Source organism: Electrona antarctica (genome assembly GCF_951216825.1).
Source record: "Electrona antarctica genome assembly, chromosome: 5".
In the NCBI taxonomy this organism is placed as follows: domain Eukaryota; kingdom Metazoa; phylum Chordata; class Actinopteri; order Myctophiformes; family Myctophidae; genus Electrona; species Electrona antarctica.
In genome coordinates, this window is record NC_136810.1 from 43262866 (window position 1) to 43334954 (window position 72089).

A 72089-nucleotide genomic window follows, 5' to 3' on the forward strand; every position below is an offset into this window, starting at 1 on the left:
TATATATTTAGTGATTTGCACAGATTCAAGATTTTTCAAAAAATAGCAGATCTACAAGCTCGTAGCGTGGCACTCGGTGCCGCACTATAATATGAGCTTGTAGATCTGCTATTTTTCAACAGATAAAGTTTAAAATAATGGTTAAAGTTTTCAGTCTAAATGGGCTAATGTCTGGTTTACATGGACGGGTGAGCACTTTAAAATAAATACAATATACCTGTATATATATATATGCTTTTCCATGAACTCACCAGGACTGAAGAGGACTATGGCTTTGAGGTAGGCATACTCGTAAGAGTCTGGAGACAGCTTGGACAGGCTGTTGCAGAACTCCTGCATCCTCCAGATGTGCTCCATTACCACCTTGACTCGTTCAGGAGACAGCTTCTCTACAGAGGGTTTACAGAAGCACATCAGCTTTCTACTTTACAGAACAGGTATCATGTTACCATTTATAATGGGCCATGTTCCACTTAGAACATTTAAGCTCAAACACTACAAAAACACATTTCAAAGTTGTGTGGTATGTAGCAAAAATGCATCTTGGTAATTCCTCAAATATAATGGTTGTTTAGACTAGTCATTGTCAACATTTTCACGGTTACCATCCCCCAGCTCAACCTATGGGATCCGTTGTCACTCTTATGCTCATACGCTGTGTGTTCTCTTGGTTACAGTGTACCCACAGGGTATGGGTTTAGGCTGTGACGCTAGCACGGCCTGAGGGGAGATCTGCCTCACGGCTACAACGTTGTAAAGGAGTCGAGGACTTTCATTTAGGAGCCGTGTCTCCACACACAGCCTTTTATGAGCAGAGGGGCACTATGGATATTATTTTACATAGCACTCTGGCGAGTGTGTGTTCACGATGGGTCGCGTGTGTGTTGGCACCGTTTATGAGCGGGTGACTGTGTTCTTTGTGGCTTTGCGATGTGCCAACAGGAAACACACGCTACAGGAGTATAGCTCAGCGTTAACAACATGTTTACTCACCAATAAATAGAGCAGAACGCACCCTGTGTGTGTGTGTCTTGGCTCCCCAGCCACGGGGTCCGCATAGTGACGGGACGTGTGTGTGTTTGCGACGCGGCTATGGGTCACGCGTGTGTCGTGCTGGAAGTGTTTAGGAGTGGGTGTGTTCGTCGCGATGGCGCGTGTGTTTAATCCGCCAACGGATCGCACGCATGTCTAATCCAGGTTGTGTCATTAGCGCACATGGCTTTTCGCTCAAACAATGTAAACGTGAGTGTTCGCGATGGGATGGATTGTGTGTGCGTGCGTGCGTTGGAACTGTTGCAGATAGGCTACCAAGTACCGACTACAAAGATACTTTCAATCACTGTGCACAATACATAACGCACACACTCTCTACATACTTTGGCTGTTCATATCCTCAAATTAACACTTTGACTGCGTAATTAATTCATCTTAATTCCCCCTTGACTGCGGTGTTTTTCACTAAACTTTGAAGAGTCACCCAATGTTGTATGTCGTTCCATTCCACACACGGGTGCCTTAAAATAGCGTACACGACTGTCCTAGTGTCGGAAAATAATCCACGATCGATCTGTGGAAAAAAGTTAGAGGCGGTCGTATTGCGCCGTGTCGTCCCATAGGAATCCATGGTGGGGACTTTCCACTAGCCCCCTACAGCCACGGGGGAGTTTTTTTTTCTGGTCACGTGATCCAAACGGGATCCGGACACAATTCCGACGGAGCATTAGTCCGACATGCGGGAACAATGGTCGGACTACCGCTCGAATATGCGCTGCTCCCGTGCTTGCGGTTATGGTTAGGTTAGGGATAGAGGTAGGTTGTCGGTCTAATGACCGTCGGACCAAAACACGAGTCGGAACTTAGTACTGCACCCGATCCAAACGTGCGACGTGTCACAAAGAACCCGCGGAAAATGTGATGTCTGCTAAGTTATCAGAACCACCCTCCAGACTCATAACAAATAAAACAAAACTCGGGCTTTGCGTGTTTAGCAGGGAAAGACTAAATCAATCATCTCGGGAAACTCGGGGTTAGCAGTCTTAAGTGTTAAATATTTTATTCCGATGTTACGGTATGAGGCTTAGCCAAGTTCCATTCATGAAAGGTAAGCTCCAGATGAAATTCAATCATTTGCATCGTCATTACCTTCCTGTAAACTCGTCTGAAGGTGGCTGATGATGGCAGCCAGGATTGTGCCGACATTCATGACGTTGGAGCACTGCGCCAGGCCCAGTGCAAACAGCTCATTCCAGCACGCCTTCATTAAATTAATGTCATTGTCTTGACCACTGGAAAACAGAAATAGAGCAGGCTTAGTTGTAAACAGCATACAATAGTGGTTTTCATATCGAGGACCATTATTTATTTGCATTTGAGTCCATGGCCTCGGTAGACCCAAAACTAAAGATTATTTTTATCGTTTGATAAGATTTTGTCCACAATTCCTTGCTGTATGTGGTACCATAGGAGAGATACAGTAACAGGCAAACGATCAAAATAACAATTATTTTGCATTCTCTAATTGTGTAGACTTCTTGTAAATGAAATAATGCAGATGTTTAACCTTACGGGTCCATTTGGTTTCATTTTACACTCTCAAGAGTTAAAGATCTATAAAAGGTCAATTTGGTTACCATCATTTAGCTGGGGACCACCTGGAACCCCCTCAAGGACCACTGGTAGTCCCCGGAACACTGGTTGAGAATCACTGGCATACAATTATTAAGCCACATGGCTGCAATATCACCACAACTCAGTAACTGGTGAGTGACTGACATGGTACAGTAAGTGGCTATTTTAAAAGAAAAAGGTCTTTCTGCACAGAGAATTAGACTCACCCCAAGGCTTGAAAGGCAGGTATGGAGCGTGCCCAGTGCATGGAGAGGAAAAGTAGCCGGGAAGCCGACTCACAGATGTAGTTAACATTGAGGTACTCTGGGACGGGCAAAGGCATCATAAGCTGAAGGGACAGAACATAGAACACGGCAAGAATGTTATTAACGACGACAGAAAATATAAAAGATGGAACACACCGTTGATATGACATGCATGAAATCATGTAATTTTTATCATACTGTTCGCTAAAATAAATAAATAAAATTGAAATAAAGTGAAACCCTAAGGTCTTTTAGTCTGACAGTTGGCGACCCACCACCACCGTGCCTGTGATGCATTATGGGTTTTGATTTAAGCAATATTACATGAGAGGGTGTGCATTACCGTTATTAATGGCACGGCTGCATTGCTGCAGGAACGGCCAATAGGCAAGTTCCGTAGGCAGCACAGAAGTAACTGTCCTTTAAAAGTGTGTTCACAATATTCTGGAGCTTCAATGAGTCTGTCGTGATGCCAATGATGCTAGTGATGATTCTCTGTGATCAATCAGTAGTAATCTGTAGTGTTTTCAGCTTGTTGGGACCTCAAAAAAATACCAAAACAGGTGACAGGAATTACTGTGAACGAGTAATTAGCAACTCAACACTTTTCCACTGCATGTTAGCAACATGCAGTGCAAGTGTGAATACAATATGATTGGACAACTGGTCTCTTTTCTAGTGGCATTCCACCAATAGTAATCCTCCACTTAGACATGGTGCTGTGGTTTAGAGAGGGTGTAGACATGCAAGCATAATGACTGTTGTGGGCCAACAAACCACTGTAGTCAGTCACTGTGTTGCATTATTTATCTTCTATGAATATTGGGAGCCAAAATGATGCCATCTGCTGGAACTTGTATATGTCTACACCCTCTCTAGATCACAACACTAGGGTGCATCCCAAGACTCGGAATCTGAATCCACAGTCCACACTTTCCTCACTTGTGACTTTGTCCCTTCCAACATTGACATTTGGAGAGAAACTATGCAAGCCTTTTCTCTTAATAAGCGCCAAGTGAAGCATCATCCATTTCTGATTAGGGTGGGGCAGCTGACTCTATATCCACAAAATACAAAGCAATTTGAGAATGACGGAAACTCAGACAAATGAAAATGTACAGTGTGTCACATTCAACAACAAAATTCAATTAATTTCAGGAATGCATACATTTCTTTCTGCACAATTGTACAGAAGCAGATCATCAATGTTCAATTGGAGCTCAGACACAGCTTAAGTGTGCATGTGCTCGGCACCACAGAATATTAGCGTTTAGTGTACTCACATCATTATCATTAGTTACACTATTTATATAGTAGTTATCATTCTTGGTATGGATGGCCCTCATAAAATAATTTGTGAGAAGACACCTTTGTTAATTATGTGGCTAAAATCACTTAAAAAACACAGATTCAAGGTTATTTCAGCATTTTAGTTTTTAATTTTGATCAGTTCGATCAAACCTTTTCTTACCGTCAGACGTATGACTATAACAAAGTACAAACTGATTAACAGAAAACAGAAAAAAAAGCTTTATAACAAAATAAATTAAAAACATAGTTTTCTAACAAACACTTCCAACAAACTAAAATAAAAATAAAAAAATAAAAAATTGTGCCTTGAATCCTCCTCGTTTTCAGCTTGCTTCTTTAAAAAAGGCCAGTAAAGCACTCCTGGGGAACGTCTGGAAAGCTTGGCTCAGGACCGGAATGCTTGAAGAACCCTTGTTGACAGCCTAAGCCAGGATGAGTGATAGGCAGGAGGATGGATGCACACTGTCTTTTGGTGTTTGGCGGACAGGCAGAAGTGACAGTGGTCCATGTGATGATGCTGCTACTTGCCAGGCTGTGCAGAATCATCTTCCACTTCATGGGACTGGCCACAAGCAGCTCTGGCTCCAGGATATGATAGCGAGTCACCACCACTAGAGGCCACATCAGCCACTGGCTCATGGTTTCTCCCTATACACAAGGCCATCAGGACTGGGGGCTCAACAGGCCTCTCCAAGGCCTCATGCATGAGGGGAAACCATGTATATGTGACTGATGAGGCCTCCAGGCCCATCCTGTCCCCGTTGGTAGACATTTGAGCTCCTAATGAAAAAAACTAATATTTCCTTTTTAAACTGTCCGATAACTTACACGTGTACCGTTTCTCTGCCATCTCATTCAAATTTGGCAGATGTAGTGAGGAAGTAATTAACAGTATAGTGTTCTGCTCAAAGTCTTCCAGGAAGGCTGCTCACCTGTGGCTTCTCAGAGATCTCTCCTCGCTGCTTCATCTACTGGTATTCCTATTAGTTGAATACCAGTAGAAAGGGGGCCACCGGCCAGGTGTTCCATGAGATCGGTTTGACTACCTGGCTAAGGCTCAATGTCGAAAACGCTTCTGAGTTTTGTTTTAAAAGTCTAATATGGATTGACATTGAAATTATTTTAATGGGTGCCCTCGAGTTCTTTAACAAACCACGCCTCAAACAAACCTTTTTTGCATCTACCTTGTGTATGATTTATGGTACTAGGATGAAAACAGAAATAAAGAAAACTATATATTTTTTAAAATAAACAAATAACAGTAAGATGGTCACCGGGTACCACTAATGTAGAACAGAGCAGCAACGGAAAGCTTGCCTTCAGAAAAACTAAACCTGTTCATACTTTGAAGGCGAACGTTTATGTGGTTTTACCTTGAATGGGACATGGCTGTCAGAGAGTAGAGGTCCTTCCAGCTCCACCATGGGACCCGACTGGTCACCAGACATCAGCTGCATGGTGGCCTCCAGGGAGTCACCCGCTGAGCCATCTGTGGGGTTTAGGGCTCTGGCAAGGGTGTCAAATGCTCTACATAAAACACACATTCGTTTGCATACTGTTAATGTACATAGGAGCTAAAAAATAAAGGTTTGGTCAGATGAGTTAGGTGGCCGTGATTATCCTGACTTCCATTTCCCAAAAGGGGTAGCTAGCTCATGTAACAGGAAATGCAGGACAGAGCTCAGTCATCACTGACAATACTCTTAGAATTTAGATGGTCAAATTTGATGGACTATAGGCCAATTTAATTAGGTCCGGAAGAGTGGAGCTAGAAGCCACATGGCCCTGGAAGAAATTGTATTAGGGCTTTATGATGCACTGAAAAGATAACCCCCCAGTTCCCTTTCTGATTGAAGTTCTGACATAGCAGACATAGTTCTCTAATAATACACATCAGGTTTTATTTAGAAATAGCGACTGGTCCGTTTCAAAGACTCGTTATTCCATTTAAACCTTTTCATGTCAAGGACCCCCAAATTGACACTTATTAGTCCTGCGGACCCCCATTTGAAAAGGTATGCAAGGGACCCCCATAACAGAAGATTTTTACAGCTCTAGCCGTGACTCTTAACCATTTTAATTTCAAGGACCCCAAGTTTGACCTGCAATAGGCTACCATATGACCAGATGCTTACCGGGTGATATCAGTGGCCGTTTGTTCGTCTCCTTGGAGGTCAGTCATTGAGCTGTCTCCATTGCTGAGGGTATCGTCCATCATGTCGTTGCCTCCATCGCTGAGCTCCCTGGCCTTGTTGAGGTGGGCCAGGGATGACACTACATTAGCCAGTGTGCTCAGGTCACCCTGGCTCGGGTCATCCTGGAGAACAGCCAAACATGACAGCCAAACATGACCAAAACGGGACATTTGGTGACATTGGGAACTGGCATTAGCCATGCATCACTTGTGTGGTCATGATCCCTAATCAGGTGATTTCCGTGCACAAAAACATTATAGAAAAAGGTTGGTCATGTGAGGTGGTCAATGAACTCTGCACTCAGTAAAGCCTTTTTACTAGGCATTTGCACACATGGATGAATAAAGGACAAGGTAATCATGAATAGAGATTAGGGATGTTAATCGATGTTAAGACATTCTTCAATTAAACGTAACAGTTATTAATCGAAAATTCTGCAGTTCCATCATTGGGTGGTTTCCTGACTGTAATGCTGTCTGCGCACACGCAGACAGCAGATGTCCCTGGACATCATTTAAAATCCAACAATTACTGACAATGACGTAATATGAGGGTTTTTAACTTACTAAATATTTAGCTAACATCATCTGCCTTACCGTGTCAGGAGATGCTGGGACCAAGATGGTGTTTTCTATCTTGGGGAAAGGCTGTTGGATATTCAACAGCATGCTCGACTCCAGCAGACTTGTTGATCTGCAAACACAGATGTCACCGCTCATACACAGCATTGTTTGAGAATTCAACACAATGAATGCTCTGAGAGGTTTGCTTCTAAACGAAATGTGTGCTCCTCAGAGCACAGGTCTCCGCCAGGCCGGGTTGCCTACCACGACCCGCAAACTTTGGTCACAGCCACTTGAGAATGTGGTCCAAGTGGTAATGTGCATGCAACGTTTGTCAGCAATAGGGCGCTGTGGTATTGTGTGCAAAATGGCCACCCCCATAGACGTTGGAAGCCAATCGGAATGGAATACGAGAAACGTGACAGATACGTCTTGATCACATGACTACATAGCTAATGTGTATCGATTTGCTTGGGGTTTGGACAAAATAAGTAGTAACAAAGAAATATGATTAGCAAAAATATGTCCGATGGTGGCGCTATAACTGGCCAATTTGAAAACACTAATTGGGCGTGTTTTTCCTTGGCCTCTAGGGACGGTGCGGTCCAGTTAAAACGTGAATATGCGGGCACCATGAGACCAATTTTAAAAATATAAGGCCAAGTGGGGATACAAAGTTTCATGGTATGACATGATTTGAGGCATTTTGTACAAAATAGGCCACTCCTGCAAACTTTGGAAGCCAATCAGGATGGAGTATGAAAGATCTGACGGACATGTCTTGATCTCACGACTATAGAGATAGTGTAGCGTTAGGGTTTGTAGCGATTAGTGGCAAATGTGGAGCAGAGGTTCTGCTCTGGCCTCCAGGGAGTGTGTTGGAGCAGAGGTTCTGCTCTGGCCTCCAGGGAGTGTGTGGAGCAGAGGTTCTGCTCTGGCCTCCAGGGAGTGTGCTCTGGCCTCCAGGGAGTGTGCGTGCACAGTTCCAAGCCGATCGGTCCAACAGTGCCAGAGATAAGCTGCTCACTGATGGACAGACACACACGTGCGCAGACAGGGGCATATTGACCCATTCCCCAGCTTCTACTGTGGTTACTGAAACAGCCACTTCACACCTTTTGCAACCAGATCTTATTGTCTCCACCAGGCCGAAGGCATGGGGAGAGAGTATGTTTTGCACTCCGTCCGTGTGTGTGTGTGTGTGTCCGTCCTTCCTTCCGTCCGTCCGTCTGTTACCAGCTAATCTCCGGCACCGTTGGCCCGATCCATGCCAAACTTTGCACACACACTCCCTGGATGCCAACGACGAACCTCTGCCCCAAATATTCCTCAACGGCCTGTTATAGCGCCACCATGAGGCCGATTTAGGCAAAACACATTTCTGTAGATTACTCGTACACATTTTATCCATACATCACACAATTCGGTATACACCATCTCCATAGTCATGTGATCAACACGGATCTGCACCATTTCCCATCTTCCTTCCTGTTTGGCTAGGATTCGCTTCCAAAGCTCACATGATTGGTCCGTTTCGAACAAAATGCCACAAATCACAAACAGTGTGCAATTTCCGTGAAATTATACACGCACATTTCCACTAGGCTGAGGACGACATGACACAATTTATTTTCCAAACCAGCCTCATGGTGGCGCTATAACAGGGCAATTCCTGTTTTTACCTATAACTGCATCGTTCTGTGTACAACTTTGTATGCGCACTCCCTAGAGGCATGGAAAAACATTTTCCCTTCATCCCTCCACATCTGCCGGTTATAGCGCCACCATGAAGCCGATTTCTGCAAAACACATTGTTTATATTAGTCGCACAGATTTCATCCAAATCGGTACACATGATCTCTGTAGTCATGTGATCAAGACAAGACGAGTCTGTTTGATTTCTCAGATTCTACACTGATTGGCTAAGATTGCCTTCCAAATGTCCTGCTCATCCAGAATTCTATCCTCAGAGATGCTATGCGTGATCTGACTCTGCATTTCCTCAACACAATGAAGAAAACATGTTTATATCACTCCTAAACATCACACACACGCCTATCCTCCTGGTGGAGACCTGTGCCCAGAAGGCCACTTTTTCTAGTTTTAATGATGTTTGGGAGACAAGAAACACTTTCCTGGGATTATGTGTGTAATAAACTCAGCAACAAAAGTTGGGAAACATAACTTGGGCTATTATTTCTCCACTTTTATAATACCAATTGGTATTGTATTTTATATATTTTATATCACCTTTACAACGAGGTATAAATTGTAAAGATCAGGCGTTTGTGGAATGAGCAACACAGCTAAACGTGTGGGTAGTGCCTCCAAAAGATTTGCCAAAATGGCAAGTGCTTGGTATTCAATGCTTACTTTGAGTTGCTTAGTGGATTGGATGATTGTACTCTCCCACAGTAATAAGGGGGGGTGAATACATATTGGCCATTTTTACACTATTAATTTTACACTCAGTGTTATGGAACTCTGTAGCGGGTGGAAGATCCAAAAGCAGCTGCAACAGTCCGTCGTTGTCCACTGAAAAGTCGAGATTGTCTTAGTTGTAACTCTTCTGCCCTTTATTTACTGCACACATGTAGATGTGTGGTTTAGCACTATGTGTTTAAATCTTTGTAACTTTATTACCTTTGAATGCTAATGCCGTCTGCCGATGATTACATGAATGAATAACATTGCGCGTCCGAGCGGTCGTGGTGAAATCCATCTTTTAAATAATCAATCCATGACATTGTTGTTAGAAAAAAAGCTCAAATATTGAATGAGATGACAAATGTAGTACTACAAATCCTGGTCTGATTCTTCTTAAAAAGTGGAAAGGATCATAACAAACATCTATGGTATTTATTTATTTTTTGCCAATACGTCCCCAGACAAGGGACAAAAATCACCAGCAGTTACCTGGCGATGCGATTACATGAGGGTCATTAATCCCGATTAATTGGGCTACGTTATGATTCGATTTAATCCCGATTAATCATGATTAATCACTCACTGTTAATCAAAGCACTCTGTCAAATTGTCTTTATTCTACAAAGAGGACAACCAGGTGCTTTTCTTTGTTTCCTTATTCAGGGATTTAGAAGTGTCATTAAATTAAGATCTGGTTGCAAAAGGGGTGAAGTGGCCCTTTAACCTCCCACTGACTATGTAGCCACAGACTTAAACACAGGCTATCCATCAGATAACACCGCCGACTCGAGTATGCAAACTGCCCTAAAGCTCTAACAATGCCACTTTGTGTCAATGAAAATGTATTTCTCAATACTGTGCATCATCTAGACTCTAGAGCTACATTATGTATATGAAATGCAACAAACAAATAATGCTCCTTGTTATTATTTTACCTGGCAGTTTCCTTGTCCGACACAAATGTGGGTGTTGCAGCCTGAGGACTACACAGATTCTTACGGATGTAGATCTTCTCGGTGGAGGCCGCACAGTTGACACCCTTCTCCCTAGTCGTTACTTCAACAGGTTTCCTTTCACACTGCACGGCTAAGAGAGAGAATGAAAGAGATTAGACCAGTGGTTTTCAACCCTTTTTATATCAAGGCCCATTATGTATTTGGCATTTTAGCCACGGACCACCATTTGATGAGATTTAGCCTCTCAGACCCAAGACAGAATATTTTGTTATCGTTGGAAAAGCAATTTCATGCTGTCATTGGTGTGGTACCATTAGGAGATAACAGGCAAATGTTGATCAAAATTACAATTATTCTACATTCTCTAATTGTGTAGACTTCTTGTAAATTAAGTAATGCAGATGTTTAACATTAAAAACTCTTGAGAGCGCTCTCAAGAGTTAAAGATCTATATGGGTCCATTTGGTTAACAACTCATTAATTACGCTGGGGACAACCTGGAACCCTCTCAAGGACCACTGGTTGAAAACCACTCTAACATAACCACATCATTCTCTTGTAGAAATACACATTGATCAACCAAAGGTGGTGCAGTCAGTGAGCAACGCTTCTGTTCTCTAAGTTCAGAGTAGAAACTCACAGTCTTGTTTCATGCCCAGGGCCATGCAGCGCTGCAGCCGGCAGTACTGACAGCGGTTGCGGTGGTGTTTGTTGATCACACACTCTCCTGAGCCCCTGCACGTGTACACCAAGTTCTTCCTGATGCTGCGCTTGAAGAAGCCCTTGCAGCCCTCGCAGCTGACGGCACCGTAATGACGCCCTAAAAGAGAGAGGAGAGACGAACAGGGTTGGGTTTGAAATATCTATGGATACCGATTAAAATGATTATGGCATTAGTTGTATAGCCCACTGTGTTCGATTCCTACCTGATGCCTTGTCACCACACACGACACAATATTCCACAACAGGCTTGACAACAGACTCTGAACCTTCGGTCACAAACTGGAAAAAGACACAACAGACAACAAAAAATATTAAGAGAGGTAGTTCTAGGCAAATTGTATACAGTCAACATACCAGTGCCTGAGTCAGGAGACATTTCGGTCACTGGTTCATCATTCTAAGCGAGTTGGGTGCAGTGTTGATTTAGTCGACTAATACTATGACGGAAAATGTTCGTCGACTACCTTTTTTTCCCACTGACGAAAACCTAAATGGAAACTAAATGAAAACTAAGCTATGATGACTTGTTAACGTCATTTTACACTTGGTTGCATGCTGTAGATCTGCTATTTTCAGCAAGTGTAAAATCAGCCATTACGACGGCATCAAGGCCTGCCAAATACATTTTTGTCGACTAAATCAACTGTAGATTTAGTCAACTAAAATCTTGATATTTAGTGGACTAAAACTAGACTAACACTACAACATTCCAGGTGACTAAAACTAAATGAAAACAATTCAAGAGACTATGACTAAAACATCTAAATGTTGCTGTCAAAATCAACACTGGTTGGGGGAAAACATTATCCAAGATGTCTCAGGCGTCCACAGCCTGTACCTGGATCTGCTGCCCAGCCAGCTCAGGGGATGCGAAGAGCAACTGGTTGACCCCAGAGCCGTCTGGCGCGGCCAGGATCACCTTGTGGGGAGAGCCCTCCTGCTTGGCCAGGATTACCTTTCCGCCTGGAGAATAGTCTGCATTGGTTAGAATGAACTGCTGCTTCCCTGGAGACGATGGTTCGCAGCCCAGGGCAGTGACAATCTGGATCTTCTGTCCCGTTTGCTGATCCGTTACTATCTATATGAGCAGGAAAGCCCATCAGTAAAAAAAAAATGAAAAATAATACATTAGGATATTATCATGTACTGCTCTGCAGACAATATTTGTCTCAATCTGTATTCACTCCACAGTTACACATTCCGACATGTGTAATAACAATAATAGCCGTAGGCTTGGGGTATGGAATGAATTATTTAGTGCCCATTATTATTTGATACACGACTCATTTGTGTTTGGTGCGCCATGTTGCACAACTCCCAAGTGTTTTAATGCTCTGCAAAATTCACACTTTTCTTTTTTTTAATGTTTTTTTTGTGGCTTTCGCCTTTATTTTATATATTTTATGGAGGGACAGACAGTAGGCTGACAGGAAATGGGGAGAGAGAGATGGGGGGGAAGACATGCAGTAAAGGCCGTCGGGATCGGGAGTCGAACCCGCGGCACACTGCCAGACTGGATTACCAGCCAAGGTGCCTGGACCACTGAGCCATGGCCCAGGCCTATTTACACATTTTTTAGCCCGTTTAACAAATCTCAAGCTCCAAATTGCAACTTTTAAATCTCAAACTGTGTACACACAGACACAAATAATGTTTTACCCATCACAAATCTTGTTTTTACAAATCTCAAAATACAAATTTGCAGAATACAACTCATAAGCTGTGGAGCATAGACACTGGACACACAGAAATACAAATAATGTTGGCACAATTGTTCCATGTAGTTATGGAAGTAAATATAAACTTGTACTCCATGCACAGATCAGAGCTAAAGTACCTAAAGACAACCAGAGGAAGATGAGCTCACAATCAATCAGTGAGCAGCAAGGGATAACCTTTAGCAGCCCATTAACCTCACGTCACCAGGCTTTCCATCTCGCTCGGAGGAAAGTCTGGTCTGTGTTACTAAATTGCCGACTGATCCGGTCGGACTCGGGAGTGGATGATATCGTTATGTCATGTTGTAGTAGTAGTCAAATGCAGAATCCAAAATATCCTTTCCCTAATTTGTGTAGCAACAGTGAAAACAGCACATTACATTATAGGTAAACAGTATGCTTATTTTATATTCCACAGACCAGAAGACAGATCTCTCTGGCTATGTTCAGGTTTTTAGACAGATATCTCATGTTTATCAAACGAACACTTGCCCGGTCGGGCAACCTGAAAGCAAACTCCACCTGCCCAAAAGTTTAATGTACCTGCCAGGGGTAAGTGGGCAACCCTTAACCCCTAACCACACCAAAGGGTCAAGATGGTTTTAGCGTTGTCCCTGCGGTGTGATATGTCTTGTTGCACGTTGACCCTAGTGATTCAACGCATGGAATTCAATGGCCCAAACCACACCAAAGGGTCAAGATGGTTTTAGCGTTAAATCCTTGCAACCGCATGGACCCAAGGAGTTGCATGGTGACCCTTTGGTGTAGTTAGGGCTTAAGTGTCAACACCTGTATTCGCAAATTCACTCCATACTTGTGTTGGGAAAGAGATCTTATGAAATCACCTGGATTCTGTGGTGTGTCAGGCCGCCATCTGATGATACAAGTTGAATCCTTTGAGTTTGCCCATCCATCCTGATATGTATCACTTTCCACTGCACTTCACATCAATGCCCCATGAGGCACATGCAACTGTGATGGAAGGAAAGGAAAATTGATTGATTTTTTTTATTTCACAGTATGTAGAAGGGTACATTTCAAATGAAAGCACAAGTCAATACAAAAACTGCTACTTTGTGGACGACACCATTACACTTGTTTACAACAGGGCCCACCATTTTCAATTCATCAGAACATTTAGAGACGTACAAATATAAACTTAAAAAAAACAAAAAACAGGAAATCATCATACTGTATAAAGAAAGTTAAAAAAAAGGGAAAAACATGTACAGTATGGGGAGAAAGGTGTGTGTGTGTGGGGTCCTCAGGCTTTTATTTACAGGCGCCAGTTTAAATGTGTGTGCATGTGTGTATAAATATTCTCCTCATAACGGTTACATTAGAATCATCAGGTACCAACATCTATACAGCATGGAATTATGGACAAAATCGTATCGACGACAACAAAATAATAAATATCCTTTAGTTTTGGGTCTGAGAGGCAAGATACCCATGTACCTGTCTAAATACTAACTTCCTTAATGTCAATGAAGTCCACACCCACACAACACTAGAGGGAGTTCAACAAACCATGTGCCACCCAGATTCGGCACACACAAGGGACCAAAATAATTTCGCTCCTATGCCACAAAAATGTGGAACGCCCTACCAACTATCATTAAGACATCCACCCCTTTTCCCCCCTCACTGTTATTGTTTTCCCCCCCCTTTATGATGATTTCCTGCGTTTGGCTATATAGAAGTATACATTTGTACATCTCTAAATGGTATGATGAATTGAAAACGGTGGACCCTCTTGTAAACAATTGTAATGCATTATGGTGTCATCCACTCACATTTAACAGTTTTTGTATTGAGTTGTACTTGAAATGTACTGTAATTCTGCAAACTGTTAATAAATACTTCAATCAATCAATACATGTCATCAAATGGTGCTCCGTGGCTCAAATGCAGAATAAATAATGGACCTTCATGTGAAAAGGTTTGAAAACCACTGCCCTAAATAGACCATTTGGTTACATTTGTGTAGACTATTAAATGAGAAGATAATAGGGCAGTGTAGCTGCCTGCTAGTATAGTGCTAGCTTGAATATGCATCCGTGATGATGATGGCCTTCAATCTTAAAACAAAGTATGGAATGGAGACCACCGCGGAGTCGAGCGAGCAGGCGTGTGATTTTAAAAGCACCATCACAACCCCACCGTTTCACGACCAGACTTTTTTTTTTAAATCGATACGGAAGATAGCAGCCTTTCTTTTCCTGTGGGTGAAAGGTCAACATTGAAGGGTTAAAGCATGCTAGGGTTCATCATGGAGGCCCGTCATCATGCCGCCTGCGAGCAGCGGACTGACTGACTGCGGCGGGACAACAACAAGCTAAAAAAAACATATTGTACAACAAACTGCGACATTTAGACTTAACGGCACACAAATCCCAACCCACCAGAACAAAGTTTTTAAATCCATGTACATATACGCGTTTTAAAAAATACAAACGCAGCAGTTCGCCCCGGCGGTTAGCCTAGCTACCCGACACGGCTAAGCTAAGTTAGCGGTAGCGCGGATGTTTTCATATAATTTCCTCTTATACAATGGAATTACAGAACAGTCAGCGACCGAGTGGAGTCGTGGACAACCATTATCGTAAAAGAGAGGAGAAAAAAAAACGTTTATCACCTTACTTGTCGGGTGTTGTTGTGGCTCTGAACGAGGCTTCAGCTCGGCGGGTTAGCTGTTAGCAGGTTGCTATTGCTAAGCTGCTGTGTTGGGCTAATGGCTGCTTCCTGATGGCTGCAGACTAGCCAGACTGACTGCACATCATTGTCCTCCCTGCCTCAGTGTCCGTCTGTCAGTCTCACGAGCCTCGTCTCCTCCGGGCCCGGGGCTCCAGTGTCTCTTAATTACCTGTGGTGTTGCTGTTGCCTAATGCCCGGGTATTCATTTATTTCTATATTTATTTAGTAGTTTGCTGCAGTTGGTTGGGAGGGTCAGAGTTCGTGACCCTAATATATTTCTTCCTCAAAACATGATTGTGCACATGCGTACTAGTTTGAGGAGCAATTTAGCGAGGTGTTGCACAGACATGTGTGACCTATCGAATGTGGTGGCAAGGCTGGGTGAGACTGACTGGAAACTGTCCCCTGACTGACCCCGTGGGGTAAAGCTGTAGCTGTCTAAATAAATAAATGGGTATGAAGGTCTGTCAGAATAGGAGTGGACTTGTCTGGAACCGTATTCACTGAGTTTTATAAAGGTTCTGTGTTGCAGAATAGCCCATGATGTTGTGTCCTGATTGATTGATTGATTGAAATATGTATTAACAGTATGCAGAATAGGTACATTTCAAGCACAACTCAATACGAAAACGGTTAAAGGGGAATTCCACTCATTTTCAACATGTTACTCTGTCATTAATATACCTTAGAGTTGTGTGGAATACAAAAGTTCTGTGTCGCCTGGAACTGGAGGTCTGAAAAAATCATTAACATTATGAATTATTTTTTTCAGACCTCCAGTTCTAGGCAACACAGAATGGGGGGACTTTTTATTATCTCCATACAACTCTAAGGTATATTAACAACATAGTAAAATGTTGAAAATGAGTGGTATTCCCCTTTATCTGTGGATGACACCATAAAGCATTACACTTGTTTACAATAGCATCCACCATTTTTAATTCATCAGAACATTTAGAGACATACAAATATACACTTCTAATAACAAAAAACAGGAAATCATCAAAAGGAAGTAAAAAGATAATATAGGCTACAGTAGGGGGAGGGGGGTGTCAGATTTTTTTACGGGGCACATTTTCGAATTGCAGTTGTCCGTAGGTGCCCTTTGAGAACAGTTTTGAAGGAGTCAAGGGATTTAATGACTGTAGGGGCGGGCGTTCGACATTTTGGTGGCATAGGAGCGAAATGAGTCCTGATCTGATCATCACTGCTGCAAGAAAGCACACACACACATATAATATAATATCCTATTAAAATAGCAGATCTGCAAGCTCACAATGTGTCACATTGCAACACATTGTGAGCTTGTAGATCGGCTACTTTCAAATTGCCAAAATGTATAGGACTGAAGTGGTTAATGTATGTTTTAATAACTATAATCTACAATGTAATCTGTAATTAAAGTATACTAGCCTATTTGGATCCGAGAGGTAGTGGAGTAGAAGCAAAAGTATTGGAAATTGGAAATACTGAAGTAAAGGAAAAAGAAAAATCAACATTTTACAGTAGCCTACAGTACTTACCTGAGTACATGTACTTTGTTACTTTCCACCACTGACAAACGCGTCGCACTGCGACGTGTTTTGAGCTTGTAGATCGGCTATTTTTGTAACAGTAATATGCAATGTGGCCCTCTGGAGTGAGTGTGGAAATATTGTGGCCCTCTCCATTGTCAAAGTTGCCCACCCCTGCCCTAGGGGCTTGGCCCAAAGCCTGTTAATAAAGTATACTATTCAATAAATAAATATGCTCTTTTTACGTGTCTGTTTTAACTACTAAATGAGATGAGTACACAAATTAAATGTAGAAAAATAAAGTTTATTTTTAAGATTTTACATCTTATTTGATTTGGCTTTTGTTCTAGACTAGGGGTACTAGACACTTTTGAAAACGTCCTGCCTTCAAACATTAGAAATACAGTGTAGAAATACACAAACAAAAGCGACAGACTGGCTGCTCTGTGAGTACAAAGCCATTGACGGTCGGTCACATTATTATTGCGTCATCAATATCTGTGAAAATAATCTGGATTATTTTGAGACCGAACCGATATGGCCATGCATATAGTCAGGACTTTTTACAATTTTACAATGAGGTGCCCACTCTTCCTTAGGGCTCACTGCTCAGTGTCCACTCATCCGGTTACCCTTTGTTACTTTCCTGTTTCCACCACTGACGTAATAAACATTAAAGGACTGTAATAAGTTTTCAAATGAGGCCACTGTATTTGTGTCATCTTGTTGGGGCTACATGTTTAGTTAATGTCACTCTCTCCCTCTTGCTCTGCTCAGTGCAGACTTCTCTCTGACTAGTAAACAGTCTACTACAATGTCTAACATCTATAATAATTTAAACCTATGAGAGTACACAGTGTGTACACAGTGTGTTTTGTGTGTACTACACACAAAACTCCTCTGTTTCAGTATTAAACACACTAAACATTTCAATGCAATTTGATTTGGAATGTAATGGAACATTACAGCCAAAACACACTAAACATTTCAATGCAATTTGATTTGGAATGTAATGGAACATTACAGCCAAGAACACTAATAATACAATAATGTTCATGTGTTTTGCATTGCAGGGCATTCCGGTTCCAGAAGGCTCCACGAGTTGATCAGCGTCCACCGTCCACGTGTCCAACCTGAGAAACTGTCCGCTGTCAGATGACCACATGGAGGCCATCAGAAGGTGCTTTCCTAAGCTGTACCATCACATCTATCAAGCAACAAGTGACCTTTCCTCACTCAACACAAGTTGGCGAGCAGCTGCTCGGACCTCCAAAAGACGTCACTCTCGTGCCTCCTTGAGACACACTATTCCTTCCCCGGCTGCCTGTTGACTCCACGCCACCCTGACACCACTCACACCCTTCAGAATGGACGTCCGGCAACCACTATTAGAGTAAGTATGAACGGGCAGGTGGTGGTGTCCATAGTCGTATCCCATGTGGAGACACATTCTCTCATCAGACCAGGGGTGTGCAATCAGTCACAAAGTAGATGCACCACCGTAGTCTAATGTGTGTTTGTCCCCTTCAGCCGCTAAACACAGTCCATAAGTACCGGTCATAGGGTACCGGTGATGTGTCAGGTCTCCACACCAAGCTGTACCGGTGATGTGTCAGGTCTCCACACCAAGCTGGACAGGAATAAATAGGGGATAGGCCTTAGATACACAATTCTTTTTCAGATGGCTTTCTTCAAATTTTAGTTTTTTTTTAATTATTTATTGATTATTGAACATCAGAGTCCATTTTAAGGTTCCCTAGAGTTGATTTTATTTAGGTTGTAACTTGTATAGTAAGACAAGCCAGCAATCACGTTTTTGTTTTGTTTATAGTCCAGGTGGACTAAAAGGGGGGGTCCCCACTGGGGTCCATCAGAGCATCTCCCAGACAGGGGATCAGATGGATGGTGTGCTCGGAAAGGATGGAGAGCATCAGTGTCCACCAGCAAGCCTCCATGCAAGCACCACCACACCACATGCTGGCCAGCTACATAATAAACATGAATGTTTAATTAAAATGAGCAATATTACAATGTAGAAATACTGTTGCAAGTAAAAGTCCTGTGTTCAGAATCGTACTTAGTGAGTGATACGAAATACTTATTCCTCTTTGTCAGTCCTTTGTGGCAGTTACTATGAGAACCCGGCCACCTATTCAGACTTGCATTCCCTACATTTTTTTTGTTTGTTTTGAACCTAATAAAGTTGTTATTCTTTTGTTGAGTAAAGCGACTTTGAGTACCTAGGAAAGCGCTATATATACATCCTATGTATTATTAGAATGCATAACGCGGTGCACAAACAGCAACGGTAACTGCATATGACTCTCTGTGACTTGGTAGCATTACAACATTGTGTGAATATTGTAACATCCAATCTGTTAATCCACCTGGATTTCATAGATGGCTTCATAGACATGTTACAGCATCGTCATCAGTGTAAAAATATGTACAGATGCTTCTTAAAAAAAAAGTAAAAGTTGTCATCTGCTGGTGTTGGTCGGCTGTGTTTTGTCTATATTTTAGAGCACTATGTTTCTATATGACAGAAAATACAGTGCTATCGACCCCTGGTGGCCAAGGAGAAACAAAGCACTCAATTATTATTCATTTGAAATCATTTCATATATTCATTATTGTTGATATACTATGTGGCTATATTAATTCAGAGACCCATTGCAGATATATTTTCCTTTACTTTTAACTGCTGTGCCTTTCCTGAATTTTAACATTGCTGCTGTCGCTGCTATGTCATATGAATTTCCCTATGGGAGCCAATAAAGATTTGTCTTTTCTTAAGATCTTCTCCTGCTAAAGTGTGGAATGTCTACAGCTGGTTATACAATTTCAGATCAGTGGGTTAACATAAACGTAAGATCAGTATGAGAACAGTATTTTTGTTCTTCTCTTTGTCTCTATTACCACCCCTCTCATAGGTCAGCCTTATTTATGGCCAGTTTCACACAACATTTGACCTGCTTAAACAGGAATTAAGTGATTCAATGAGAAAAACTAATCTTTTTCATTGTGCTAGTCAAATAAATCATTGCATGGATGCACCTGGGACGTATCCTCAGTGATGTATCCCAAGGTCATTGGGGTTTCGGGGCTCGCAACATCAGACCCCTCACTCAGGTGACCCAGCCGGGGTGATCACGCCCCGACTTACGTCCCAGTAGCTACCCTCGATTAGTCCCATTAGGGAAAGACCAGGGCCACACAATCCCATGCTCCAGAACTACTCTGCCGGGACTGGGAGGTAGATCAATCTGGCGCGTGGAAGGACTAGGCTCTGTGGGTCGACTCCTGTCCGGGCCTCTCCTACGTCTCACCAGGTCCAGGACCTGTGCATTGCACCAGACACTTCATTCAGAACAATATAGTTGTTCTGTACCCGTGTAGACTATTCATCAAAACTCGTATCACTGTGACACATATGGGTGTGCTTGTGCTACACGGTGATGGTCAGAGAATGCTACTTATTGATCACCAATTCCAAAACTTTTTTTTCCTGTAAATCGGGTGTAGTATAACTGCTCAAAAACAAACACAATGTCACAGACTGACAAAACAGATGACCATCATTTTGGTGTTCATGTACGGGACTTTATTGACATTAAAGCAATAGCTGTGTACAATATTAATGAATGCCTTACAACAATTTAAATGCATTGCCTTTTACTTTGAACACACTGGCTAAATTAATGTTTGACAAAGTTTATTTGTGAAATGCACAAATGTGCACAAAAACTAAATTATTCATCAATCATTACTTTATTTCTATTTGTCAAATTTAAAGGCAGGCAAAAATTTGTTTTACTTGAAATAAACAGGCCACATTTCTGCCACTCAAATGTTGTGGGCAAGACAGACCACAAATATTAGCCCATGCCCAAGGAGTTAGATACAAAAACAGGATACAGAGCAGACAAATTAAAACAAGCCATTTTAGTTCTTTAAGTATCAACACATGAAGCTTCATCTTGAAAACAGCCTTCATAGATATATAGTGTGCAATCAGGGTAGGTCTAGGATTAAATCATGCGTCCATTTGCTTGGGCTCTTCTAGGATCTCAGATTCCGTAACATCCCAACATAAGAAAACAAAAACAAGCCCATCTGTAGAAACAGGCAACTTTTGAAAATGTTACGGCAGCAGAACAATTGTAACATTTGTAACCATTCAGCATCAGAAAGGGAGGTCAGCTTAGGAATTCAATTTAGGAGAGGGTCCCACAAACATGGAAGATGCTCATCGAGACAGATGATGCTATGAATAGCACTTTAAACTATTCATTACGATACACATTTTAATAAAGCACAAGTTGACCTTTCAAAACGCACCTGAACTCACTGTGAAACTTATTTGGATGCAGTTGTAGAATATTCACCAAAATATATTGCCATCAATTGTCTAAAAGTACAAAACCCTACTTTCTACAACCCCTGTGAAGTAATTTCACTGGCAGTGGTTTAATTTCTCTTCTGCTGTGTTGAAGCAGTACTTGTACTGACGGTAATTCACATATAAATCAGATGAAAAACTTTCCAAGCACTTTTGCTTGGAAAGTTCTTATTTTAATGATGTTTGGGAGACAAGAAACACTTCCCTGGGGTTTTTATGTGGGTAATATGTGTTTTTAGATATTTCAGTATTTCAAAGTGTCCATGGACTCCATGATGTCATGGATACTGACTGGGCTCACTTCCTTCATGGACTACAATTCCCATAATGCTTTGGTGCACTGCTCCTCCTAGGGGGAAGGCTGTCTTACTGAGATAACATGTAACATGTAGTCCAAGGACTATTTAAAGAGGACGGGAAGCGAAGACTGTACGGTGGACTCCATGTTGCTCCCTGGAAGGAAAGAAACATGCGTAGTTGAGACCAGGAAGTTGTACATGACAAATCATAGATATGGCACAAATGGCCCAGCAGATGGCGTAATGCCACTGAAAGGAGATGCTTGTACATAATATGTACTTGACATATTATGTCAAGTCTGACCAACATTACCGTCTGTGTGATGATCCATGCTGGGACTTACTTATCCACTTGCTGTTAGAACGTTAATATAAAAGGTAAAATGCAATGACGTGACATGATATACAAGCATCTCTCCTTTCAGTGGCATCACACCATCTGCTGGGCCATTTGTTGCCATATCTATGATTTGTCATGTACAACTTCCTGGTCTCAACTGCGCATGTTTCTTTCCTTCCAGGGAGCAACATGGAGTCCACCGTACGGTCTTCGCTTCTCATCCTCTTTAAATAGTCCTTGATGTAGTCCAGGAAGTAAGTGAGCCCAGTGTCCATGACATCATGGAGCCCATGGACACATAAAAACCCCAGGAAAGTGTATGTCTCCCAAACATCATTAAAATAAGCAAAAGGGGTGAAGAAGTGTCCCTTTAAGTACATTGTTGATGCTACTGGTTAGCAGCCTTGTCAGGCATTTAATAGGATTATAATAATTTCTTATTGAGAGAGAGAAAAAGCTTCCTATTAGCAAGGGCCAAATCCTTATTGAATTAGGAGAGAAAAGCCATACAATGAAAACAATTGTTACCAAAAAAAAAAAAAAAAAAAAAGGAAATCCAAATATGTTTGAGGCAGTCCACTCTTGGAATAATTGTGCCAATCAGGACAGAGACTCAGTTACATTTAAGTAAATGCTGCTTCTAAGCTTATCATAGTAGAGGCTTTATGTATGCATGGTAAAAAACAAAACAAACACACCAAGGCATTAAACGTGTGGTTTTATGTATACAAGACACACACAAGTGTGATGTGGTAGTGGTTAACTTATGCCTACAGTATGTTTCATTTTGGGAAGGGCATGTGGAATAGTTAGGTGGTCACGTGTAAAGAGGTGGATTATTCTACACTACGATGCCCGTTTCTGCCTGCTCGATTTCTCAGTCCTGCTCTTCTTCAGACTCCTCCTCCTCGGCTGTTTCTAGCCACGTTAGCCACTGGTTCACCTGATGGACAAGAAAATAATATATTAGTTTTTGTGGATTTTAAGTGACACCTCAGAATTTGTGTGAACTTTAAACTTTTAAAGAAATGCCGTAGCTAGTTTGTGTGCAGTCAGACCTGGAAAGCAGAAACTGTTGCACTTATTTTTCTTTGTTTAGTGAGTGCCAAGTAATTTGCTTGCCACTGCTGTTGTACCCTACTACTAGCTCAGCTGCCAGTAAAGAGCCCCCACCGGAGAGCTTTGCAACATGAATGACAGTGAATTAGGAACATGTCTAGAATGATGTTAAAATATGTGGCCGATGTTGGAAATGGACAATGAAACATAATACGACTGGTTTGGTTCTTTAACTGGGGCAGGAATCCTTTTTTAAATGTGCCTTCCAATAATGACCAGCTAGCAAAAAAGAAAAACCCATGCATTTATATCGTTTGATACATTCATTACAGTACAGTTTATCACTACATCATCCAACAACGTTTGCCAGATAACACTCTGTTCTTAACTAAGGACTTTACCTGGAACAAAGCTTTTCCTTTTCCAGGGAATTCTTGGGTTATGTCTTCTTTCCATGCAAGGAAGGCTTCTTCTTCAATGATCTCCATGTCGTAGAAGTTGACATAGTAGCGCAGGAGCATACCTGAGAAATGGGCACAAGTCAAGACTCCACTTCAAGGATATCAAAGACACAATTTTGTCCCTCCATAAAAAATAAATAAAAATAAAAATAGAAAGAAGAAAAACAACCAAAAAGATTGTTGTACCCTGCCCTTTTTCTCCTCTTACTAATTATTTGTTAGGCCCAAATTGTGTTTGTTGTCATGATTTGTCACGATCCGAGTTGGCTTTGTTCGAGGCTTACAGATCTTTAAATAAATACTTTTTGAAATGTCTATGGGGAGAAATGCATGGAGAATTATTTCCTGGGCCTGACGTCGTCATGAAAGGGGGCGGGACTGCGACGCTCTATTGCTACCATATAGCGCAACGTGTCGACTTTGACCCCTCTGTCACATGGAACTATTTTTTGTGTCCGGTATCGCTTGGCCAGCAGCAGCACAAAGTATTACCTTTGGGGAAGGCCCTGGCATTGCAGTGCACCTGCAGCGCATACAGTGTTACCTTTGGGGAAGTCCCTGACATTGCAGTGCACCTGCAGCGCATAGTGTTACCTTTGGGGAAGTCCCTGACATTGCAGCGCATAGAGTGTTACCTTTGGGGAAGTCCCTGACATTGCAGTGCACCTGCAGCGCATAGAGTGTTACCTTTGGGGAAGTCCCTGGCATTGCAGTGCACCTGCAGTGCATAGAGTGTTACCTTTGGGGAAGGCCCTGGCATTGCAGTGCACCTGCAGCGCATAGAGTGTTACCTTTGGGGAAGTCACTGGCATTGCAGTGCACCTGCAGCGCATAGAGTGTTACCTTTGGGGAAGTCCCTGGCATTGCAGTGCACCTGCAGCGCATAGAGTGTTACCTTTGGGGAAGTCACTGGCATTGCAGTGCACCTGCAGCGCATAGAGTGTTACCTTTGGGGAAGTCACTGGCATTGCAGTGCACCTGCAGCGCATAGAGTGCGCTGACCTGCAGCTGGGTGTGGTCGTGCAGGAACTTCTGCATGACCGGCTTGAAGGACAGCAGCAGCTGCTTCTCCTGCTCCAGCTGTTCCTTGGAGGGTGCTGCCAGCTGCTCGTCGCTCTCGCTCTCGCTCAAACACAGCTCCAGAGAAATGTACTGGAGGAAGCTGGAGGGAAAGAATCAAAAGAAGAGAGAATTCATCGAAGGGGTTGGAGTGGCGGCTATGTCAAACGGCTCTCGCCCCAACACACAACACGGGCAGCTGTGGCTCACGAGGTAGAGCAGGTCGTCCAATGTAAGAATTAAGCAATATCGGCAAGTTAGCTGATATCGGCAAACATAACTGTTTATGTTTGACACACGCTGCATAGACGCGTCACCGTCGCCGAAGGCTGTTTGCTTAACGATTTTGACATCTACGGCGATGGTGTCATAGCCGCCGTACTTCCGCCTAGCGGAGCAGTCCTGAAAACTGTCGTTGCTTAAAGTCCCTAATGTGGGAAGTGAGGACGCTGGCGTTGACTGTTCGCCGCTTCACCTCCCAATGTATGAATTAATTAATTATGTCCCGCCCCAGCCCATATACAGTTGGAGGCCATCGATATTGTCCTTTTCTTTTTGCTGAGGTTTGCGTGATCTGCGCAAAAGGACAGTTAACCCATTTTGGGCGGGAACCCCTTTTGGTGTTTTAAACATTATGTTATAATTTAGCTATTGAAAAATAGCAGATCTACAAGCTCATAGCGCGCCGAGCTTGTAGGTCTGCTGTTTTTGAAAAATCGTGAAAATATTTATTTCAGAAAACTGGAGGATTTGAGGTCAGGCCTAAATGGGTCAAATAATAAGGGACAATATCGGTGGCACCCAACTGTAGGAGTATGTGGCGTGGAGTAACAAATATCACCCACTCCCTCCCTGAACACAGGCCAATGCTCTATATCAGTGGTTTTCAACCCGTTTCATATCAAGGCCCATCATTTATCCAGGACTTGAGCCACAGACCACCATTTGATGACATTTAGCTTCTCAAAACAAAAAACTAAAGAATATCTTGTTGTCATTGGATAATATTTTGTCCACAATTCCATTCTGTATTGATGTTGGTACCATGGGAGAGATAACAGGCAAACGTTGACCAAAATAACAATTCTTCTACATTCTCTAATTGTGTACTGTAGACTTCTTACTTCATATTATGGGTCCATTTGGTTACCAACTCTCCATCATTTAGCTGGGGACCACCTGGAACCCCCTCAAGGACCACTGGTGGTCCCCAACCAAGTCAGTGGTTCCCAAACTTTTTCATGTCAAGGACCCCCGAATTGACACTAATTAGCCCGCGGACCCCCATTTGAAAAGATATGCCAGGGACCCCCGTGAGAGAAGATTTGTATGGCTCTAGCAGTGATTCTCAAACAGTTTAATTTCAAGGACCCACAGTTTGATATGCATTATATACGGACCCCCATTTAATGGCATTTCTATCTCTGGGACACCCAATTTCTGTAAAATCAATGTTAATTTAACTCTGAGAGTACACTCTAGACCCTTATGGGTCTGTAACTCAAACTATGATTTAGCTGGGTACCCCCTGGAACTCCCTCAGGGACCCCTGGGGGTCCCCAGACCCCACTTTGGGAACCACTGCCCTAAGTAGACTGCAGTGGTGGGCAGGTTCTTTACCACTGCACCGGCTGAGCGCAGTGGTGAATAATGCACACAATTAGCCCTTCACTAAATCCCACCCCAAAAAGCAATTGTCCAATGTCAATCCAAAAACGGTTGCTATGCAGGTCAAGCTTTCTTAGCTGCCAACGTGCTTATTGGACAAGGATGGGTTGGGGAGGGACTTAGTGAAGGGCTAATTATATTTTTGAGGTCACACATACACTTTTGGGAGCATTTGTGACTGAACTGGTTGCAATTTCTAGCCCTGACCACATACCTGGTCATGAGGATGTTGACAAATCCCTTGTCGGTGTGAAGCTTGGAGGAGATGTTGTCCTTGATCCACTTGTAGATGAACTGGGGAGACGGGTCTGCCTTGATCTGCTTCAACAACTCCTTCTCCAGCTTGAGCAGGGGAAACAGGAAACTCAAGCCCTTCCCCTCCAGGATCTCCAGCATACGGTCCTTGTTTTGGTCAATCTCTAATAGAAAGGTCACATACTCACACATTATATATGTGTGTGTGTGTGTGTGTGTGTGTGTGTGTGTGTGTGTGTGTGTGTGTGTGTGTGTGTGTGTGTGTGTGTGTGTGTGTGTGTGGGGAGGGGGGGGTAGGCTCTGCACTCTACAAGGCACAATGTGTGTGAGCAGAGTGAGAGAGCGAGAGAAAGAGACAGACAAGAGACCCTGTTGCAGTGTCCATAATTCTTGGTGATTGACCAAGTAAGTTTATCAACAGCACACTGCCCCTTTCCTGGGGTGCGTCTCAGGTTCCTACATGATTCCTCATTGGGGGACTAAAATGCAAGTATAGGAAATGAGGATTACATTTAAGGACCTGAGACGCAACCCTGGTGTTACACCACATTTGGTGACCCATCATATTCAGAGTGAGGGTACGTCACAGACTCTGTTGGGTCACCTTAAAATGTATCACTTTTTTGTTGTTGTGATAATCCTCCCTACTATAGAGTGTGCTGACCATATAAGGAGTTCCTCCCTGGGGTGAAAAAAACCCCCGTAGGTTTTGTTTTTGTCTAGGGTTAGCCAGCCTTTATCCAATCAGGATAGCGGGGCCTTCGTCCAATCATGATCGAGCGGGGGCGGGCCTTGGTGCACGTGCCGTTGGCCTGTTGCGCGTCCCCCCACTGTAGAGCGTGTGCATGTGCACATCTTGTTACAGGGGCGGACCGTAGGGTTTTCCAAATCACTGAATGCTCCTTTAACTCATCCACGACCTCGTGTTTTTCATGAACTAAATACAGGGTTCTGACAGTATCACAACATCCGGTTTCCCCCTTCCGGTCCCTTCATAAACGTCCCCCTGTTGCCTCACAGTGCAACACATGTCATTTACACTGGTCATAGAGAACAGGAAACATACAGTATTAAGTTAACATACCGTAAATCCTCCAATAAAGTCCTCCTTTCTATTAATTACCGGGCCCCTATTAATCACCGGGAATGGCATTGAATTATGATCGGTTTGAAAAGTAGAAATATAGGCCTCCTTCTTATAGCTGCCTCCTTCCAATAAAAGCCTGGTATCGGAATCGGTTGAGACAAATAAAAGCCCGGGTTTCTAAAAGAGGATTTATGGTATATAACAGTCAGCTCAATTTGCTAACTACGCAATGTACGCATCACGCTGAAGTGAACTGTGAGCTTGTAGATCTGTTCTTTTTGTCACGCCCTATACATTATGCTGCAATCACGCAGAGCGTTCTGAGAAGAAACTACTTTTGTTACATATTTCGTGTAAAAATATATTGGAAATGTTTTTTATTACAAAATAATGAGCCAAAAAAGTCAAATAACTTTTCCAGGACCCTTGATAAAATTCCAGATAACTTTGATCCATTTCAAACTTTTCCAGTACTGGAAAAAGTTCTAAATTTCAAAACTTTTGCAGGAATTTCATGGCTGTGGGAACCCTGTAAATACAGACAAGTTGGATTTGACATGGACATACCGGGAAGCATCTTCTGCATGTTGACGTTGCTCTGGTGGAAGAGGTCAGTGAGCCACTCACGGTCCTTGAGCTTGGCAGTCTGCTGCAGGCAGAGCAGGAACAGGGGGAAGTGCATGCCGTTCTCCAGTGGGTGTGCGAGCTCTGCGATGCTCACCAGCTCGGCTATGATAGCCCGCGCCGCAAACTGGGCCAGGTAGGACTTCACCAGCGGCACATCCACCTCGATCTTAGGACACTGGTCCAGCACATTGAGGAAAGCCTATTGGGGGGGAAAAATCGTGAAAATGTATGCAAATCTTTGAATATATATTATTTCACAGCAAACTTAAAAAAATTGCTTCTGTGGGGCCCCTGGAACAACATATTTCCAGATGGGGGTCGGTGACATGAAAACGTTGGCGAACCACATGAAAAACATAGGTTTTTCCAGAAAACTGTCATGATTTTGTAGAATCTGGCCTCAGGTCTTAAATGGGTTAAAGTTAAATTCCTCTTCTGTAAAATGAAGCACAGTGACATCCATACCTGCATGAAGTTCTCTGCAGTGATGAGGCCCTCGGTGCGCAGTGTGTGGATGAGGGTGCTGGCATGCTCCTTGTCCTCATCGGGGCGGTCCAGGGAACACACCATGATCTTACTCAGCATCTCTGGCAGGAAATGCTTGGGAGCCTTCATGTCTCGGAGGCCATTCACTGCCTCCACCAGGTTCTTACTGTTCAGATACTCCGTCATAATGGTCTCCTGAGAGAGAGAAAAAATAAATAAAATCTCACGACTGAAAAATGTTGCTAGGCCAAGTCCTAATATGTAATTTGTGAAACAGCCAGTGTTATTTTGTTGACCTAACCTTGACCTTAAAGATGTTAAAATAAAGTTTAGTTACGGTCATCTTCAGCAGCTCCTCCCTGGCAGGCGGTGGTTTCTTGTTGATCTTCTGAGGTTTCTCCTGGATGGGTGGTGGGTTGGTCTTCAGTCCAAGCTGTGGAGGCTTGAGGGGTCAAAGGTCAAAGGGCATGTCATCAATTAGAAATATCAAGCCAATACAACCAATCCATCAGCATCCTCAATTGTCCGGCATTTTGCTTAAATAAATACATCAAGTAAGGGATAATGTATGGCTGAGTGCTCATTGTTTATAGATAAATCACACAGGCTGATGTATCTATAAACAATGACCACTCAGCCATACATTATGGCTGCGTCTGCCCAGCTGCAGCACAGTCGGAAAACAAGGAAGTGAGTTGATCAAATAGAATCCATTTTCGGGGTACAGCTTCGTCTATTTCTCGCTCAAATGTTTTCAAAAACATTTGAGAGCAATGCTTAGCTGCAAATGACACCGTGTGTGTGTTTACATGGCTGTCATGTTGGAAACAGCAGTAAGTCAGCGGAGCACAGCAGGTGCTCCGAGGGTTTGATTAGGCATCGGTCTGTTATAGAGCGGAGCGGTCATTATCCATAAATAACAGACCGATGAATGTGGCGATTGGCCAATCAGAATCAAGCATTCAACCAAGCCGTGTAATAAGACAATATAAATACAGCAGGTTATCTTGCCCTGTGTGGGTTCTCAATTTAACAAATGGATGGGTCTAACCTGCCAGGTGGTTCAAAAACACAGTGGCACACACTCCATCTACGGTTTGTGGACTTACCTGTCCCAGGGGAGGGGTCTGGGTGCGAGGTGGCTGGGCACTAGGAGGGATCATGGTGGGAATCTGGGGCTGGAGCTTGGGCACCTGGTTCTTGTTGAGGAGAAACTGGGCGGGCCTCAGGCTGATCTATACCACCATGGTCAGAGTGTCATGGCGCACGACGACAAATGTCTATCATTAACACTTACTTCACACCGATATCTCATGTACAAACATCATCATACAAAATCTAAAAAACATTACAAAACTAGAAGCAAAATTATGAAAAATGGACGCTTCTCTCTCCGACAAGTCGCGACCTTAGTGGAGGCGTGCTGCTGAAATGATCGTTTACTTGCGTCGAGAGAAGACATTAATTGTCATAATTTCCTTCCAACATAGATCAGTGCACAACACATGCCCTCATATCTCATAATCGCAGTCAGTGGACCAGATGCCAGGTTGAAAAACAGAGAAGAGTAGTAGTAGAGAAGGAGACCAAAGATGGAGGGACAGAGCAGGTAAAAGACTGGCAGCTGGTTGTACTCCTCAGAATAACGCGTCTTTTTTATAATCACTGGGCATGGAGTCTGTGCTAGTACAAGTAGACAGGCTGACATGTAGTGCTGGGCAATAGATCATTTGCACCAATGTGAATGTTTTACGACATTTGGAATATAAATATTCCAAAATGGATTAGATCAGAAATGTATAATCTAGTTACACTTTGGTCTTTTCTATTATTGTGCCATATCATTGTTGAATTGTGTCAACGTTAGAAGTTTAGGAAAATAAAACAAATCCAATAGGCACGTAGTCATAATAGTGTGAGATTACTTCCAATCATATTGCCCAGCACTAGGTAGGTAACAAGAGCCAGGAATAAAGCATGGTAGTTACCTCATCTGCATTCACCTGTCCTTTCTTGATGAAGCGCGGAGGCATGTCCTTGGACTGGACCGGCTGCTGACTCGTGTTCTGACTCTGGCTGATGAAATGCTGGTTCTGAACCTGATGAGGAACATAACGACAGCAACAGATTACAAGTTAATGCCATCGTTTGAAAGCATCCCGATTTAAAACAATTTAAAAAATGAATTGACCAACCATTTTAAAAAGCCAGAGTTTACATTGGATATTGGAAATCCTTAAATTATTCTTTTTGAATGGCTAACCATGCAACAAATAGACTAAAAATGAAACCTAGAAAGGGATCAGTACCTGGTTGGTCTTGACAAAAGGCTTGGCTCCCATATCAAACTGGGTGGGTGGTGGAGGGGCCGTGTTGTTACCATGACCGTTGAAGAGCGGGTTGGTGCGATGGCGTCCCATGGTGGGAGAGTATCTGTCCTGAATGACCCCCGGGCCCGTCCCAATGCCACTACCTGGAGACAGCACGTTACACATTAACACATAGCATGCCACCATTTACTCCATGCGCTATGGTCACCAGTGCCAGCAAAATGCATGAAAAAGGCTGCAAAGAAGACCCTGTGAATCGGCCCATCGTGCCAACGTCGGTCCCCTTCTCTAGCGTCAGAAACGCTAATGCTAACCAGAGCCTTGTGCTATTTTTATTGAGCTCCTAACATCGTCCCTCACCTCATCTGAGCCTCAATTCAGGGAAAACGGCGCTAATGATTGCCGCCATTACAGGGGCGGCCATCTCGGTGAGGTAAAAAAAAAAGTGTTACCCAGCGATGTGGAACGCTACTATGCGGTAAATATAAAATAATAAAGTTATTTATACTATACTATAAAGACCATACATTGGCAATGGCAAGTGTTGGGTTTTATAGACGTAAATTACCTGGCATCTGTCCAAACATATCAGCCAATCCCCCGAGAGTCTCCCTGTCCAGTTTGAACCGGTTGGGCATGAAGGGGCCTTCAAGGAAGAAGTCCATCCTCATCCCCTGAGACATGGTTGCTGGGATGAAAACACCCAAATCCTACACACACACACACACACACACGCGCACGCACGCACATGCGCACACACACAAGCACACGGTCAGTTTTAGCGCACATGTAGAGTTTGAGTGGCCGTAAAAGCCGTTTGCGTGTGGCTGAAGGGCCCAAACGCACACAAAAAAAAGCGTTTTGCAAAAGATCCATATACGTGTAGCCTGGGCCTTAAAGGCATAGTCAGCATCGGCCCATATGATATCTACATTTATTTTAACTCCTTATGAGCTGCTGTGTAATGACGGGTTCCCACAATGCTCAGCAGCTTTGCTTTTAGCAACCTCTAGTAGCAGCTCGCCATCACCCTCTGCTGGGGTGTGAAACAGCAACAAAGTGTCTCTGTAAGGAGGGTTAACGTTGTGACTCACTTTTGCGGCCTCCTGGCGGACCTGGTTGATGGTCTTCGGGCCGTTGTCGATGAAGGCCTTGCGGGGGATCCAGTTGTTCTTTCGAAGCTCCACCGTGTCCTGCAGCAGGAAGCGGATCCTGGCAGGCAACTCCTTGTTGTTCTTTAAGGAATGCATACGGCCAAAGTACTGGTCCATTAAAGACTGCATGGGGAGAGAGGTTGTTCATTAAACGCATAATATAATAAGACTGATACATTATAACCATGAATACAAAATACACAATATGACACCAGTAGAAAAGTTACATTAAGTTAAAAAAACAAAACAAGCATGCATGTATTTAGTTTCATTTCACTGAGCTGGTAACGTTAAGACAACGGCTATCTCTCTCTATCGCCCATTTCTCTCTCACTTCCGCACGACATTTTAAGCTACCGTGGAGTTCATACCACCTCAACCACAGGCTGTTTAGTCATCATTTAATTTGTGTGAGGCTACAGAACACGTACCTTGGCTTTCTCATGGTCGAGTCTCGGCCCCACTGTTCTCATTATCTGACAGAGGCATTCCAGATCTTCTCCCATATCCTTGAGCTGGACTCTCTTCTTCTTTTCCAGAAGCTTCAGAGAGGAGAATATTAATATTTTAATATGCAATATAACATTTGGAATATTAGACATACCATGAATCCTAACAGACACATGGAGATTTTAGCATCGTTAAACTGGGACTGCATGCTACTTATGTCAGAAACCAAAATACAATTTTAAGACTGGCTTAATAATATGACTGATACATGTATATAAATGTAAACTTGTATGGTACAATACAAAAGCAAAGGTCATCATCAGCAGAACGCTAAAGAATAAGATCAGAGATGTTCTTTCCCTTATAATTCATGTGTAAGCCAGGGAATATTGAAAACAACAGTTGATACACAATTAATAAAAACGGGCATCACATACTGTTTTGATGCACTTATGAAGGATAGATTCATGGATGAGGTCGAGTTTGCCAAGTTCCCCGATGAATTTAATGTTGCCAAGCATCTTGCTCTTGGCAATGGCCCGCTGCTCCTCCTCCTCAGAAGTAAGAGGGTTGTCATGTTTGTCATAGACTGGAGAGAAAGAGAGCGAGAGTCACAATAGAGACATATGGGGAACATCCATTAGAGCAGTTCATCCCACACTTTTTAGCTCAAGGTCCAAAAGATACATTTTGGCATCTCCCTGGGACCAAAACTCACAGAAATACATGAACATATGAATTGACAACTTAAGCCCTATTCCATCCATCCATCCATCTTCAACCGATTAGCCGTAGTCGGGTCTTAGGGGCAACAGCTCCACCAGAGAGCTCCAGACTTCCTCCTGGGGGATCCCGAGGTGTTCCAAGGCCAGTGAGTCGATGCGATTTCTCCAACTGCACCTTGGTCTGCCCCGGGGTCTCCTGCCAGTGGGACGTACATCGAGGATGTGGATCGAGGACCTCCCTAGGGAGACGCTCGAGGCATCCTAACCAGATACCCGAACCACCTAAGCCGGCTCCTTTCCAGGCGAAGAAGCAGCGACTCTACTCCGAGTCTCTCTCGCACGACTGAACTTCTCACCCTATCCCTAAGGGAGATGCCAGCCACCTGGCCGCTTGTATTTGCGACCATATTCTTTCGGTCATGACCCACACTTCCTGACCATAGGTGAGAGCAGGAACAAAGATTGCTCTGTAGACAGAGAGCTTTGCCTTCTGGCTCAGCTCTAATTTCGTCACAACAGTGCGGTACAGCGACTGCAATACCACCCCTGCTGCTCCGATTAAGCCCTATTTATAAGTGAAAATAGACAATCTACATACAAGCTCACAAAGTCCCCATCCATTGTTTGGGAAACCCTACATTGAAGAAGTATAAAGTGAAAATGGACTTTTGGAGATCAGTGACACAGGGATTACTCACTTTCAACATTTCTGGTACGGTTTTCAAATTCATCTTGAAGCTTGGAAATCAGAAGTCTTCTGAAGGTCTGCAAATAAAAAGATGTGATGGTGTGTAAAGACTAAAGAATCAGTAATTGATTTTTACATTAATCGTTTTTCCGGAAATGAAAACCGGAGCGAAACCGGAGTGTTACACAGGGAAACTAGACAGGTGAGCATCCAAATTAATTGATATTTAAAAGGCGTCAGTGGCAATGGGGTACATTAAAGAAAGGCGCCAGGAGGCGTCACGTGACACGGAGTGAGTTAATGGCTAATGGCAAACATACATTTTCAACCAGACTTACTGTGCTCTGCTTTTGGGTTGTTTGAAACTCTCCTGGCGGGCCATCAAAGTTTGGTGCGTCCTCTGCCAAACGCAGACATAGCTGAGCATAGAGTGAGCTATACTTCGGCTCTTCTAGGGCTTTGTCTACAATCTGGAGAGAACGAGAGGGGGTTATAGGGAGATTCACGCAAGATTAACGAAGCCACTGGAGCATAACTACCGGTAAGTATGAGTCACATGAGGGCATTTCCAGCAGTGTTGATTTCGTCGACTAATACTATGACTTTTTTTCCTTTCGTAACTAACTATGATGACTAAAACTAAGACTAAATATATTGACAATTTCGTCAACAAATATAAACTAGACTAAAATGTTAGGAAGGGACTAGTGGACAAGAGATCCAGTATAAGTCATTTTACACTTGGCTGCATGCTGAAAATAGCCGATCTACAAGCTCACGTGTCACAGCGCGACGAGTTGTGAGCTTGTAGATCTGCTATTTTCAGCGTGTAAAATCAGCCATTACGACGGCATCAAGGCCCGCCAAAATTAATTTTAATCGCCTAAATCAACTGTACATTTAGTCGACTAAAATCTTATGATATTTAGTCGACTAAAACTAGACTAACACTAAACCGTTTCAGATGACTAAAACAAATTATGTTTTTGTATTCAAAGGACTATGACTAAACGAAAATCTAAATTTGCTGCCAAAATAAACACTGATTTCCAGTAACTAAAGAATACCATTAGAATAATGTTTTATGTATGAAAAGAATGTACTTCACAGAATAATGTATGAAAAGCAAAAAAAGATGAGGCTCACCAGCAAGATGATTCCTTTGAGGACGAGTTTTGAATCTACGCCCGCGTTCAGGAGCTCAAGGCATAGCTTGTCAAACTTCTCAGGCGTGAGCTTGTTGAGTGTGCTGGAGAAATAGTGAACGGGATGTCAGTGTCATTGTTGAAAGCAAAAGCATTTTCATGATTAGTCTAGAAGAGCAGTGGTTCTCAACATTTCTATACCAAGTACCACCTCAGAAAATATCTGGATCTCCAAGTATCACCATAATAACAATAATAACAATACAGGAGCGTAGACCTGCTCCATCCTATATGCATAGTTAACACAGGAGGGAAATTGCACTTAATTCCCTGATTTTTTTTGAGTGGTGCAACCCCTCCAAGGAATAGCAATGTCCCTATGTCCCTCCCTATTTCCTAACCTATGTCTTTATGTCACAATGTTTAGAGTACCAGTAGGGGCAAAAGTGGCGCTGTTGTGCTAGAAACAGAGAGAGAGAGATAGTGTTGCACTGTTGCCTGCTAATTACAGAGAGAGAGAGAGAGAGAGAGAGAGAGAGAGAGAGGTCTGTGCCAATTCCCCCACACAGTAACTCTGTCATTTCTCGACCGTTTCGGACATGGGGCGGCTTGCCGGAACCGGGCTGGCAACCTGGGCGCGTTCCTGTGGGTCTGGAAGTTCCGGGGACCCCCACACGGAGTTGCACCACTCAATTCACACGGGTGTGATTTTTTGTTCCATTAGTAATAATCCAATAACGCCGCTGCTCTGACCAAACTGTCTAATCAGCACAACTGATGATATTTATAATGTGATTAATCCGTTCCCAAATCTTCTATTAACTGCTAGGTGTGCTGTCATGCCCATTTCAGCACGGCTGGAGAGCCTATTTCAATCAATTTCTTGGTCAGAAGAACTACCTGTAGTAATAAATACTGGTATTTCATTCCACTTTTGTCTTTCCTTCTTTTTTGGGTGACTGCTCTGCGTACCACCAGAGGGATGTTATGATAAATTAGGAGTCTCTTGTACAGGACACAAGGGGCTTAAAAACTCGCCCTATCTTGCCTTACTTACATGACACATCCCTAAACTTTTGCCATGTCTTTTTAGGCTATTGAACCATTTTAAGAGCCTTTTGTACGTGTCGTTGACAATCAATCGCATGATTATGAAACAACTGACCCAGCCCTACTATTACCATGTGCAATGTAATAAACTGACCCAGCCCACTATTACCATGTGCAATGTAATAAACTGACCCAGCCCCACTATTACCATGTGTAATGTAATAAACTGACCCAGCCCCACTATTACCATGTGCAATGTAATAAACACCTGACCCAGCCCTACCATGACTAAATCTACAGTTGATTTAGTCGACTAAAATGTACTTTGACGGGCCTTGATGTCATCGTAATGGCTGATTTTACACTTGGTGAAAATAGCCAAAAATAGCTCACATGCAACCAAACATAAAATGACTTGTAATTCTAATTCTAATTCCATTTATATTCAGTTTTCGTCAGTGAAAAAAGGTAGTCGAACATTTTTCGTCATAGTTTTAGTCGACAAAATCAACACTGCAATACATAGTGTACTTGTTGGCCAACGTGTTAGGACAGAGCAGTGAGTGACCTTTGACCTTACCCCCTCACTTTCCTGAAGATGGCATCGTGTCGCTCTTTTTCGTTGGTTGAGTTGCTGGAGCTGCTGGAGTTGACATCTCGTCTAGTGCTTCGTGAAGGAACCCATTTCAGAAGGCTTTGCCCTGGGGTTTTCCCCAGGAACTCGCTATAACCAAAACACAGGAAGGAGACTTTGAGTTACGATCACGTCACTTACGATCCGATCATGACATCTGGTGTGTGTGTGTGTGTGTGTGAACCAACCACCTGTAAATCACAGCAACTTATATCACACTTGACCTGTAATAAATCACAAGGGGACACTGTAGTGATCGACCGATATGGTTTTTGGCCGATATGTCCGATTACCGATTACTGGAGAAGCTTGATAACCGATATGAGCCGATATTAATTTAAGTTAAAACATTTTTTTACAGTTTCCTTTAAATGCATTGGAGAACATTTCTTGCTTATAAAAATGAAGTGCAAGAAGCACCAACATCGTTTCAGTAACACTTTCCCCCTCCATCAATTGCAGCTTTTTTTTTAATTCAAGTGCAAACATGTACTGTAGCAGCATACGGAACATAGTGCTGTATGAAGTGCAGGCACAGGCTTCAAACATTAAAAAAAACTAAAAGAAATTGGGGGGAAAAAAAGATACGTTTATTCAATTCAATATCTATCTATACATGCACCAAGTTTCTGTGTGTGTGTGTGTGTGTGTAATTGTCCAGAACCGCCCCAAAAAGGCCTTTTCCCTGGCTCTGGACCGGGCCCCTGCCCAGCGTCCATATATGGAGCTAGTTTATCAAATTTGGTGATCTACAAGCCCACAGCACATTGCAGCATGACATGTTGAGAGCTTGTAGATCTGCTGCCCAAACTCTCCAAAGCCATGTGACCTTGTTGTTTTTACTCCACCACTGAAATTTGCCACTTTCATTGTAACCACTGGCCACTTTTTTAATGCATGTAGAATTAGTTTTTACCATTCATTTTATAGCAATAAAAGACAACATGTCTCAAAACACTGGCCAACAGTTAAATTATTGGCAACTAAATAAATATGAATTAGAAATTAAGACAAACTGACAATGCTACCGATTGGTTCATTCTTCATTGGCTTGCAGTTAGTCATTGCACATAGCCAAAATGCAATAATCATATTAGGCTGGCAACTAGATAAATATGAATTAGAAATTAAGACAAACTGACAATGCTACCGATTGGTTCATTCTTCATTGGCTTGCAGTTAGTCATTGCACATAGCCAAAATGCAATAATCATATTAGGCTGGCAACTAAATAAATATGAATTAGAAATTAAGACAAACTGACAATGCTACCGATTGGTTCATTCTTCATTGGCTTGCAGTTAGTCATTGCACATAGCCAAAATGCAATAATCATATTAGGCTGGCAACTAAATAAATATGAATTAGAAATTAAGACAAACTGACAATGCTACCGATTGGTTCATTCTTCATTGGCTTGCAGTTAGTCATTGCACATAGCCAAAATGCAATAATCATATTAGGCTGGCAACTAAATAAATATGAATTAGAAATTAAGACAAACTGACAATGCTACCGATTGGTTCATTCTTCATTGGCTTGCAGTTAGTCATTGCACATAGCCAAAATGCAATAATCATATTAGGCTGGCAACTAAATAAATATGAATTAGAAATTAAGACAAACTGACAATGCTACCGATTGGTTCATTCTTCATTGGCTTGCAGTTAGTCATTGCACATAGCCAAAATGCAATAATCATATTAGGCTGGCAACTAAATAAATATGAATTAGAAATTAAGACAAACTGACAATGCTACCGATTGGTTCATTCTTCATTGGCTTGCAGTTAGTCATTGCACATAGCCAAAATGCAATAATCATATTAGGCTGGCAACTAAATAAATATGAATTAGAAATTAAGACAAACTGACAATGCTACCGATTGGTTCATTCTTCATTGGCTTGCAGTTAGTCATTGCACATAGCCAAAATGCAATAATCATATTAGGCTGGCAACTAAATAAATATGAATTTAAGACAAACTGACAATGCTACCGATTGGTTCATTCTTCATTGGCTTGCAGTTAGTTATTGCACATAGCCAAAATATAACACACACACACACACACACACACACACACACACACACACACACACACACACACACACACACACACACACACACACACACACACACACACACACACACACACACACACACACACACACACACACACACACACACACACACACACACACACACACACACACACACACACACACACACACACACACACACACACAGAGCGATATAGCAACATTTTCCTATCGCCAATCATCTGGCCCAAAGTCGCCGATAGACGATATATTCGTGCAATGTGATTACAGTGTACCCCAATAGGCGGCCCGCGGACCATTTGCGGCCCGCGGAGCGCCCCCTTGCGGCCAACGGAACCCCCCCCCCCCCAGATATAAATGGCATTAAATGGGGGTCAGTAGCCTATGCATGTCAAACTGGGCATCCTTTTCAAATGGGGTCCTGCCCTGAAAATGAATTTTCAGGGCAAGACCTCGACCTCACGCGTGCGGACTCGGCCCCCAGCCTGGTACCCTAGTCAAAATATGGCCCTCGAGGAAAATTAATTGGGGAACCCTGGTTTACAGCGTGTCGCGAGTCGAAAAAGACAGATCCACAAGCTCTCAATGTGCTGCTGACGCGACGCGTTGCGTTGAGAACTGACTGTGCGCTTTATGCAGCAGGTGTGCTTCATATTTGTGCATTTTGAAGGGCAACTGAATATGACAGCTTGCTCAAAGGCAAAGGATTATTTGAGCAATGCTCTATGTTGGAAAAACTGCAAGTATATGCAGTTGTGAGTTAGAAACATGGCGCAGTAAATAAGTAAACCGAGCTCAATAATATCCCAATCTCATTTCATGGGTTTAAACTTTACATTAACCTAGGAGCTTACTTATTTTGATCTAAAACCAGCGAATTGCACCTCAATTCTTTCAGCGCCATTGCCGTTGATTAATGGCAATTGAAGCCTAATTTTGATACTAACGCTTACCGCCATTGCCGTTGATTAATGGCAATTGCGCTTTTATAGTGCATTCGATCGATCGAGCCATAATGCTACTTACGTTAGCCGGTTAGCTAGCTATGTTGTTAGCACAGCACTGGATCGTCCATCTTAGATCATCGTCGCCATAATAATCCATTCTATCTATTCTTTCAATCGCCTGTATTTCTTTGACGGCACAGAGCCGGCGATGTGGAGCTCTCCAGTGCCCCGGCTTGGATTCATATAGTAAACAAGGCCTATCCAAGCTCCGTTCAGCATCCTAGGATAATCTACTTCAGGTAGACTGGAAATGTGGCTTTTCAAAATAAGAGCTCAAATGCGAAAAATGCTGGCGTGAATTAGATCCTAATTTTTCAATAAATGCTAGCGCTGTAAGTGTTAAAGGTAGCATTCTCTATCAAATCTGAGAAATTGCATCTGAGCCAGTCTTGCATCTTTTATTTTGGAGTGCCGCTTTTTCCACTTTGTTGGTTTATGAGTCAAGTTGTATTTATAGCCGAGCACCCACTGCCTTAAAGGTGTAGGGAAACGGAAATGGTGGACATTTTATTTTGACGTTTCAGTCTGAAACGCTGGTTCTGAAGTTCCTGAACCAATCAGAGCGTCGCATCCCTCCAGACTATGGGGTCTCAAAGTCTGACTTCCTGCACGTGAATTTCGTTTGTAAACAAAGTGACAGGGAGACATGCGGAAGAGCCAGCGGATTATTTCTAACCTATACACAACCTATATACATATTTTAGCATGATGATTAAGTTTAAAACAAGTAATACTCTGTCTGGATGTCATCTTGAATTGGATTAAAAACCGAGTAGTTATTTAATCAAAACCAGCTGTGGAGGAGGAATCAGGAAGCATGGGAATCAAGCTGGTGAGCTTCATTTTTATTGGCTTTTATCGATGTGTATCTCTACACGTCATCACACAGCACGTTTTCAGGAAGTAATTGTTAGGTATGCCCATATGATGACCACGGATATGGTCTAAAAGTGTGAAAAACATATTTTTTATTTCACTACGCCTTTAACCAAGGGCAGTATCCACTATCCAGAGGAAGCGCACCTGCTTTTCTTTCTTTAAGTGCCAGTAACATCATGTCAACATCAAGTGTACTCAGACCCACCATCAAGGCCTATTACTGCTCATCATGTGTTGCCTGCTTGAGACAAAGTAGACTGCACACTTTAATGGCTGCATAACTGAACAGAAGGTAAATGGTGCATTTATATAGCACCCAGTGATGTAAATAGGTTTTCAATGTAATGAGTCCCGGGATGCACAGGTGGTCATTCTAATGAGTCCCAAAATATTCTAATGAGTCCCAAAAAAATCACACCTGTGTGAAGTGAGGGGATGCAACTCCGTGTGGGGGTTCGCGGGGGATGTTCCAGACCCCCAGGAACACGCCCAGGGGGCCGGGCCGGTTCTGGCGTGCCGCGTCGCGTCCGAAACGGTTGAGAATGACAGAGTTACCGTGTGTGGCGGCCCCTCTACTGTACTGTAATGTACTGGCACCCCCGAAAGCATACAGTTAATACGTGCGTGCGTGTTTGTGTGTGCATTAGGTTGCGCACAGATGGTGAAAAACAACCATGCTGTTTTCGTGCTCATACCCAGACACCCAGACACCCAGCCACCCGCCCATACACATAGCTCCGTAAGGGAGTGGTTGCACCACTCAAAAATAATAATAATAAAACATTTTTTATTTTATTTTATAAAACAAAAATATATAAACATATCAAATAGGCCTATACAGTATATTTTTAATGTAGGCTAGTAGTATTAGCAAGCACAACTCAGTAAGAAATACTAATAGTGGGCAACAGTGGATTTAACATAGCTTAAACCAACCAAAAGTTGTTTGCAGTTGCAATTATTATACTTAGTCAAAATATCCGCGTGTGTTACACAATGTGTGTTTCCCATTGAATCGGGTCTGCTTGTCACGCTAAAACATGTTCCCCTAAATATTTCTGTCGGAGGCAGCGCCGTTTAGTTGAGAGAGTTGCGACATCTCCATTCACTGCTTATTCGTGGGGCTGCATGCGTCACTGATCACTCCATTGTCGTCACTCTCCGTCTCTAAACGGCTCTAGTCTTAGAGGCTGCCTGAGCGCAGAGTCTCAGAGCCAACATGGCGGCGCACATCGCGCTGTGTTGACAATGTTGTTACAGACTAGTGGTTCTACAAGAACGATTCCTACGTGGATTTTATGTTTTATAACATAGGATGAGGTCGGATGCGGGCATGCAAAATGATCGTGTCCGTAGATTATTGTTTTACCGCATTTTTCCCCCCACGATTTCTTTTTTTCCCCACGTGGATTATTATTACTGTGTATGCTGACTGAGTACAGCAGTGCATCCCGTGGATGCAGAGGTTGAGCGGAGTTAGCGTCCCAAAACTATAAAGTGCGTTTTGGGACGCAAAACGCACCCTATTTACATCACTGAGCACCTTTATCCAAGGCGCTTAATGCACATTCACCCATTCACACACACATTCATACACCGATTGCGGCGGAAGCCATGGATCATTGGACGACCTGCTCTACCTCCTGAGCCACAGTCGCCCTGAACAGACTCACAATTGCTTAAAGTATAAATACTAGAGATGCAACCGATCCGATATTATATCGGGATCGGCCTCCGATCCAGCTTAATTAATGTATCGGAGATCGGATTTGACGCCACCGATACACGCTCCGATACAGGAGGGGGAAACGTGTTTAATGTTTACTACAGTCCGTTCTGCACAGACAAAAAAGACCCACTAAGGTGCAATATGCAAGAGAATGGAATCACTTACAGACTTAACAGTATTAGAAGTATAAAGTTTACCCGTCGTCGCACGGATCAGTCAAGTCACTGCATGCGCAGTTGTGTGGTGGAGACTCGATCATCTCCACACCACAGCTGCGTTCTGACATTGTTGTTGATGATATTGCTCTTGTAATCCATTCTTCTGCTATATATTAACTGCACACACGTGCTGTTTAGCGCTATGTGATTCAATCTTTGTAACTTTATTATTGCCATTGGAAATGCTGCTGTGACGATGATGAAGAATAAGCGCACGTCGTCGTCGCGGTTAAATCCGTCTTTATATAATTGGCTCAGTTATGAAACCATGACATTGTTGTCAGAACTCAGAAGCTCAAATATTGATTCAGATTGTAAGTTTAGTGCAATTCTTAAGACAAAGACAGAGTTTGCAAACTAAAGTTGCATAAACACAACACCAGCACCATAACAAACGTCCTGAGACCTGAGGTATTTTTTTTCTCCCCGAGTTCTGTCGGTAAGGCTCAAGGCTTGTTAGCCAGGCTATTTTGTCTTGAGAGATTGAGATCTCTAACCAATGCCACGCTACCAAAAATAATGTCAATGCGCATTTTGTATTACATTTTTTTGCTATGTAAAATATCGGATATCGGGAGTGTATCGGGAAATTTCAAAAATTAATATATCGGATCGGATCGGAATTGAAAAATCAGTATCGTTGCATCTCTAATAAATACATGCCCTGGATAGGAATGGCAGCTAGACCCCTATGATTTAAAAAAATAAATGTATGTTCTTGTTGGTAAATGTTTTTGTGTACTACACATACCCGTTTCCGACAGTCTTGGGATAGTGCTGAGGTGCACCCCGACCACCTCCTCCCCCCGAAGAAGCACTGGACACAAACAAGAACACAGTGGAGAGGATGGAACATTGCGTATAATGTATATAATTTCTGCTACATTACACTCCCTAAAGAGGAGCTGTTAGCTTCACCTCATTGACAATGTAGTGGCTCATATGCTCCCAACACAGAATCTGTACCGCCTTTGAGACACGTCAATGGCTCGACTCTGCATTCAAGTAGACCAGGGGTGGGCAACTGGCGGCCCGGGGGCCACATGCGGCCCCCACCTTCACTTAATGCGGCCCTCAGGTTAATGTCAGGATACTGATATAATATTGGTTTCAGCTGTTTACAATTGCACAGCATGCAAACACGACCCGCTTTAATTACTTCAGTCTAAATGAGTAGCTCAATGCTTCAACACACGTATAATTAAAGGCATTTGAAATGACATAAAAATGTTAATTTTCAGGATTCCAATTCAAAAATAGCAAAAAAATAGCAAAAATAGCCGATCTACAAGCTCAAACCGTGTCGCAGAGCGAGGCGTTTTGAGCTTGTAGATCGGCTATTTTTGCTACGACAGTAATATATGGCCCTAGGGAGTGAGTGTGGAAATATAGTGGCCCTCTCCATCGTCAAAGTTGCCCACCCCTGAAGTAGACAGCCTCAAAGGCCAATTACTCGGTTACCTCTCCATCCGTACTGTTAATTCCGCTGTCTTAGCCAGACAAACTAACTTAGTCTTGTTTAACTAGATACTGTTGCACACATCCACAGTTCCAAATTGGAAAAGAGAGTATATATGGGGGCTTGCACACACTGACGGGAAATACACGATTCCATAGTAAAGGAGACCTGCGCTGCGGTTGCAAAAAACAATGCTGAGAATATTCTACAGTCACCCAAGGTTAGAAATCTAATATGGCCAATGTATGAAGATCAGAGTCAACGTCTTTGGCTAGTCAGTTGCCCATCACCCCAAGGTCTTGCATGACACCAGTATAGTGACATATTAAATGGACATAGAATTACTGCAAGTCACACATTTGACATGAAGTTAAACATTTAGGTTTGTGTGGAGAGACAAATGTCCTGGCATGCCATAAAAAATGTGGAATGTGGTGGAACTATGGTTCTTGTATGGGGGGGGGGGGGTCCTGCCATGGTCATCTGATATGCTTGATGTTTTCATTGAAGACTTGAAGTATTTATTAACAGTTTGCAGAATCACAGTACATTTCAAGCACAACTCGATACAGAAACTGTGTGTCTGTGGACTATACCATAAAAGCATTACACTCGTTTACAATAGGGCCCAAAGTTTTCAATTCATCAAAACATTTAGAGACGTACAAATATACACTTCTATATAGCCAAAAACAGGAAATCATCATAGAGGTAAAAGCCAAGGTGCCTGGACCACTGAGCCATGGCCCAGGCCGTAGGTGCCCTTTGAGAGAGTTTTGAAGGAGTCAAGGGATTCACATGTCTTTATGACTGCTGGTAGTTAATTGGTGGTTAGTTGGTGGTTAATTTAGTCCCTTGTTAGTGCCGAATCTGGGTTGCACATGGTTTGTTGATCTTCCTCTGGTGTTGTGGGTGTGGACTTCATTGACATTAAGGAAATATTTAGACAGGTACATGCGTATCTTGGTAGTGACACTACCAAGATACCCATGTACCTGTCTAAATACTTCCTTACAATAGGGCCCACTGTTTTCAATTCATCACATCCATCTTGTGGGTCTGGTCCACAAGATTCGATACACTACTAGTGTATCGAATCTTGTGGACCAGACCCATTGCAAGCTGTACTGTCGTCAACCCTAAGCCATTCCAGCCTGTCAAAGTGGGCAGGGGTGAGGTGGGTTCGGGGAGAGAGGCCAAGTAGAAGCCTGACCAGTTTGTTTTGGGAAGTCTGGAGCCTTGTTTTAAGGGCCTTTGAGGTGCTGTGGTACCAAGAGGTGCATGCATAGTCGAAGAAACCTTGTAAGAGGGCTCCTGTTAGGGTCTTCAAGGTGTTTTTGTTGACCAGTGAGGAGATCCTGTATAGGAATCTTGTTCTTTGGTTGACTTTTTTGATTACGTTGGTGGCCATTTTATCACCGGAAAGATTTGCCTCCAGGATAGAACCTAGGTAGGTAATGTCATCTTTTTGTGTGATAATACTGTCACCCACTCCAATCAATGTAATGAAGACAGAAACAGTGACATAATTAAGGCTCAGTTTGTGTGCTGATATTACATCTCCTAAGTAACAATAATCTGGTGTTGTGCAAGGGTCTTTATCCCCATACATGAAAAAAAATCAGACCTGTCTGAAGTGAGTGGTGCAAAAGCGCCCCTAAACATACATACGCCCGTATGTATGTTACAGACATACAGACAGACAGACATAGGGAGGGACAGACATTGCCGTTCCTAGGATAGGCTGCACCACTCAACAAGAGAGGACAAACACCAGACCTGAGAACTATTAGTGGGCAGCGGACTGGCCGTTGCGTGTAGAATAGAGCGTGACCCTCAATCACCCATTGGAATGCAAATGCATGCATTTCAGCCTTTATAGCCTAGTATACTCAGCTGGCAGGTATATCTCTTTGAAAACCTTTAGTGCTTCGATTGTGCGAAGGGGGGGGGGGGACATCTTTATTCTTGCCTGCCCAAAATGTAATTCGTTCTACAGAAGTGTTGCAATGCAATTGGTGATTAGTATTGCCATCACCTGGGTGGATGAGTCGTGTAACTTTACTGTAGGCCAGTGGTTCCCAAACTGTGGTGCGTGCACCCCTTGTGTGGTGCGCGAGCACCTTCTAGGGGGTGCGCGACATGAAAAGGCTAATGGTGGTAATGTTATTTTAAATATATTATGCCTATATATGGCAAGTATATGCAGAATATAGCCTATGCTGTATATATATATATATGCCATATTCAGGTTCATATATGTGGATAAATAGGAAATATATGTCTCTATATAGCGTATGCAATTTATATTTCCATGTGGGGGGTGTGTCAGCTAGGTCAGGAGGTAACGGGGTGCATGGACAAAAAGGTTTGGGAACCGCTGGTGTATGCTACATGTGTTCCACAACACAGCAATGCAAAATAACAGCGCTGACGAAAACAGAGCCGATCGCACGCGCACACACACACACCTCACCACCATGAGACAGACGGGCGCTTCACCGCACCACCATGCTTCTCTGTGTGAATGACTGAACGAATGAGTGAGGTGATGACTTTATAAACTTTATAATGCGGAAAATGCGGGGATTGTGAAATCAAGTGAGCCCCGCATAGTGCGTCTCCTCTTCCCTCCCTCTCTCTCGCTGCCCAAGTGATGTCACTCATGCGACTCCTCCATGTCTCTCGCTGCCACTCAAGTAACTCTATATATATATGACAGGTCAACAATTCCCCACTTGGGCTTGCATGACAACGTCACAATTTCTAAACATTTGGTAATTAGTAATTACCTGAAACGAGAAGCACCCCCTTCTGCAATCGCACTCTCCACTTTGGCGGCTTGACAATGAAGAATCTTTAAAAGAATAAGAAGAATAGGGAGGGGTGGGGAAAACGGTACTGGGGAGAGAAAAAATACAAAACACAAGATTAAAGTGACATGTCATGGCTTCTATTCATTAAAATATGCTGCTGTGACATCACTTTTTATTTAACTGAGGATTATGCGTTGCAATTTATCAGGTTATAGCTTTTGAACAACTCCATAATAACAAAGACATGGCCGATGTCAAATAAACAACACACATCAACAAACCTCAATCAAACTAAGCAATTTAAAATGTTTAAAATGTGATCCAGCCGCTTGGCATGCACCTTACTAGCTGATATAATGTAAACCCAATACAAAACACAACCACATTTACCATATAATGGGACTAATGGGGTGGTGGTAAATGGTGCATTTATATAGCGCATAGATTGTGCATTACATTCACCCATTCACACACCATCCAACACATCGGGAGCAATTAGGGGTTCAGTGTCTTGCTCAAGGACACTTCGACACTAACTCTGGGGGAGCAAGGTTCGAACATCCAGCCACTCTACCCCTGAGCCACCGGTGGCTGTGATTTGTCTTTCAGTCTGCAACAAAGCACTGGGCTAAAAGGCTAATGTCTGTTCTCGGTTGGCTAAAGTCAAGGCAGTCAACAAACAAAGTAGTTTATCACATTCCAGAAACCATTTGTATTAATAGAATACATTCGACCCACCAAATTGGTGTCAACTGTAATCTGTACTGTACTTTACTTGTTACATATTGTTTTTTTTATTTGCGTTATCTGTGTCGCTGACCTTACAAATGGCAGATCTACAAGCTCGCAACACGACGCGCTGCGACGCATCCTGAACTTGGAGATCGGGGCTATTTAATTATCTATGCCCGACAAACACGACGCGAAGCATAATTCAGGCTTTATTGTTAACCAGGGCTAACGCCACCCGTGCTGGGGGTGTGGCGGGTTTCCTTGAGGGTGTTCCAGGTGGTCCCCAGCTAAATGATGGAGGGTTTGTAACCAAATGGACCCTTGTGTAGATCTTTAACTGTTGAGAGCACAATATAACATGAAACCTTGGTTTCATATTACACTCTCAAGTTAAATTATTGTTAGAACATCTGCATTACTTAATTTACAAGAAGTCTACACAATTAGAGAATGTAGAAGAATTGTAATTTTGATCAACGTTTTCCTGTTATCTCTCCTAATGGTACAAACATCTGTGGACAAAATCTTATCCAACGACCACATCTTTAGTTTTGTGTTTTCAGAAGCTTAATGTCATCAAATGGTGGTCCGTGGCGGCGCAAATACAAAATAAATAATGGGCCTTGATATGAAAAGGGTTGAAAACCACTGTGCTAGAGTATTATTTTTAATAAGCTCGACAAATTAAGAACGACAAAACTGTGTGTATTTTTTGATTATCAAAAGGCCCGTGTCGTGTGTGTCAGCACACCCTCGAGGGGTTCTTTCTTGTGGTTGACCACAACAAGCGACGCACAGTGTCAGTTATATACCACCGTACCCCAGTAATCACTGTCACCGATACCTTATGTTAAGCCCAATATAACGTTTTATGTTATTATTAGCTAGTCGGGGCCGGGGGAAAAGTATTAAACAACGCCATTGTCTACTCTATTTTTGCAAATCAGTAGAGCTGCATGCAGGCAGACTAAAAGCCCCCCCCGGCTAATGCTAGCCTAGCCTATGTCCGATGTGTTGTACATGTACAGCTTGCTTGGCTAGCTGCTACCCTAGGCTAGTAGCCATTTTGGAAGGGGAAATGTATATATATAAATATATATGCCTTACCTTTACGAAAACAACTTCAGCTTTGTAATGTTGCGTGGCCGCCAAAGAAGAAATAAGAAACGGATGAAAAAGAAAAACGAGCGTGTTTTTGTGTGGGATTATTTCCAATTTGAGACCTGTATGTCACTGCAGCGAAATAATGAACCATTGCCAACCCTAACCTCAGTGTTGCCAGGTTCTTTGAAAGAAATAAGCGAACGGGTCTATCGTGAAAACAAGCCACTCCACAACATTTGCAATTCTATTCATCGGCTATTTGAAAATATTCAAAATATTTTCATATATGGATCCGCGGACACATACATGGCGGTCCTTGACATGAATCTTATTAAACATTTATTTAAATAACTACACTTTACTTCAGAAACAAACCCCCGCAACCGCGAAGACCACCATATTTTACAAGCAACTTTACAGAAAAACAAGCCCAAAGTGGCTTATAATAAGCGGGCATGGCAACACTGAACACCAGCCCTCTTCCCTCCTCTGTCTCTCTTCCCCGGACCCCTACTGGTTGCAGCAGCCATCCGCTCCGGGCTCCAAGAAAAGTTGTACTGCTCTGTTGTTGTTGTTGTTGTAATAATAATATAGGTAGGCCAGATTTAGCGGTAGTAGTAATAGTAGTAGCAGTGCAGCAGTAGTGTTATATTTAGTAGTAGTAGTAGGGCAGCTGAGAGGCTCCGACAGCACCCGAGTGGCATGTTTTCCTAACATGGTTTTTTGGGACCCTTTTATGGTGTCTACTGTCTAGTTACGTTTTCTTCTTGTTGCCCGGGTCAACTAATGTCCCATGGGGGTTATTTTTAACCATTTCTTACACCTACCCCCAAAATTAACCATTGATTGATTGAAATATTTATTAACAGTTTGCAGAATTACAGTACATTTCAAGCACAAACTCAATACAAAGACTGTTAACTGTGAGTGGACAACCCAATTAAGCATTACACTTGTTTACAAGAGGGTCCACCTTGTGGAGTGGCGAGTGGGTCGGACAGACTTGCTAAAACCCCACAGGCTGGTGCGCAGCCTCAGATCTGCAGATAGGGCCCTTCTTGTTCCACCTATAACTCATCTTGTCACCCGAGGTGACCGGGCTTTTGCGGCCCGCGCTCCATCGCTCTGGAATGCCCTCCCCTTGGCCCTTAGGCCCTTTAAACAGCTTTTAAAAACACACCTGTATGTCAAGTGTTTTTCCTAATTTCATGTATGTGTGTAGGTGTATTAAATGTCTCCAGCGCATCCTTGGGTTGACCTGGCGTGATCGTGTACCACACACAGAAGTCCTGAGTAGAACCGGCACCAAGAGTATGGAGGCCACACTCCTTCAGTACCAACTGCGGTGGGTTGGCCACACCATCAGGATGCCAGAGGACAGGCTTCCACGCCAACTGCTCTATGGCCAGCTACATCATGGCCAACGATCTGCAGGAGGTCAAAAGCGGAGATATAAGGACCAGCTCAAAACCGCACTGAAGAGGTGTGGAATACAGCACACCCAGCTGGAAAGCTCTGCCTCAGAACGGCCTTTATGGAGGCAGCTTTGCCATACTGGACTAAAGCGTTTTGAAGAGGAGAGGAGTGAGGCGAGGGAGAAGAAACGCCAGAAGAGAAAGATGACCACTGCAGCCAAGGCCACAACTAATACTGACTTCATATGCCCTCACTGCAATAAACCATGTGGCGTACATTATGTATGTAGGTGTGTATGTATGTATATGTGTAGATATGCATATATGGAGGTGTGTATGTATGTATATTTTTCATTTATTTACCTTTCTTTCTATCCGTGATGTGTTTTGATCTGATGTTATGCTTTATTATCTCTGATGTTCTTGATGTTCTTTATGATTGTTGTTTTTAATCCTGTCTGTAAAGCACTTTGTAACTTTATGTTTGGAAAGGTGCTATATAAATAAAATCCATTCATTCATTCATTCATAGTCGACTTGGGCACCCTCCTCGCTAAATCATCAGAAGAATGCCCAGTGTAATTATATTTGTACTGATTGTGCAAACTTAGCCTCATATCTCTGTAAGCAGCTACATATACTATTTGTACAAGCAATCTATATGGATCTCCTGATGAATGTGATATGTGGCCAAATTTGACTGAGGGGCTGCCATTGGACTTTTTTGAATTTTCGTTTTTTTTCATGTCATATGAAAGCAGGGAATCATAGCTTCAAATTTAAGGGGAGGCACTGGGGGGGCACTGCCTGGGGAGGCACTGGGGGGGGGCACTGTCTGGGGAGGCACTGGGGGGACACTGGGGGGGGGGGGGCAATGGGGGGAACTGACTGGGGGGGCACTGTCTGGGGAGGCACTGGGGGGACACTGTCTGGAGGGGCACTGGGGGGCACTGTCTGGGGAGGCACTGGGGGGAACTGTCTGGGGAGGCACTGGGGGGGCACTGTCTGGAGGGACACTGGGGGGACACTGTCTGGGAAGGCACTGGGGGGGCACTGGAGGGGACAATGGGGGGCACTGGGGGGAACCGTCTGGGGAGGCACTGGGGGGGCACTGGAGGGGACACTGGGGAGGCACTGGGGGGGAACTGTCTGGGGAGGCACTGGGGGGGAACTGTCTGGGGAGGCACTGGGGGGGGCACTGGAGGGGACATTGGGGGGGCACTGGAGGGGACACTGGGGGGGGAACTGTCTGGGGAGGCACTGGGGTGACACTGTCTGGAGGGGCACTGGGGGGGCACTGTCTGGGGAGGCACTGGGGGGTCACTGTCTGGGGAGGCACTGGGGCGACACTGGGGGGGGCACTGTCTGGGGAGGCACTGGGGGGTCACTGTCTGGGGAGGCACTGGGGGTCACTGTCTGGGGAGGCACTGGGGGGCACTGTCTGGGGAGGCACTGGGGGGGGGGAACTGGAGGGGACAATGGGGGGAACTGTCTGGGGGGGCACTGTCTGGGGAGGCACTGGAGACACACTGGAGGACACTGGGGGGGCACTGTCTTGGGAGGCACTGGGGGGGCAAAGGGTGGGCACTGTCTGGGAGACACTGGGGGGGCACTGTCTGGGGAGGCAATGGGGGGATATTATCTCTGATGTTCTTGATGTTCTTTATGATTGTTGTTTTTAATCCTGTCTGTAAAGCACTTTGTAACTTTATGTTTGGAAAGGTGCTATATAAATAAAATCCATTCATTCATTCATTCATAGTCGACTTGGGCACCCTCCTCGCTAAATCATCAGAAGAATGCCCAGTGTAATTATATTTGTACTGATTGTGCAAACTTAGCCTCATATCTCTGTAAGCAGCTACATATACTATTTGTACAAGCAATCTATATGGATCTCCTGATGAATGTGATATGTGGCCAAATTTGACTGAGGGGCTGCCATTGGACTTTTTTGAATTTTCGTTTTTTTCATGTCATATGAAAGCAGGGAATCATAGCTTCAAATTTAAGGGGAGGCACTGGGGGGGCACTGCCTGGGGAGGCACTGGGGGGGGGCACTGTCTGGGGAGGCACTGGGGGGACACTGGGGGGGGGGGGGGGGCAATGGGGGGAACTGACTGGGGGGGCACTGTCTGGGGAGGCACTGGGGGGACACTGTCTGGAGGGGCACTGGGGGGCACTGTCTGGGGAGGCACTGGGGGGAACTGTCTGGGGAGGCACTGGGGGGGCACTGTCTGGAGGGACACTGGGGGGACACTGTCTGGGAAGGCACTGGGGGGGCACTGGAGGGGACAATGGGGGGCACTGGGGGGAACCGTCTGGGGAGGCACTGGGGGGGCACTGGAGGGGACACTGGGGAGGCACTGGGGGGGAACTGTCTGGGGAGGCACTGGGGGGGAACTGTCTGGGGAGGCACTGGGGGGGGCACTGGAGGGGACATTGGGGGGGAACTGTCTGGGGGGGCACTGGAGGGGACACTGGGGGGGGAACTGTCTGGGGAGGCACTGGGGTGACACTGTCTGGAGGGGCACTGGGGGGGCACTGTCTGGGGAGGCACTGGGGGGTCACTGTCTGGGGAGGCACTGGGGCGACACTGGGGGGGGCACTGTCTGGGGAGGCACTGGGGGGTCACTGTCTGGGGAGGCACTGGGGGTCACTGTCTGGGGAGGCACTGGGGGGCACTGTCTGGGGAGGCACTGGGGGGGGGGAACTGGAGGGGACAATGGGGGGAACTGTCTGGGGGGGCACTGTCTGGGGAGGCACTGGAGACACACTGGAGGACACTGGGGGGGCACTGTCTTGGGAGGCACTGGGGGGGCAAAGGGTGGGCACTGTCTGGGAGACACTGGGGGGGGCACTGTCTGGGGAGGCAATGGGGGGATACTGCGGGGGCAATGGGGGGGGGGGCACTGTCTGGGGAGGCACTGGGGGGACACTGGGGAGGCACTGTCTGGGGGGACACTGGGGGGCACTTAGCTGGTTCCAAAGTTATAGTCGACTTGGGCACCCTCGCTAAATCATCAGAAGAGTTCCCAGTGTAATTATATTTGAACTGATTGTGCAAACTTAGCCTCATATCTCTGTAAGCAGCTACATTTGTACAAGCAAACTATGGATCTCCTGATGAATGTGATATGTGGCCAAATTTGACTGAGGGGCTGCCATTGGATTTTTTTGAATTTTCGTTTTTTTCATGTCATATGAAAGCAGGGAATCATAGCTTCAAATTGACATATTGGTTCAGTTTGACCCACCAGTTTTAGAGATATGGCTTATATAATGTCTCGCAGAGAAAACAATGTCGAGTTGAGAAAACAGGCTTGAAAGGTTTACTTCTGTGGACTCTAACATTAAACCTAGCGCATGTTTAAGCATTTATTTCATATTTACATGTCGATTTCAGCTCTGAGACTTATTTCCGACATGCTCTAGTATGCGAAGAGTCTGCCTGTGCTATTAACTCATTTTGGATTCAAAGAAAAAAAAGTTGTTCTCCTCTGGTGAAAAGCTGAAGGTTGTGCGATGGCATTCTCTGAGACACTGTTCATCATAGCCGGGGAGCCACAGCCCAAAGCTCAAGGAATAGAGATTAACCTGTGATGTCATGACATACTTTTTATTTGTGTTTTTGAGGGGCGCTAGCCTCTCCTATACATAAGATGTTTGTCTTTAGTTCAATGTCTGTTTTGTAAACGCCATTGACAATGAAGGGAAAATTTCATAATGTAACTCATTACATCATATTGTCTCTTTATTGTTAATGGCGTGTTGGCACCGTTTGTTTTATATCACCATTGCATCTCCTAATCAACATGAATTAGACTTTAATATATTAGCTTAGCGCCCCTCAATTCACACGGGTGTGATTTCTTCTATTAATTTGGTCATTAAGGTCCACAGAATGGTCTGCTCTGCCGGAAATATCGCGAAAGAAAGTTAATACCACACCATAGATAACCAATATAAGAAAAATGTCAGCATACTTTAAGTAGCATGTGACAAACTAGGGGGTTTTCATGATTCTGAATCCATTCCAAGCATTAGTTTTGCACGAAAAACACCCCTTGGCCTAAAAACGTCCATAGCCGTCATCACAAATGGGATGTGATGTGAGGTCAGCACATTTAGGCAAGTGGATATGGCCGAATTTAGGTCAAGGAGTGTTTCAAAATTTGGGTGACTGGCTATCAACCTTTTTTTGAGCTCTGAACCACTAACACTTTATTATTCTTCTTCTTCTAGAGTAACCTTTATTCATTTCCAAATGAGTGTAAAAACTCAGTGCTAGCTCCCGTGGTGTAGGTGCCCTGCCCATATATGGACATAATGGTCAGATCGGATCTGAGTGAACAGTTCGGCAGAGGGCACCGCACTCCCTCGAGTCAAGATCCTTATGGTTTGTTGAGTCTGATGTCATGATGACACGGTTTGTTTGGGTCTGATGTCGTCGCAGTCAGCATGACACATTCCATATTTGGGTCTAGCTGCAGTGGGAACTCTATGTATGGTTATGTCTGAGTCATGGTGACGAGGCAGTGGATTGTCCAAATTTGGGCACGGGTGACCACCCATAAGTGTCGGCATGCAGTATCACAGATAAGATATAGTGATATCAACTTAGCTGATGAATGTTGCAAAAAGATTTGAGATTATTTCCATTTGTCTGATGATCTGAGAAGTGAAGATGGCTGAACCAGGCTCTACTGACTCCAGCGGTCAGTGTGCATCCACGCCAGGTGGCAGTGGCAGGGGGACGCTGAAGGGATACAGACTGCCAGCTGCCCTGTCTCCTGGACGCCTTCCCACCATACGAGCCAGAGACCTCACCTTGGGCGGGGTGAAGAAGCCAACTTTTACCCCAAACTTGGCCGCCCGAAGAACCAAAGACACAAAAGCTGAAGGCGAACCAAGGAGAGAGAGGAGGGACGGAGGAAAACTATCTAAAAACAGGGCTCGACCGGAGCTCATCCAGTCCCACTCTATCTTCGAAGAGCGTCCATCGGAGATGACGGCGAAGAGGAGAGTCGCGTATGAGAGCGTGGCACCCTCGCCTGTCGTCAAAATCAAGAGGGAGACCGAGGAGGAAACCAAGGAGAACCTACGCGACCTGGAACGAGGCAACATTTTAGATGACCCTTCTTTAAGGAGTGAAGAGAGAAGCTGTCCTGTCCAGCTCCCCCTCACGGTATCGGGATGGGCATTCAAGGAGGAATATGCTGCAGAAGCTCTTCTCAAAGTCGAAAAGGTCGAGCAAGATCAAGGAGGGCCAGGACCTGTGATTAGAGTGAAACAGGAGCCGCCTGACGATGGCGTCCTCCCGATTAATAGGGAACCGATGGACAATTTGTCCCAGCCTCCCCCTCTCCCTGAGCCTGACCTTTTGTCTGACCTCCTGCGCAGATGGAGTCTCAGCGCGGGGGAAGAGCTGCTCTTCATGCAGCTCCCTGACTCCCTGCCTGGCCTGCCCCGAGCCAAAGAGTCCCACCCGTTAAGGACAGAGGCACGGACGCAACATGGCAGCCCGTCTTTGCTTGTGAAAACGGAGTCTCAGCGAGAGCGACCGGAGGGGAATAGGTGCACCCTGCGTGACCTGAGGGAGGGTCTGGTGGGAAAGATGGTGGTGCGGAAGTCTGGACGCGTTCAGCTCATCCTGGGAGACGTCACACTTGACGTGGCGTTGGGCACTCCATGTGCTTTTCTTCAGGACCTGGTGTCAATTGGGATGGACGAAGGAACAGGGGATATGACCGTGTTGGGACACATCAAACAGAAACTGGTTTGCTCGCCAGACTTTGAGGCTCTCCTGGAGAACAGAACATGATAATGTTCCAGTGGATTTTAACACAGTTAATTTCTACTCGGAGTGTACAAATGGAAGGAAATGGGTCTTTGCGGGCCATTTTGGCTATTTGTAGATTGGAACCATGGATTTTAGCGTGAACGCCTATTCAATGCTGCTAGACTATGAAGAAGGCCTATCGGAGGCGTATTCTCCATTGGCCGTAGCCTGGGGTCCATATGCTTTCTATGGCATAGGCAGCTCCCGGCAGGATCCGCCGGGAGAATCTAGACACAGCTGCACGACATGAGACTAATGTGTGTTCATGTGTGCGTGTGTGCGTCAATTTAACAAAGGTGCAGACGATAAAAAATCAGCAGAGAGTGATCGACGTTCGGCTACTCTATGCCGAATTGAAGTGGACTCGGCCCCAGACTTTTTTTTCTCTCCCTGGAAATAAAAACGTCTGGGTTTCCGAGGCTACCCGGGCCGTGGCCCAGTCTATTTAGAGCTGGCCCAGTCTAACTTCTGAAAAACGGCGGCGAAAAAACAAGAAAAACAACAAAGATAGCCTACATTGACAGTAGACAACTCAGTCCCAGCCTTACTCGTCTGCGAAGAGAAATAAAAAGCCTGGCAGGGCTTGACATTAACTTGTCCTTAATGTTAACGAAGTCCACACCCACAACACCAGAGGGAGTGCAACGAACCATGTACAACCCAGATTCGGCACAAACAAGGGACAAATTCTTTTTGCTCCTATGCCACCAAAATGTGGAACGCCCTACCAACAGTCATTAAGACATGCAAATCCCTTGACTCCTTCAAAACCGCTCTCAAAGGGCACCTACGGACGGCTGCAATTCGAAACTGGCCCCCGTAAAAATCCGAATCCCCCACCGACCCCCCCCCCCCCCCTTTTCCCCCTCACTATATATGTCTCTTTTCCCCTTTTACCTCTATGATGAATTCCTGTTCTGTTCTTTGACTATATAGAAGTGTCTATTTGTACGTCTCTAAATGTTTTGATGAATTGAACATGGTGGACCCTCTTGTAAACAAGTGTAATGCTTAATTGGGTTGTCCACTCACAGTTAACAGTCTTTGTATTGAGTTTGTGCTTGAAATGTACTGTAATTCTGCAAACTGTTAATAAATATTTCAATCAATCAATCAATCCGGGCACCAAAGTCACTTGTCCGGAGCACGAGCACACAAATAGGCCTACATTTTAAATCAACTAACTATTAGTTAACTAAAGTTGGTTTTACTTGGTGAATACATGTTTGAATATTAGGTGAAATATTCTAAGTTTGCAAGTTAATAGCCCTAGATTAGAATGTCTATGATCTTACATATATTTCATGTATTCCAAATACACAGCCATGTATGTGTATGTGGGTGCCAGGTCCTATCCGCGCACGGTTACAAGACTGATCTCGTCTGCATTTAAACTTATAGCACTGCCTGTGCACCCACCCAATAATTAATTCCTAAGACTTGGAGTAGTTTTGGGGACTATAGTATTAATTCGAAAGTTCTGGCAGAAAATGTGTATTTAGTCAAATATCTCCACTTTTCCACGAGCTGCACACGGACGACATTCTCTCCGGTGAGGGACCCGGAATGAGTGCATGAGGACTGAACATATCAAAACTTTAGGACAAATGTACAAATGTATGGGGCACATTAATGTCAAGCCCTGCCTGGTCACCATATAAGAGAGAGAGAGAGAGAGAGAGAGAGAGAGAGAGAGAGAGAGAGAGAGACAGAGAGAGACAGAGAGAGAGGGCGCTTCAGGCCTGAACTTCGGTTTCAAGCAGTCTCCATGGGCGTTTCACATCTAATCTAAGACAAGCATTATGTCCCAACATGGAACAATTCACACCCGTTTATACTGAAACGGGAAAGCCACATAACATGTGACAAATATAATTTAAGTTGCTTTGCAGATGTCGTAGATTATTATAATGAATCAAATTATGAATCAAAAAGCCTCTAAACCCTATATTAAAATGAGTTGGGACTGCAGACCTACAGTATGACTCAGACATAGGGATACCCAAATATAGAGGCCAGCCTGCAGCCAGCCCGCCACTATGAATCACACATAACCCCGTCATATGCCCATATATTGGCATACCAATAACATCAGGGATCTCCATATATGGTCATATATACCAATGACATCATGGCTCTCCATATATTATGGGCATGAAAGGGACAAGCAATGACAGATACTGAGAGATCTCCATGGGCTATATGGGCCCATGGTCAGATCGGAGATGCGATGTAGGTGTGAGGGCCCAAACCTCTTAGTGTTTCAAAAATACTGATCTACAGGTTCAAGATTTATCGCATTACGATGCATCGTGAGTCGTGACCTTGTATAGATCTACTTTTTTGAAATAGCCGAATTATAAAATATAGGGCGCCTAATGATCCGTAATTATAGTCCAATAACATGATTCTGAAATGGGCATTCTGCATAATGAATACTTTGACTTTTAGTATGCAGAACTTTTATTACTTTTACACTCTTGTATTTCTACTTTTACTTAGGTCTGACATCAGCACTTCTTCCCACAACTGCATTGGAGCAATCAGTTAGACCCTCATCCTCTTTCAATTGACTCCCTGACTCCCTGAAAGAAGTTGCAGCGTCGGTGTTGATGTGTGACTGTGTGTAATGGTGATATTTATTGAGTGCTGACAGGCACCAGATTCCGTTCCCATCTGCCCAGAATCCAAGGTTAAGCTGGGGATGTCCAGAGGATATCACCAGGGGATCTTGCACTGACCAGCACTTACAACTAATGGCCATGACGCAAACCCAATTCTGTCTGCTGTGCTGTGGTGAAACTCCACTGTTTTCACACAGGACAGCCTGCTGTGTCTCGGGAGTAAATCCCTGATTTATTCTTAGCCCGAATCGTGGAAGTTTCCATGCCCTCTGTTGCCCTGTACAGCTTGTTATGATAACCACGTTCAGTTAAAGATGCAGTAAGTGATTCCAAAAGATAAATAGTTAATAGCTCTATATCTCCATAGTAATCATTGCATCATTAAAAAATGGAGTTCCTCCATTTTTGAGTGGTGTAAACCACTCCTACAACTGGCTTTTTTGTGCAGAAAAAATGAGCATGGTTGCTATGTTCACCCTGTTGTAATGACGTAATGAAATCACACCCGGGTGAACAGGGTGAACATAGCAATGCATGCTCATTTTATCTGCACAAACAAAGCCAGGTAATGAAATCACACCCGGGTGTGATTTCATTACGTCAGACATGATTTCATTACGTCAGACAGACCTTACACCACTCAGTTCACACGGGAGTGATTTTTTTTAAATAGCCAAAGTACAGCATAACATATTATAGGGTTGAAGGGATATGTTTTGTAATAATATTCAAAATCTTCAAAAATAACCAGTGACTAAAGTTTTCAAATAAGTAATTGTAGAGGAGAAAAAGTACAGTAAAACAAATCACACTTGTGTGAAGTGAGGGGCGCTCTTATCAACATACATCATCATACATCACATTCCGTGCTCAGCCAATCAGCTGAGCACATTCCGTGCTCATCCACACAAACACACAAAGCTGTGCATAGGAGGGGCTAGCGTCCCTCAAAAAAGTATTGAAAAGTGGAAACAGCTTACTCAAGTATAGACCATCCAATTTTACTCAGTACAGAAATTGAGTAAATGTGCTTTTACATCACTGCCTGGCTCACAGGTTGGGAATCGCTGATTTATGGATATATCAATGACGTCATTTGATTTACTCTGGTCCAAGTTATGGACATTTACATCCTCACATCCAAATATGGACATCTGCATTGCGATAAGAATTGTATAAAAAACAACGACACTTACCTGACCATCCATAATAGTGTTCTGACCAAAGTCGTTGATTCGTTCGTTCTACATCTCTTCTACATCGGAAAGAGCAGCGAGGAGGGTGCGAAATGTTTCACTGGACGGTTCATCTGGAGGGAAAACAGAAGACACTCCCCCAGGCCGCCGTGGCAGTGGGTCACCAGGTGTTCTCATTTGGAGGGGAAAGCATCGTGAGCGACCGGGATCGCCAGATGGATGTGCACATATTCGACACTGTCACATTGCGCTGGAGGACGCTGCCCCCATCAGTGACTCCCGGAGGGGGAGAACATCTCCTCGAGGTTCCCTCCATGCGTTGTGGCCACACGGCTGCGCTCATAGACGATATCGTCTACGTCTGGGGTGGCCGGTGTGCCGCAGGACTCTGCAACACGCTTTATGCGTTCGATATCGACACCCACGGGTGGATCAAGACCAGGATTACGGGGACCGTCCCGCAGGCGAGGCAGGGCCACTCAGCCTGTGTCTTGGGGAAGGTCATGTATATATTTGGAGGATCCAACTACCCGCGAGGACACTCTAATGACATCCACAAGTTTGACACTGCCACAATGGCCTGGGCTTTAATTCAATCCAGAAGCATTCCGCCACCTGTTTCAGCACACCACTCTGCCACCATCATTGGGACAAAGATGTTTGTGTTTGGGGGCGCCGGCTACAACAACAACATCAGTGTGTTTGACACAGAGACCAACTGCTGGCTGCCGAACAGACCCGCGCGGCTTCGTCCACCAGGACGCTCGCGTCATTCAGCCTTTGCCTACAATGGAGAGCTATACATATTATGTGGCAGCAGCAAAAACGAGCGCTTCAATGATATGTGGAAATACATTCCGGAGACCTGCTCCTGGAAGAACGTTGAGCCCAAAGGGGAAGGCCCGAGTTCAGGGATGTCTAATGTGTGCTGTTGCATGGTGGGAGATCGTATCATCCTCTTTGGAGGATGGCAAGCACCCAATTACCTCTACATTTTAGACTTAGGTCCAAGTTTTAAGGTGTTATGCAAATTAGCAGTTACTCAACACAGTCTAGAGAAGTCTGGACTCCCTCACAACATCAGATGGGAGCTAGCAGCCATGACTCGGAAAGGAAAACTAAAAACAAGACGCGGCGGCTCTAATAACGCAGTGGAATCTATTTGGACCTTCTCAGCCTTCACATCTATGATCATCTGTCAATTGATGTTGATCATCTCCATATTTTGGCACGGTTTCAAGCGTTAACCCCAGCGTCTGCTCACTCCTTTTTTGCTGGAGTTGTCTGGTTGCTGTTCAGAGGACCGCCTGAAGCTATAGTGGCCTTGTAGCGAAGCATAGCAAAAGCAAAGCGGAGGCTTGCGAAGCTTCCGCGTGCGTAACGGAAGGGGACATTTAGTAGGCCAATCAGAGTTTTCTCATGCCAATAAAGCTCCCTTAGATTGAATTGATGAGTCCCGGAAAAGACACACTGTGATTGGCCAGTAGTCACTTGAGTGGCAGCGGGGGACATGGAGTTGTCGCATGAGTGACGTCACTTGGGCAGCGACGCAGCGTGCCTTCAGCACTTCCACTTGACTTCCTGCCTTCAATGGAGATATGTCACTTAATGAACTGCAGTGGCCAATGAGGCATCTATTTTTGAGGGACTGTATGTCCAGCCAGCTTTAGGTGTATGTAACCCAATTTTTGTCCCAACAACATTAAATGCCATTGACAATCAATAGACAATTTTGAGTGCTTGTGTAAATACACAAGCATTGCTAACATAAACATTGAAGACGAAAGGGAGGACGCAACTTGTGATTGGCCGGAATAGGATGATGTATGATAATAAGAGCGCCCCTCACTTCACACGGGTGTGATTTTATTTTAATATACGAATACGATACGATACGATACGATACGATACGATACGATACGATACGATACGATACTATACGATACGTTGGACACCCAGCGTATTGCAGCCCAGCCTCTTCAGTCCGCAGCAGCCTCTGTGGCCGTGCCTCCTGATGTTTTGTCACAGCCGATGGCTCAGACTCCTGTGTGGAAAAAGGGAATATCCGCACTCTTGTATAAAGTTTGAGTTTCTTTATTTCATGAAAACACAATCAGCAGCAGTCCACCTAGAGAAACCAACGCGTTTCGGCCATAGAGTATATAAAGGATCGAGACCGAACTGGAGCGTTAGCCCCCCCCCCGCTATTCATTTCAGTGGAAGTTGCTCAGTGGCGTTTTTAAGCACCCGGAAGACTTCCGGAAGTATAATTATAACTCAATGGCTCGAGCGAGCGGAAGTTTAGCCTAGCCTAGCCCCGGACCTCAATTTTGAGGTCTGGCCTTTTCACGTTTTTCAAGTGTTCCACAAATTCCACATTTCGCCAGTAGGTAGTGGCATCATCAATGTTGGATAGCCTTACTGGGGGCTTGGTTTCGGCACGCAGGCCTTCCTCAGCGTTTCAAACAACGTGAGTTTGTGTGTAATTTCGAGAATAAATAAAACTTGAATGAATGAATGAAGCGCTTCTAAAAACTGCCTAACTCCACTACAGTCAAAACTGTTGTTCAAACCACCTAACTCCAACTTAACTTTGGGTTATTTTATTTTACAGTATTGTTTTCAGCCTGATTCTGATATATCCACATTAATGGTCAAACAACTCCACTTGAGCTGTATTTGGGTAAAGTGATGATAATATAAGCACACATTCAAGTTCTGACAATGTATAGTGTGTGTGTACCAAAATCTCCTGGAGGGGGCGTCAACATATGTGTCACGTGGTAGCGGCCGCCATACCGCCATACAGCGACCTCACAATGGTGCAGACTTGCTCAGTAAATAAGTGCCACAGCAGGTCACGTCGAGGGAATGAGCCAGAAAACGGAATTAGATGTTCAGCTTTCCAGCATGGAGACAGCACCAATAAGGAACCCAGATTGACGAGTTTACAAAAAGACATAGAATGGCTTGGATCTCAGCTGTACGGCGCAGGGGCGCAGAGACATAACGCAGAGACATAACGTTCAACAAAGTATCTAAGCACAGTCGTGTTTGTTCACAACATTTTCCTTGTCCTTGTAATGTATTTGGGCCCGACGTTCTTTCTATCCATCCTGGTGTTGGATCACTATGTTGTCGCCAAGAACGAGCTCAATATTTACAAAAACATACCACCGTCACTCTATTCTGAGTGATGTGGGCTAGGGACGCCGCAACCCTCTTGGTGACGTACACGTTTTTAGAAACTATAAAGTCACCGTACCAACTTTGATGAGGCAGCATTGTGTTGTTCTAAAGAATCACACCTGTGTGAAATGAGGGGCGCTCTCGTCATCATACATTTATGTTAGCGGACATTTGACATTGCTACATAAGGTGGTCCCTTATTGGCCAAGTGCTCCCACCAACATGTGATTGGTTAGCCGATTTGCTCATTTACATAATGACTTAAGTTTTCCCTTCAATGTCAATGGCGTTTAATGTTTTGATGTTTAATTTACGTCATATTTAGCGGAATTAACAGCTCTTATCATCATACATCATCATGCATCATCTCATACTGGCCAATCAGAATCCCTGTTGCCTGTGATTGGTTAGCTGATTTGCTCATTTACATATGATGTACATTTTCCCTTCAATGTCAATGGTGTTCGATGTTTTGATGTTTTGATTTGAGGAATTCTGACGTCATTTCTTCTTTCATTGCCAATGGCAAATCTTGAGACGTGTGGGGACAAAAGCTGTTTATAGAAGGGGATAGCGGCCCTTCAAAACATGTTTTGTTTTTGAGTGGTGTAAACCACTCCTACAACTGGCTTTGTTAGTCTACGTGTCTGTTCGTACCAAAAAATGAGCATGGTGCATTGTGATTGGCCGGAATGAGACATTACGTCACTGACATTACGTCAGTGACCACAGCTGATCAGGCTATATAAGACCTTGCACCACTCAGTTCACACGGGTGTGATTTTGTGTTTGTTTTTGAGTGGTGCAAACCACTCCAACAACTGGCTTTGTACCCGTGTACCCGTGTTTGTACCAAAAAAAATAGCATGGTTACTATGGTCACTGACATTACGTCAGACCACAGCTGATCAGGCTATATAAGACCTCGCACCACTCAGTTCACACGGGTGTGATTTTTTTTATTAACAAGGTGGAAGGTATATGACAAAATCTCCCCCCAGTATACCTAGAGCCCCGGATAACTGTCCACCACTTCCTTCACGTACACCTCACCTCATTTCAACCAATTTCATTAACAACATTCCTAGAGACAATATCACATATGAAATCATCCTCATGCTCATTAGATTCCATCCCCACCTCGTTCCTGAAAGAGGTCCTGGACACAGTTGGTCCCTCCATCCTAGCAATTTTAAACAGTTCCCTAGCCACAGGCGTTTTCCCAAATTCCCTTAACACTTTGATTGCTACAAGATCTCGGCAGGCCTATTTTGATGTTGCTACCGTTTAACATTGCACAAAGGCCTTGTTCGGGGGCCCACAGCAAAATGTTCTCTTATAGCGAGAATCACACGCATACATCAAAAGAAAGCTGAACTTGTCCACTTCAATTAAAAAAATACATTTTGATTTTACCATGTTCCATTCTGGAGATATTGACCTTTTTGCAACACCTGCATTTGCCTGGAAGTGGTTATCTTGAACAGTGAGCAGAGTTATGGATGGTTTAAAGTCAGAGACATTGACAGGCAGATATAAAATTTAACCCAATAAATATCCTATACATCCTATACACCGAATGAAAGCCCTGAATGTGTACTTTTACGAGGAAAACAGTAAACATTGATCCCATCTACAGTTAGACAGTAATTGGTTATTGAATGCAGCTTGTGCCCACCAGATAACTTCAGAGAAGACATGGACGTGAACTCCTCAATATTCACAAAATAAGGCCTATAGCGACATATAAATACTATATACCGTATGAAACAGAAGACTCTCTGCTTTCATAAGGAAAACAATTCTACTGTAATAATAAAAAAATCACACCCCTGTGAAGTGAGCAGTGCAACTCTACTTCTCTACTTATTCACTACAGCTCGCTATATACGGACTGAGGCAGAAAGTCATGTAAACCTTTTATTTACAGTTTGGTCTGTAAACTTCTACTGTAATAATAAAAATCACACCCCTGTGAAGTGAGCGTTGCAACTGTTCTGTACTTATTCACTACAGCTCGCTATATACGGACTGAGACAGAAAGTCATGTAAACCTTTTATTTACAGTTTGGTCTGTAAACTTCTACTGTAATAATAAAAATCACACCCCTGTGAAGTGAGCGGTGCAACTGTTCTCTACAGTTGCACCGCGCAACTTTTATTCTTATCTTATCTTACTGCTTTACTATTATATTTACTGTCCAAATGTACTATAATAGCTATCTAAGAAATTAATATTAAAAACAATTATGTTCTCTCACATCTTGAGAATGAAACACCACAAGGAACAAGCAGTTGGGATCCCACCTTCACAAATTCTACTGAGAAATAGCCTACCTACATGGTTCATTTGAAAATGTAAGTATGAATTTCTCATGATATACCGACACAAATCATATAATAGTACATTTTAGGAAGGAAGTCACAGGGTCATAACTCAAATGTGCACTCGTGCCACAATTGGCCGCCAGGCCAGTTAAAGCCAATGCCACATCCTGCGTGTGGTGTCCTGGGAGGATGCTCCATGCGATGCACGGCCTCCGCGGGAGCAGAGTGGCTGCAGACATGAAGCTGTACAGCACAGAGGTCGCTGTCCTCATTTAGCTTGACTTCAGCTAACATGGGAATGTTTGAGGATCCTGCAGTGCTGTACAGTAAGTCACGCTTTCATTGTAAGGACCCTCAGTTAGACATTTTGGCATTACACCACAGATCCACTGCATCCACACACACACACACACACACACACACACACACACACACACACACACACACACACACACACACACACACGAGCTCACACACACGAGCACACGCGCGCGTGCTTGTGCATGCATGGCGCATCAAAGCTGCCTTTTAAGACTAATGAAACCTTTTCACTCTTCCCCGTGTCTCCTCTCAAGAGGCCCCTGCCTGCCTCCGCTCTGAATGGTCATTCCTTGGGCCCCATCACACACCGGGCTCATCCTATCACCCTCACTGTCTCTGGGAACCATGAGACAGTGAGAGCATCTGCCCCTACATTATTCACTCCCCGGGCACTCCACTCATCCTGGGCAGACCATGGCTGGAGCTTCACACCCCCCATGTCTGCTGGAGTTCTGGGCGTATTCTCAGCTGGAGCGCTGCCTGCCAGGTCTGTTGCCTTCAGTCGGCCCCGACCTCCACCCAGGCTGAATGTCCGCCTGCCCGGGTTCCTCAACGGCGTCGGGCTCACCCCGACGTTCTCTGCCAGTCGCCAGGTGGCGACTCCTGGAGGAGGGGTCCTGTTACGGTTCGCTCTCCATCACCTCTACATCCATGTGCTGTGGGTGTTCTGGGCACTTCAGCGCCACCAGAGGACTCCAGAGCACTCCACAGCACCTCTCTCCCTGTTACAATCTCCCCACCTGGATGTCGTCTGCAATCACCTGATGAGCCTACAAAAGCCAGGCCTGTCTGCAGCTCGGCGCCAGTTCTTCCCCAGTCTACGTCGGTTGGTAAAGTTAGACAGCCAGACATTTAGGCCCTCAGTATTTAGACTTCGACAGTTAAACGTCACGCCGTTACTGTGCTTATTCTCTGCTCTGTGGACCTGCCTTTGACTCACCTTCTCTTCTCCTCTCCAGTGTTTCCGGGACCCAAGCTCTGTGGAGCAGCCTACGGACCCTTGCACCTCCTTCCCCCCCCGTGTTTGTGAATAAACATCCGCCCGGGTGGGCTTTACTCTGCTTTGCCTCTCCTTGTTGTGCATTTGGGTCACACCACACCGAGTCATAACACTATATCCACATATAACCTAACCTATGAACAACGTGACCTGAGCCACCATGTGTTATTAGCTAGCTGTCAGAACCAGCTGTGATCAATGGCATGGCTTCCTTGAATTCTGTTTTCACTATAAATGTATGGAGTTGGTTGTGAAATGGCAGCCGCTCTTCATTTATCATCGAACATGTAGCCAGTGCTGGAAGCCTTCTTCTCATTTCCTACTTACTTTGGCTGCCATAACTATTATTTTTGTTATTTTCTACATTTTGTTTTCTACATTTATGTATGTTTAATTTCTATATTTGGTTATTACACTTTGATTATTTGGGTTGTGTTAAATTTCATTGATGCCGTCATTTCCGGCACAAGGACCTCACGGCTCACAACATGTGCTTCTGTCTGCATGCGAGGAGCGTGCAGACAGAGCGTGCAGACAGAGCAGACAGAGCGTGTTGCCACTTCTGGTTGTTGTCCTGGTTGTTGTTCAAATGGGTTCCTTCACATTCATTCATTCCTTTTGAGTTATGTGCAGTCAATAAGGTAAATCAGTTGTTCATGTGTATTTTCCTTAATTCGTTTATATGCCTTCATTTCTGTTTCTGTGGGCTTTGGAAGTGGGCTTTTTGAGCACAAATAAAGCCGCCAGTACATACAACTGCCTCGTTCTTCAAGTTCACATCAAAGGGAATGACACTTACGATACAATAAAGGTGTTATGTTAAAAGTACAAGGCCTGTATTCACACATTTGAGTGTAAAAGGTATTATTATCATAATATACTTGGCAGTGAAAAGTACTCATTCAATAGAATGTCACATTTTTTCAAACATAACAGATCTACACATACACTGGACATGAGTTGACTCTGCACTTGGATTGCTTTATTCCATCTACACCAAATCTCTAGCAGATCTACAAGCTCACAATGTGTGCTATATGTGCTATTGTTTTACAGCCAAAATAAGGATTAATTTTAATGCATGCATATCAAGCATCTAAATCTGCAATGTAACTAATTTAGTACCTAAATATTATCAAATACATGTACTGCAGTAAAAAGTACAATATTTGCCTCTGAGCTATAAACAATCAAAAATGGAAATACTCAAGTAATAAAAGTACATCAGAACTACTAGTTACTGTACAGTACTTGAGTAAATGTACTTAGTTACGTTCCAGTGAGACATCATCCCATGCAGGACTATGCAGAGAAGACGACATCAGCCTGCTTTCCAACTCCAACTATGTATAGGACAAGCATATGGAGCTCCTAAACAGAGTGGAGTCTGAGTGTGCCAAGGCTGGCCTTCGGCTAAATGCCAAGAAAACCGATAACATCCTATCGGAACATTCACCTCTAACAACAACAACAACAACAACAACAGGCACTGCTCTGAAGGAGCCCATTTCCTCGGCTCACATGGGTCAACTCACCCAGTATGATCTTAAAGTGGGGCAGGCATGACACGCACCGGCACACACACTTCACTCATGCACACACACACACACACACACACACACACACACACACACACACACACACACACACACACACACACACACACACACACCACTGACTACTGATTTCCACACTTCATTTGTTTATTCATGATTTATTTCTTGATTCCTTCTTTTTGCTTAATTCATAAATTCAATTTATTTTGGTAAACTGCGTCTCCCTGTTTTTTGTTGTGTACCTTGGCATCCCCTAGGGCCTAGGCTGTGTTCTTAAAGGGGAATACCACTAATTTTCAACATTTTACCATGTCATTAATATACCTTAGGTGTTGTGTGGAAACAATAAAAAGGTCCCCCCCATTCTGTGTTTCCTAGAAAAATCATTAACAAAAAAATCATTAACATGGTGAATCACATCTTAATGACATCATCAAGATGTGATTCACCATGTTAATGATTTTTTTCAGACCTCCAGTTCTAGGAAACACAGAATAGGGGGACTTTTTTTTATTATTTCTACACAACAGCTCTAAGGTATATTAATGACATAGTAAAATGTTGAAAATGAGTGGAATGCCCCTTTAACAGAGACCACTGCCTTACAACTCATTTAGAAGCAGGCATGTCTGCTTCCAGCAGCTGTATGTCATTGCAGTTCAACATTTAATTCCAAGAAGTTCAGCTATCCAGGAACCGTGACGTATAGTTTCTACTAGGAAACCATAATGTATGGATGACGTGGTGTGATCGTGAGCCCAGCCAACTCAAACACAATACAGTATGCTGCCGGTTGTGGCATTTGGAATAACAATAAACATGTCCATGTGTGTACAACATTAAAAAAGAATGCATGCCCCCCCCCCCCCCTCCCCTTCCGAAAACAAGAGTACGCTACTAGCTATAAAGATATCTGTGCAGAGGTTTTCATATATCCTCAGGGGCCTCATATTTTAAAGGTGCAGTAAGTGATTTTAGTTTTTGTTGGAATAAGTGTTAAATAGCTCTATATTCTGACTGATAGTAGTCATTGCTAGAGTGTCTGTTCACTTACCCAGGCTGTCTCTCCAGCTCTTTAGTAAACAGAAAATCACACCCGTGTGAAGTGAGGGGCACTCTTATCATTATACATCATCATACATCATCTCATGAACAACTGAATTTATGTGATTGGTTAGCCATGGTTCTCAGCAGGAAACCGGTGGATTGTGCAGTCCAAGTGGAATGAGGCATTACCCCAGGTGAAGGAGTTTAAGTATTTCGGGGTCTTGTTCACGACTGAGGGTAGGACGGAGAAGGAGATCAGCCGGAGAATCGGAGTGGCAGGGGCGGTATTGCAGTCGCTGTACTGCACTGTTGTGACGAAAAGAGAGTTGAGCCAGGAGGTAAAGCTCTCTGTCTACCGAGTAATCTTCTTTCCTACTCTCACCAGCTATGGTCATGAATTTTGGGTCATGACCGAAAGAATAAGGTCACGAATACAAGCGGCCGAAATTAGTTTTCTCCGACTGGTGGCTGGCATCTCCCTTAGAGATAGGGTGAGAAGTTTAGTCACGCGAGGGAGACTCGGAGTAGAGCCGCTGCTTCTTCGCCTGGAAAGGAGCCAGCTTAGGTGGTTCGGGCATCTGGTTAGGATGCCTCTCGAGCGTCTTCCTAGGGAGGTCCTTGATGCACGTCCCACTGGGAGGAGACCTCCGGGCAGACCAAGGCGCAGATGGAGGGATTACATCGACTCACTGACCTTGGAACGCCTCGGGATCCCCCAGGAGGAAGTTACTAATGTTGCTCTGGAGAGGAATGTCTGGAGCTCTCTGGTGGAGCTGTTGCCCCCGCGACCGACTACGGATAAGCGGTTGAAGATGGATGGTTAGCCGATTTGCTCGTCTACATATGACATACATTTTCCCTTCATTGTCAATAGCATTTACTGTTTGTGTTGTAACAAATTTCACCTAATTTCTCCTTTCATTGTCAATGGCAAATATGAGACAGCCTACGGTGTGGGGACAAAAGCTGTAGGAGGCGCTGGCACCCCTCAAAAATGCTTTCAGGCCAATACCAATTACAATGCCAATTGTATCCAATCAGGAGAGAGAACCCATACAGGCTAAAAAAAAGTTAAATTATAAATTATGGCACAAATAAATGAGCAGACAAAATTGGAACTTAAACTATTTTAAGGATTTCCGATTGTTTTTAGACTATGAACCTATACAAACCTGTATACATAACAGTCTATAAATCCATAATTTATTCTGACCTTCCTCAAAAAGGCCTATGTGTCCTGAACCCTTATCTATAATTTATACATTATGGATAATTAGTGTGGACTGTTATTCGTCTCAACTTCTCGTCCTTGTTAATCTCCCGGCTGTTTGTTTATGCCACCTACTGTACTGTGAGCATGAATGAAAAGTGATAATGTTGAATATGTTGACATGTTATTGTGAGGATGATTCATAAATAGGACAGGAATTAAGAGCAAGGCAGGGTGATATATAAATCAGCCACTTCCAGCCTTCCAAGAACAGGCAGTGAGTGGCATTTCCTCCATTAATGGGCTCTCTGCTAATCACAACAAACAAACTGAGTTTGCCAAGGTGGCCTGCTTTCCCCTCTAGGTCAGTGGTTCCGGGGACCCACAGGGGTCCTTGAGGGAGTTCCAGGGGGTCCCCAGCTAAATGATAGTTTGGGTCTGTAACCAAATGGGTCCATTTGGTTCCATTTGTACACTCTCAGAGTTAAATTAACATTGTTTTTACAACATAAATTGGGGGTCCCAGAGATAGAAATGCCATTAAATGGGGGTCCATAGACTAATGCATGTCAAACTGCACCCAAACTGGGGGTCTTTGAAATTAAACAGGTTGAGAATCTCTGCTCTTATGGGGGTCCCTGGCATATCTTTTCATGACAACGTTTGGGAACCACTTTAGGGCACTTTCACACCGGACATGTTTGGTTCGTTTAAAACGACATGGTCCGCTTACCCCTTTGGTTCGGCTGGTGTGAACGTGCATCCGAACTCTGGTGCGGATCAAATAAAATGAACCATGGTCCACAAAAAAAGGCCGAACTTGGTCCGCTTCCAAACGAACCACGGTGCGGTTCGTTACTGGTGTGAACGCATTCGGACTGAGGACCAAATATAGGAATATAGCGTATAGCCAAAATAGCCGTCGGGCTAATGGTGTACAGTTTTCACCATTTGGTTCGCTTAACATGTCCACGTGTCATTTATCAAGTCAAACATCTTTCTGTATTACTTTCTGTATGTCTGTCTCGTTGCCCGTGGCTCTGTCTTGTGACATTAGTGACAAAACTGCAGAAGTTAAAGAATTACTTATTTTCTATAATTTGTCTCCTGTGTTAACTGTCCATAGCTGAGTTAGCCTGAGTAGGATGGGGGGTAGGTCTACGCCAGTAGCGTTTTCAGGAATTAAATTTTGGGCAGGCAAGATGTGTCGTCCCACATGCCAGATGAGTAGGCTACGCTACAAAGGCTGAAAGGCATGCATTCGCATGGGTGATTGAGAGTCGTGCTCTATATGCGCAACGGCCAATATTGAATTGTTCAATTTGAGCATTTAAAAAAAGTAATATGTAATAGTAATATTAATATATTACTCTTGCTCAGACAGTAATATGTAATACAATATACTAGGCCTACTTTAAAATTAAGGTAATAAGTAATATATTCCAAATATAAAGTAATAT

The 72089-nt window shown here is 43.9% G+C and overlaps 3 protein-coding genes across 8 annotated transcripts in view; 1 reads left to right on the plus strand and 2 right to left on the minus strand.

The window, feature by feature from the left end:
• nr2c1 (nuclear receptor subfamily 2, group C, member 1) overlaps positions 1–15867 on the minus strand; it is an 18139-nt gene extending 2272 nt beyond the window's left edge. For 2 of the 6 annotated variants that reach the window (XM_079502441.1, XM_079502439.1), the window contains exons 1-13: positions 15405–15866; positions 13612–13738; positions 11887–12126; positions 11252–11327; positions 10966–11145; positions 10305–10455; positions 8625–8741; positions 6976–7072; positions 6320–6501; positions 5558–5711; positions 2835–2956; positions 2143–2285; positions 252–389 (exon numbers count right to left, since the gene is read on the minus strand). In XM_079502441.1, coding sequence (XP_079358567.1) covers positions 252–389; positions 2143–2285; positions 2835–2956; positions 5558–5711; positions 6320–6501; positions 6976–7072; positions 8625–8741; positions 10305–10455; positions 10966–11145; positions 11252–11327; positions 11887–12126; positions 13612–13680 — 1669 coding nt within the window. In that variant the 5' untranslated portion in view covers positions 13681–13738; positions 15405–15866. Of the gene's footprint in view, positions 1–251; positions 390–2142; positions 2286–2834; positions 2957–5557; positions 5712–6319; positions 6502–6975; positions 7073–8624; positions 8742–10304; positions 10456–10965; positions 11146–11251; positions 11328–11886; positions 12127–13611; positions 13739–15404 lie in introns of all 6 variants that reach the window. The other 4 variants (XM_079502442.1, XM_079502440.1, XM_079502444.1 and 1 more) reach the window with 4 other exon arrangements.
• A 4691-nt stretch (positions 15868–20558) lies between these two features.
• LOC306924095 (eukaryotic translation initiation factor 4 gamma 2-like) lies at positions 20559–47146 on the minus strand. The gene is made up of 19 exons (XM_079502438.1): positions 47042–47146; positions 36843–36986; positions 35214–35316; positions 34406–34537; positions 34078–34144; positions 33092–33243; positions 32636–32746; positions 32145–32327; positions 31619–31760; positions 31030–31193; positions 30709–30819; positions 29830–29955; positions 29058–29162; positions 28700–28915; positions 28175–28433; positions 26480–26684; positions 24486–24700; positions 23479–23600; positions 20559–22961 (listed from the first exon to the last, which is right to left on the minus strand). The coding sequence occupies exons 6-19, from the start codon at positions 33173–33175 to the stop codon at positions 22896–22898; spliced, it is 2109 nt and encodes a 702-aa protein (XP_079358564.1). The 5' UTR covers positions 33176–33243; positions 34078–34144; positions 34406–34537; positions 35214–35316; positions 36843–36986; positions 47042–47146; the 3' UTR covers positions 20559–22895.
• Positions 47147–55003: 7857 nt separating this feature from the next.
• On the plus strand, positions 55004–56140 carry LOC306923994 (DNA-directed RNA polymerase III subunit RPC4-like; the record flags this gene model as incomplete). Its single annotated transcript, XM_079502338.1, has 1 exon — positions 55004–56140. One exon carries the CDS (start codon positions 55004–55006, stop codon positions 56138–56140), a length of 1137 nt encoding a protein of 378 aa, XP_079358464.1.
• Positions 56141–72089: the final 15949 nt, after the last annotated feature.

Excerpts from the sequence above, each read along its gene's own strand:
- LOC306924095 (XM_079502438.1), bottom strand. The coding sequence starts at position 33,175 with ATGCTTGGCAACATTAAATTCATCGGGGAACTTGGCAAACTCGACCTC. Across the intron at positions 32,747-33,091 it reads TTCATAAGTGCATCAAAACA|CTTCTGGAAAAGAAGAAGAG; the intron begins GTATGTGATGCC and ends TCCTCTCTGAAG. Across the intron at positions 31,194-31,618 it reads TATGTTTGGACAGATGCCAG|GTAGTGGCATTGGGACGGGC; the intron begins GTAATTTACGTC and ends TGCTGTCTCCAG.